The sequence below is a fragment of the Gymnoscopelus braueri genome (assembly GCF_963280865.1).
Source record: "Gymnoscopelus braueri genome assembly, chromosome: 3".
Taxonomy (NCBI): domain Eukaryota; kingdom Metazoa; phylum Chordata; class Actinopteri; order Myctophiformes; family Myctophidae; genus Gymnoscopelus; species Gymnoscopelus braueri.
The window spans coordinates 24,222,865-24,283,457 of record NC_137612.1 but is presented as its reverse complement, the minus strand read 5'-3'; the positions used below and the strand labels follow the sequence as shown (position 1 = coordinate 24,283,457).

Below are 60,593 nucleotides of genomic sequence, written 5' to 3'. Positions count from 1 at the left end.
GCCAGCGTTGCCAGGTCTGCTTATTATAAGCGACTTTGGGCTTGTTTCCCTGCAAAGCCACTTAGGGATGTTCCCAGCGTTTTTTCTTCACTGACGTGCAGTGGTGTAAAGTAACTAGTACATTTACTCAAGTACTGTACTTAAGTACAATTTTGAGGTACTTTTACTTTACTGGAGTATTTCCAATTGTCTATACTTGTACTCCACAACAATTATTTGAAATGTTTAGTTACTAGTTACTTTGCAGATATAAATCATTATGAAACATACATTAACCACTTTAGCCCTATTTTGTACCTATAAGCTATTTGAAAATAGCAGATCTACAAGCTCACAACGTGTTGCGATGCACGCGTTCTGAGCTTGTAGATCTGCTATTTTCAAACATTTTTGTACTTTTACTTTTGGTACTTTAAGTACATTTTTATACCAATACTTTAGTACTTTTACTCAAGTAAATGTTGAATTCCGGACTTTTACTTGTAACAGACTCAGAGTACATCTATTGCATTCAAGCCTGGAATTTCGTCATTTTAGGGGCAAGGCCACTTGGCCTTTGGTGTTGTAATTTTTTGGAGGGCACAAAGGCCCTGCCCGGCCTTCCTGCCAGGGCAGGAAGGCCATCCAAAAAATAATAACGATTTTTAAGTCCAAAAATGATTTTTAAGTCCACGGAAATAATGCATTTAACTTGAAGGTTAAGGATGATTGTATTTTAATATATTATAAGAATAGTATAACTATCTGTGAAATATTACCCATTTATTTCACAAAATAATGTGTTGGCAAATGACCAATATTTAGTTATATAGGTCTCAATATGTCACATTCAGCCCTGGACTTCACTGACTGAAGTAGGGGTCACATTAATCACATTAGATTCACAGAATGTATTTTACCCACAAGTTATTTTCATTCAAATGAAATGTGAATGAACTTGCACTAATAATGACTTTAGTTGATTTTTCACTCTTTAAAATATAGTATTTCTTAATTATTAATAATTACAGCTTGTAGATTGGCTATTTTCACGATTTTAAATTGTTTTTAAATAATAATAAAAAAGGAACATACAAGATTTCCACCCGACAGCCATAATATAATAGCCAATATATGGTTCTGTATCAGTATATGAGTCCGTTTTTGCGGATTTCATTCTAATTGGCTACTATGCCTGCATATGAATTTCATGAGCCTGGGTAGGTCACCCTGGCTTGGAGATATGCCCTGTAGCGCACACTCCGCCAGTGGTGTAAAGTAACTAAGTACATTTACTCAAGTACTGTACTTAAGTACACTTTTGAGGATTTTTTACTTTACTGGAGTATTTCTAATTTTCAGTACTTTTACTTCTACTCCATACATCTCTGAGGAAAATATTCTACTTTTACTCCACTACAATTATTTGAAAACTTTAGTTATTAGTTACTTTGCAGATATAAATTATTACATTATAAAACATACAGTAACCACTTTAGCTCTATTTTATACCTAGGCTATTTGAAAATAGCCGATCTACAAGCTCACAACGCGTCGCGAAGCGACGCGTTGTGAGCTTGTAGATATGCTATTTTCAAACATTTGAGTACTTTTACTTTTGGTACTTTAAGTACATTTTGATACCAATACTTTTGTACTTTCACTCAAGTACATTTTTAATTCGGGACTTTTACTTGTAACGGAGTACTTCTACATTGCAGTATTGATACTTTTACTTAAGTAAAACATTTGAGTACTTTTTCCACCACTGCGCTCCACACAGCAGCAGCAGGTGAAAGCAATTCACTTAAACGAGGGTTGTGTTGCGCACCAAAACTGCGCAAAACTAGGTCAAATCAATCAATCTCTCTCTCTCTCTCTGGGAGCAACAAGAGAAACAGTGAATGTAGGTTTTCATAGACATGGTCGCTTGTTTCTCTCACATAATCTGGCAACACCGACAGCCCTTTGTTGTCACTGCCACTGCTCTGCCAGTCGGCTAAAAAGCTGAACATGTTCGGTCGGCTCTGGGTCGGCCGAAAAGGTCCCGACGGACCCCTAACCGACTGGCCGACGGACCCCTAACCGACTGGCCGACGCTTCCCGAAGCCAAATCGGCCCAAAGTCGGGCCGATTTGGATTGGTCTGGAGCCAGCTTAAAGGTACACAGCAAAATCCTCAGTGTTAATTTATCCACTACATGTAAACAAATTGACTTTTACGGTTCTATTTGGTTCTATTTGTACACTCTCAGAGATAAATGAACACTGAGGATTTTACACAGTAGTAAAAGTACAAACAAACATCACAGTATAAGGCAATGCAGCATTTACAAGTTGCTTTAGTTACCAATCCGATCTGTGGATGTACGTATGTTCCACTGATTGATTTATTTCTATTGGCAAACGTGCGAGTGAGAGTTGATAAGAGTCATAAGCTTCTTCTTTTCTGGTGCCTCAGCATGCAGAGTTAAGAGGAACATGAAGGCCCAGACATATAACTTGAGACGACCCTGTACTCACACAGCCTCATTTATGAAAATGCATATAATGTTCTTCTATTGTACAATCATGTTAAGGAATATGATACAAAATAATAATCATTATAAAGAGAAAGCTGACATAATATAGCATTATAACACTGGATAGTGGATACGTTGATAGAAATTACGCACACAAATAAATATTACCTTTTGAAATTGAAGGATTTATAAATGAATCCCCATAGCTTTTCCAAATGCCACAAGAAGAGAGGAGAGAAGAGAAGAAAGACACAGGCTTCTCTTCTAAGTCACTCAGTAACAGACACTGTCACTAGTTTCTTCAGGGCTGTCATAGTCGATTGCTTCACACAGGGGTTCCTTCAAAAGAAATAGACAAATGTAGTTGATGCTTAAGTCCCTAGTTTTGCAGAAACCAGAAAATAACTCTGCAGCAACCCCTGCAGTGTTACTTCTCTGTATGAAAAATGAGGTCAATATGTCAATACACAGATTGGTTCAATCTGTACTTAACCAAAGAACCAAAATGTTATTATATTTTTATCTGCACTGCAGTCCATCAAGCCCTATTTCATGTCCTGAAATAATAAATAATCAATGTTCAATCAATCCAGACTACAGTTTGTTTTGTTTACTGACAAATGTCTCATTATTTCCTCAATTTTAACGAATGTTAGTGTCTTGTAAATATACAGCACATTACACATATGAGTCGAGGTTTATATCACCGATTCATCAATTAATCAGAACCAATCTACAGTATTATCTATGTCATTGGTTCTCAAAGTGGGGTCCGGTTACCCCCAGGGGTCCTTTGAGGGGGTTCCACGGGGTCCCCAGCTAAATGAGTCAAAACATTTTAACCCCTTTATCCATATGTTATACGTTGGCTATTCAAAAATAGTAGATGTACAAGCTCGTACATACGAGCTTGTACATCTGATATTTTAGAACATTTTCTAAAAATCTTGAAAGTGTTTGAAGAATTTAGCATTTTTTTAACACAGGTCTTCTCTTCTGGGGGTCCCTGGCACGAAACATTTTCAGATGGTGGTCCGCAGCCAAATATATATCAATTTGGGCATGAAAAAGTTTGAGAACCATTGATCTATATGTTATGAAGGAATGACTGCAGATAATTGTGATAAAACAAGGCAGACAATTTCACTCCCGTTTCAAAAACCAAAAGTTTTGGTTAAACATAGAGGTACAAAACACGGGAGAAAGAAGATATGGATAGTTTTGGGGCAGGAAAGTCTCCAAAATACTCACAGACAACTGCTTCCTATCCGAGGCTGAGAACACAGACGGAAGGAGGGTGGGAGAAGGACAGAAATAGATAGAAATGTGGAGAAGGACTGAAGCACTGTACTTACACAGCAAGGCTGACAAATACACACAAGCACACAACACTTACAAAGTATGGCTTTTCAAAACTTTAACACTTATCTGCCTGAGCTGAATTACCCTGTTTAGTACATACTGTATGTTAAAACAATAAACGATGCGCCATGGTCTGCTAAAAAGTTTCCATACATTACATTTTTATTAACAAGTAAGACGCGCGAACGCGGGAAGCGAACGCAATTTTTTTTTAAAAAAGTAACCAATAAAAAAATTTAAAAAAAATACAAAAAAAATCTGCGTTAAAAGGAGCATCTTAGAAAAATACAAATTCACTAAAAAGAAACTTGGAATGTTTTTGAACAATTCAACAAAGTGTTTGAAGTGCCTGTTTCACCCACTTCCGGGGGGCGGAGCCAAAATCCGAGCCCGAAGTATTTGTTCGTAGACCCCCACTTAGGGGGGGTAGAAAAAGTTTCGGAGCGATTCGGGCACTTTTCATTTAACATGGGGTTTCAATGGGGAGTTTTTAGGAGCCTTCTCTGGGGCGTGGCTTCCGGGGGAAGGGGCGGGCGTAAACGCAACCTTGACAGGTGTGTTCAGTTTTCAAAGACCTTTCATTTGATGTATGGTACGTCTAAATTGGACATTTACTTATCTCAGAGGAGCTGCAGGCAGGCAGTGAACACAGACACGCACACACGCACACACACTCACAAGCCGAGCACGGTTTCATAGTAAGCTCCACTTGCGCGGAGGCGCGCCTTCGGCGCGCCTCCTTCCGCTGCGTTCGCAATTAAAAGTAATTATATTGGTGAAACGTATTCTGGCTTGGATTTGGGGATGTGTCCCCAAGACCTTCTAACAAAATGTCACTGAGGTCTGAGTGTGTCGTCCATTATGCTATGTAGGCTGACATGCTCCTTATGCTTGATTTATACTTTAAACATTTTAGATCTACAAGCTTACAATACGTCGCGGGACAATGCACTGTGAGCTTGAAGATCGGCTATTTTTCGGCACACAACACTGTCGTGGAACTAATAGGCGGGTGCATATATGAAAAAAGAGCATCTTACCCCCAAAAAATTGGAACAAAAGGTTTCTCAACTGTTTTTTGTAGTATGTGGTGTCCTGAATAACATACTAAAAGTCTACCAAAGTTTGACCACTTTTAAGGTGTTATTTTCAAGATGGCGTCCAAGATGGCCAAAAAAAACGTTAAAATAGCTTAATTCCTTCATTATTTATCCTAGACAAGTACTTTTTGTGTCTAACCCTATGTTTTGGGGGCCTGGGAATCCATTGGACTTGTCCAAATTGCAGAGATACAATTAGATAATTGTGAAATCCTATATTTTGTTTGAGACTATTAACACCCTCTGAAATGGTCACCCGTTTCAAGTTAACTTAACTAATTATATAATAAATGTCCAACAACTTGTATTTATTTTTTACTGGAACAAGGCTTTAAGATATCCTCAAAACACAACACAACTAATAGTCACAATTTGCTGAAGGTGGTGGCAGAGAATATTGTCAGTTGCAATATAGTATTGTTTTCAATATTGCCCAAACTAAACTTTGACTATACACCCCACCCAAAAACAATTTCTTGCATTTTGAACCAATCTCTCTGCACCCCTCCCCTTACCCACCCCACAGGAACTTCATAACTTTTCTCATGGACAAGCGCAGTGTCATCTTGTAGACACATGATTTTGAAAAACATTGAATAGATGTTTAGAGAACTTTTTTAACACATTAGGAAGGCAATCAGTGTGAGTGTGCAAAGAGGGATGGGGTGGTTATGGAGGTTAGTGTAGAGCTGTCAGAACTGGGTGCCTAGACAGAGGGGAGTATGCGGGGTGGGTCTGGTCTAGAGTTTAGTGGGCCTAGGGTTCCCCTCAGGTGGGTAGAGGGGAGTATGGGGGTTACTGGATTGCTCCCTGGGCACTTGGAGCACAGAAGAGCAAAGTTAGGAGCCAAGGAGACCCTGAGCTTCTGATCTCCCCCATGTCCGATGTGCAAAACCTCCAATAGAAATGATACGCCATTTCAACGAAGACAGTTCGGCAAACGATACATGAAAGATAAACTTCTTTGCCAGATCTCACTCCAAGTGGCTTAGGGAGCCTGCGCTCTCCTCGTTCTCAGCTCCTCCAAAAGCAAATTAGCATTTGGGATGCAAACGATTTCTAAGCCACGGCACGCTGGAGGACGGAGTGAGGAGGAGGCAGAAATTAAGGTATTGGAATTTAGCTAATGCGTGAGGCTGAGAGGAGTGTCCCTATGTCGCCTGGCTCACTGGATAGTCCCACTGGTCCCAAGTGGACCTCCACGCTGGCTCCCGAGATAGGCACTCCCAAGATAGGCACTCTTGAGTTAGCATAGGTAGCCAGTGGTGGTGGTTGTAAGACATCCACATGTTGCAAGACTGTGTCAGGCAGACAGTCGTGTCCCTATGTATGCTGGTCCCAAATGGACCTCCTGGCGGGTCTGGCTCCTATGCCCGAGATAGGCGCTCGTGAGTGGGCATAGGTAGTGAGGAGGGTCACCCCCCCCCCCCCCCCCCCCCCATAGTGGTGGTTGTAAGACCTCCACGTGGTGGTGCATGACTGTGTGTCAGGCAGACAAGGGTGTCTATGTCAGACTGGCTCACAGGAGAGTTGGTGGTGGCTGACCATTAATATTCCCAGGGGCCCCCAGTGACTTATCATTATGGCTCAGAGCGTCCTCTCCCCTCTCCAGAACAGCTCCAGAAGAAAAAATTGGTGTATGCTGAAAGCAATGCTTGTTTGTTGGATAGCAGCAGGGACACAGCCCCTTATGGGCGTGGAGGTCGGTTAGATTGGGATTCTATGGGGAGACTAGGGCCCAGGGCGTCATGGGCTGTCCCCTATACGTACCTTCTTGCTGTTACAATTATCCAGAAAAAAAGATCAAGGTTCAAGCTTATTGCCAGCAGTACCAATCACAAAACAAAGAAATGTGAAATAAATTTTGCACTAAAACCTCACACAACTACTCACAGGAATAAGGAGATGTCTGTGACAAGCAAATCTGAACCTTATCCATGCCACACTCCTCCACCACCCCTGCCTAGACACCCAGTAGAAGACACTATACATGTTGTGATAGCTCTGTACTGACTTGCACACCCTCTCTAGGCCCACAAGTGGCCATTTTTTTCCTACTGAGTGTAGCGTTGTGAGCTTGTATATCGGCTATTTTCACAATGTTTGCCTCTTTCTTACCTAATATTTGAGATAATATATATAGATAATATAGTCTTAAGAGTAATTCAATTGTAACTTTAGAAATGTGCAGATACCCTGTATATACACTTATACTGTATGTTGGTTTGTTTACTGTTGAGTGAGAAAACAATGTTGCACATTAAGCTACCATCTGGGGACCCCCCAAAATCATTTGGGGGACCCCCAGTTTGGGAACCAGACACCTTTACAAACAAATTGGTGAAGACATTTCTCGAATTTCTTCCAAGATTTGTGTAATATTCCCAGTCTATTACTTGGCAGCCATGTTTTTACAAATGTCACAGTAACACCCAGTAATAATGAATTTATTCCTTATTGGTATCCAAAGAAATTTTGAAAGCTTCAACAGAATGTGAATTACATGTGTAGGTGATGAATTCACCAATCCTGGGCATTATGGCGTGTAGAAAAGGGAGAAATGTCCAATTACATTGTTAAATATGCTTATAACAATTGCTTCAATATTTAATTGTACTTATAATCACTTGACTATAATGTATATATGCTAATTGGATTCCTAGATCACCAAAACATGGGGTTAGGCACCATAATTACTTGTGTAGGGCAAATAATGAAGGAGTAATGGTCTTTTAAGGAACTGGTAGTGGCCATCTTGGAAATTTGACATTTCTAATGATCAGATTTTGGTAGACTTTTGATATGTTATTAAGTACACCTGATACTACAATAAACCATTAAGAAACCTTTTGTTCCAATTTTTTGGGGGTCAAACCATATTTGCACCCGCCTATAAGTTTTAAGGGCCATTCACACAGAGCACTATAACTATAACTATACAAATATAGTTTTAAAAATTGTTCCAAGTCAAGTGGATGGCAGAGTTCACACCAACTATAAAAAAATAACAATGGTGAACGATATAAGTTAAAGTTATCGTTATAGTGCTCAGTGTGAACGGTGCTTAAATCAGGCTATATATTATTATTATGCTATTCAGAGCATGCTAGCTCAGGACCAAAGCTGTATGCATGCTGCTGTGCATATTGAAGCTGAACCAACTGTGACGCAGAGGCCATGCCATGAGACAAACAGCTAGCTGAGGTGGAGGACAGAGCCACAACATTTAGCAGGGGGTCGCTGCATTCAACAAGAACCATTACACCTCCACAGAAAAAGATGAGAGACAGATAGAGAGAAGTAGACCCCTACATTGCAACACAGACACTGAACCATCCAAGAGTGGGTAATGCTAAAGATAAGGTGAGGATTGGGGTGGTGGGGAGTGAGTGAGGGGAAGTGGCTGGTGGTCTGATTAGAATTCTTGACTTTGATTTAAAGAGGGTGCTTCTGACACTAACTTCACTTTGCTGTCCCTCTGGCATCAGAGCCGCAGGGGTGAGGGCGAGGGGCAGCCAGGGCCGGTTCCCGGCACTGTAGAGTCTGGGTCGCTTGACCTCGTGACTGGACAAGGGGGTGTAACTATTCCGTCGCAGAAGGGGAGTGGTCTCCCTCGTGACTCTACCCTGGTAGGAGATGAAGGGGAAACACCGCAAAACATTAAAGAAAAAATATATACTGTAGCTGGGAACACACAACAGCAGCAGCTCCCTGGGGCAACCTCCACCAGACACAGACAAACACAAACAAAAACTACAGGGAACATAACAATATTATTGTTAAGAGACATAAATGTAATTTCACTACCAGACAAATAGTGGTAGTTTATGTGATTATATAAACCTGACTACACGAGAAGACACAGCATCTGATCTGATCTGATCTGATCAAGTCAACAAGCCTTTCCACAGAATGGGAGGTAATATTTTGACTAGATTTACGCTAGATTTCAAGAGCAAAGCAGCGGATCAAACTGAGTTGTCTTTCCTTAACCATTTAATCCATATATACTTCGTTGACTGTCGTTGGTCTGTACTTAGCCCCTTCCTACACCAAATCTCTTCGCCAAAAATACCCGATCTACAAGCTCACAATACGAGCTGCCAGCTTGTAGATTGGTATTTTCGCAGAAAGTGTGCCTACTATGGCATGGCCAGAATATGGATGCTAGGGGTTCATGTAATAAGTATACAAATAACCTATGAGCACCAAAAACCCAGTGACGGAAGGAGACCGGAGCAGAGGGATGGTAATGATTTCAGTTCAAGCAAGCAGAGATGTATAATCAGCCACAGCCTACAATAAGGACTATCATGTTATAGCTACTCACTTAATCAGGCATAGCTCGAGCCACTTTGATTAATTAGGGAGGTCAAAGAACACAGGAACACACTCAGGTTCCTTAGTGTGAGCAGAACAGAGCAGGGATGTTTAGGGAACGAGTCAAAGAAGCAAAGCAATTATCATCTTTGGGCTGTCAAGTGTGATTGCATTGCACCTACATTGGGATTAGCTGACATCACAAGGCAGAACTTGTCAATGTTCGAATGAGTTTTACATTGAATATGTTATCAAATAGTAGATAAACACAATGACTCAATATGTTTTAGGCTGCAATTCAGATATGGCAAATGCACATTGATGCAGCATTCATTTCTTAGCCTGGTCTAGACTTACAAGAGGCCTGTCTCGATGTGTATTCACTGCTTCCACGTCAAGATAAAACATGTCCACATTACAACCTGGAGAAAAAGAAATAAGAATACATCCATGTCAAGCATGTCCACACGTGACAGCACTTTGACATTTCTGGAACAGCTCAAGACATAAAATATGTTTGAACTGTACTTCTTCAATAAAATGTTCTAAAAAAGGAAAGATCTACAGTACCATAGGCAACAGGTGTGAGCTTGAGCACTGTATGAAGTGGACATTTCATGTACGGTAGATCATCTGTGGGAAATAATTGCATTTATTTATCACCATGTGTATGTGTGTGTGCATATCCAGTATCTGTATGCACACACATTACTCAGAAGCATGTGTAAAGGCATTCTCTACAGACCCTGTATGCGTGCGTATCTACTGCTTAAAGTTTAAACCTGATTTATAATCTGTCATGACATCATTGCATTATCTTTTTATGGCGTGGCTCCTATGACGAAGGCAGCTGTCTAGAATTAGTCTGGGTGGTGTGTGTGTGTGTGTGTGTGTGTGTGTGTGTGTGTGTGTGTGTGTGTGTGTGTGTGTGTGTGTGTGTGTGTGTGTGTGTGTGTGTGTGTGTGTGTGTGTGTGTGTGTGTGTGTGTGTGTGTGTGTGTCTCTCTCCAAGGAAACAACTTTTGAAATATAAAATAAAAAAAAAGAAATTGTTCACTTGAAGTCAATGGAAAGGCAAATAACTTGGAAGTCATTATGACGTGAAGTGTCAACATGACGTCCAAGTTCCACCATTATTAGAACCTGTCTTGTTCGGTTGAAGGATCAGTTATTTTTTCAGGGTGACACATTTCTTCCTGACCTGCACTCTTGTCTAGGAAGTAAGCCAGCAGACAGCGCATCACTGCCTGGTGACAGATGACCAGCACGTTGCCCTGGCGCTCCAGCTCCATGATAACTGGTTCCAACCTCTGAACAAGATCCTGATAGGACTACAGTGAGAGCCAGAGGAGACACATTTAACTTTTTTCCCCCCGCCTTTATTTAAATAGGCTTATCAACATTTTATAATGTTTATCTTGGCTGGTGTCTGACACAAGTGGAATGAAATAAAGGTATTTTGACCAGAACAGGTGCAAGTACAGTTAAGGCCAGGTTACCTCTCCTCCTGGATAGCGATAGTGGTATTTGTCCTGGTCCCTCAAAGCGAACTCTTCTGGGAATGAGCTTTCAATCATCTCATAGGACATCTCCTCGCACACGCCCTGGAGCATGACAAGAGAGTGAGATCATGTTAACAGATAATGCTAAAGGTGTCTGATGTCACATGCAAACATTAACTGGAAACCACGTCAATGCAGAAACAAAGAATCATACGATTTGGTAGTTTCCACTTTTTAATTTTAAGTGTCCATTGTCTCATTTTGACTTTATCCACCTATATTTGTCACTTTTTTTCTATCCCACCCCTGTTAGCAGTGAACAGAAATCAGGTTACTGACAGCATCAATTTCGTTGAGTATCTTCCATTGTTCGTAGGGAACACCCAGCTCCTCAGCTGTCTGGATGGTTCTCCTCAGTTGGCTGGTCCACACCTTCAAGTCTGACAGCTGGTGTTCCTCAATGAACTCACGCAGTGCCTGGGAAAACTGGGGATGAAAAAGACAGAGAAAACGTGGCATTATTAGAAATCGTATGGTAGCCCACACAGTAAAACCCAGAGTGTTATTGTATAGTGTTACAATTGTATAGTGTTATTTGACAATGTTCACCGTCATTATAGGTGAACATTTTCTTAAATATCAAACACTTTCAAAAATTGAGAAAATATCAGATCTGCAAGCTCACAACGTGTTGCGATGCGACACGTGTGAGCTTGTACATCTGATATTCTCACTACACAAAGTATAAAATAGGGCTCAAGTGATTTATCTATTTGTTGATATATAAAATTATTTTAAAATATTTTTTAACGATGCTTGTCGATTATTTGATTAATCAAAAGGTAATCACTAAGAAAATATTCGATAGTTGCAGAATGGAGAATGAGGTTGACCTGAGAGAATCCGCACCTGCTTCCCACCGGGTGAAAGTTCAGAGTCTCCCCCGATGCGGCCCTCAACGTTGTGGTTGCTCTCCCCATGCCGACACAGGTAGATAGAGTGAGAGTGCACGTGGATTTTCATGAGGTAGTAGACTATCTTACTCTGTATGTAGTCCTGCACCCGGTTGACCATAAAACGCCTACCCACATTCATCACCTTGATGAAAGATAGTTCCCTGTGGAAGGAACAGAATGGTTGTTTTCTACCGCCACCTACTGTCTTTTTTCAGAACTGCAGGGAGTAATTCAGCAAAATTACAAACTTTTTGGTCAATTGGCCATAGTTGCTGGTAAATGCCAAATGATCGTCGGTCACCTGTCCAATTGCTAAGAGGGTAAATAAAATTGCAGTATCAGCTACAGCCACAATTTACACATTTTTAATGGGAAGTTGGACTCTTTAATTTAGTGAGATAATGTTACCACAACACCCATGAAGATTCATACATCCTTACTTGTCATACTCATCAGGGTCTAATGGTTGGTAATTAACCTTGTAGCACTCTATTCGTTTGAGAAAGTCCTCCATCACTCTCTCTCTGTGTCTTTCTGGGTAGTCTGGACTTGATACTTTTACTTCCTGTAAAGGTATTCAACACATTCCAACAATGTGCAGCAGTATAAGATTTCTGACAAAACAAGGACACACTATGAGTAATAATAGATTATGGGCTAGACTCGGTCTACGTGTTAGTCAAGCACTAAATTACAGAAATTGACAGAACATACCATGATATTAGCCGCAATGACCTCTGGGTCGTCACACACAGACTCCACAAAGAACACCTGTTGGAAAGAGGGGAGGTCACATGGACAATGTATGACTCAACTGCCTGTGAATGTCAGCTGAATGAATGGGTTGATGTTAAAGGAAACATTAATGTCTATTTGTATTCAAGGATGTTAGCTTTGTCTCCCCTCCTCTTGTGTTTTTTGGTTTCTTATGATTGACTCCTTTATCTTCTACCACACCTTGCTGTGATTGGTCTTTCCTTCCGTCAATCTTTATTAGACTATCAGCTCCTCCCTTTCCAGTGCACCAATCACCTGGCTCCCACTCCAGTATATAAACTGCACCTGTTATCCACCTATCTGACTTTCTGTTTGTGACCGTTACGTCTTGTTATATTTGGCATTTCTTGTTCAGTTTCAAAACTCAGTCTGGTTTGTCTGTTATTTTGTTATACTCTGAGTAAGCAGTTAGGAGTACTTTGGCATGTACACAACACATGTAGGTTCATAGCTTGTTAAAAACATGTAGTTAAGAGGTGAAAACTATTTAGTCTGGCTTGAGTTTTGTTTTACTTAGTCTTTTATTTGGTTTCTCCAGACCCATCAACACATAACAAGAGGGGTTCCAATAACGGTGTATGTGGCCGGCCTGTAATGTCAGTCATCTATGATGTATGTACAATGACTCTGGAATTTGGGCAAGGTTTTTAGCCTGATTGAGCACCATTTAATTCAATTATATACAGTTGATAATTATTTTAAATACAATACATGAAAAGGTGTGGAGTTACTTCCTTGGCCTACTGGCAGAGAGGGTGCACAAGAAAGTTTGCACTAATTGATCCAATGTTTTGAGATTAGACCTGGGCTCACAGACTCACAAGACTCCTACAGAGCCAAGGTGTAAAAAAAGATAAGCAGCGATACATGATTGGAAAATAAATCTGTTTCGCATTTACCTTGAATTCATTCTCTTTTACAAAATCCAAAATGAGGTCACGTCTCTCTCTTGTTGTGTTAGTTGCATCAAACACCTGGTGAAAGGAAGCAAAAGGTTAAGACATGTAGCAAAAAGTATTTTAGGACAGATGAGGATTAAGGACATCTTAACACCGCCCTGAGGTATGCCAGCATCAAAGGTGAGATTACATTTATCCAGACAAATTAAAACAGAGAAAAGCAGACAAAAGGGACTCACAGCAATTTGTCCTTCTACTTTCAGATACACCTTGACATCTTGAAGAGCAACCAGAGCACATTGTCTATGGCAAAAAGAGAGAAATAATGGAATCTATTCTATTCAAATGGTCCCTTTACTGTCTCTATACACATAAAGGTTTAACTCAAGCAATTATAGTCCCTTCTCCCTTGTTGAAATGCTCATTAAAATTCATTGCTTGTTATGTGGAAATTATGTTGAACGGAATTCTATGAAACAAATGAGTGAGAAATTAGACAAACTATTGTATTTTATGGAACTTGATCTGAAATTGTATATTTTATTGCTGCCTGCTATGGTAAGCTGTTGGTCTTCTCCAATAGGTCAGCAATCCAATAATAAATATGGCAGTTCCTCTTTTATGCAGGATTGGACAGATCAATAAGATCATGTGCTATAATTGTATTTGCCAGTACTTGTTATTGTTATAACTTGATTAGGTGTTGGATGGCTGGGGGTTTACCAATACCATAAAAGCCAGAAAGTTTTAAGTAACCACATATTAAGATACCAGTTATTTCAACTCCTGTTCAACCTGGGTCTAAAATCCATTCAACATTCTACAAAGCTTGTAGGTGCCTCAGATTGACAGCAGCAGCTTGTGTAATATGTAGGTCAGTGCTTAGCATTGCTTGTACTGGAGCACCTCATGTGAGTGGTGAGTGTGTCTTAAGTAAAATCAGTTATTAGCACTTATATAGCTTTTCCAAACACGAGTTACAAGGTGCTTTATAATAAGTAAATATGCATACTACTGTACAAACATAGACTAAAACAGTATTGTGTGCATTACTCCTAGTTTTACACAGACAATGGCAGTCGGAGATAACGCTAGTGTGAACCTGGCCCGGAATATTGATTGCTGGCCCAAAAATAGCTTAGTCACTAAAGCAGCAGTGGAGACTGCAGAATGAACCAGAGTGACTCACGGTGAGCAGAGGAAATATGATACTCCCTCACACAACACCGTTTATTACACTGTCGCTTCTAATAATGGTGGATGTAAATTACAAAGAATGAATGTGTGAAAACAATCTGTTCACCACATTCGCTCTTCTAAAAGTGTGGAACTTACTTCCTTATTTTCATGGCCTCCTCATTGTCGTGGCGGAAGAAATCATAGGACTTGTAAGACCTGACGGCCTCTCTCCGGTACACACCCAGGTTAAACACTGCAAATGGCACACATAATAATGGAGTCAACAGTTTGCCCTTGATGTGTTTTGACGACCAATGTTGTTACTGTCAATTATGCAGCGAAAACCAAGATCTGAATGCTGGTCTGGGGTTGACTGATAATGTTCTCTCTCTGAGTTTACCACTCAAGATTCAAATCATCCTAAATTTGGAAACAATTTGTGATAACTATGATGGACTTGCTTTACAGACAGTATGTATAACCCAGTCCTACTGTATGCCAAAATAGAATTTCAGAGAATTAAGGGCTGTCCACGCCAAGCATTAACTACAACTAATCTATATAGTTTACCAATGTCATCGTTATAGTTGTGGTGTGGATTCTGTCATCCACTTGAGTTTTTGAATTTTGGAAACTATATCTTTATAGTTATACAGTAGCTGTAGTGCTTGATGTGACCTGTTTGCATTGACTGATGGGTGGCAACTGGCAATGCCACAAAATGTTGGAAAATATAATTTCTATGAAATTCAGACAACCATAGCAACATCTTTGAAAGTCATAAAATACCATTTTCTAATACTGAAAACTAAAACCCACCTACGGTATATTGAAACCAGGTTGGACCAACCCAGAGGCATAAACCATGGTTGAATATGGTCCTCATTTAAAAACAACATGGATACATTTAAGAATAACGTCTATTATTTCAGTTGATTGAGAAGGCGGCTTCCATCACACTACCACGTTACCTTTGGTAGGGACTCCTATCCAGTTGAGGTATCGTGTCAATTTCTTGGACATGTAAGTCTTTCCCCTCGCAGGCAGACCGATCATCACGATCACCGTTGGAGAGTTGGTCATATAGGAGGCCCAGGCTAAACAGATGAAACACATCAGTCATAAATAAATAAATAGTGCCACTTATGTTATCATTATGTGCAATAATTGTGTGAATTCCCTGTTGTTTATCACCTGCATTGTGAAATATATTACGGACTGCATTTCATAACAGACAGGAAATTAAACAGGGAATTGCGCACAGATAAGTAAAATGAGGGAGATTAGATCATGGATCATCATTCATCGTGTCCTTCAGAATGTCAGTAGAGACTGAAACCTGTACTGCATATCAACTACTCTCTTAAATGTTAATTAAAACTAGAAAGAAGTGCCCTTCAGGCGTTTGGTCCCTTCATATACCCTAAATGCCCCAAACCCCCGGCCAGAGGTGCTGGTGTACCCCCTGACACCGCCAGCCCTCTGAGTGTCTCTATGGGGTGTTGGGTGGATGGCTGTTCTGTTGGAAGCAGAGAAATGTGCAGCTGCAAGTCTGCCTCCTGGTATCAAACTGTGTAGATGGTTATGATGAGCATGGTTTGTCAATAAACTCATTCATGTGTACAGTAGACATCAGCCTCACACCATCCCAAGTCCTAACCTGCTCCTAATTAGAGCAGGTTTCCTCAACACTTATATTATAACGTTATATAACATGATTTAATACCATATTTATAAGCTTATTTACAAATGTTATTTATAACATGTATAAAGGCCACCTATAGAAACCACCTCCTTTGAACTACCACCTGTACAGTACAGGTGGTTTCAAACAGCCTAGGTATAAATTAGGGCTAAAGTGGTTACAGCCTGTACTTGTGGACACGGAAGTACGGGCTGTACTTCTGTGCCCATGAGTCATGCACAAATGTGAAGAGATGTGCGCGTGTTTCAGAAAGTGACACAAAGACACATGTGCGTGTGACACTTGCACAGGGGCTCTTTATGCTGTGTAGGTTTCCTTTATCCACGCATTTGCAGTAGAGCCCTGGGTGGGCGCCGTAGTGGCCAAAATGGGGCAAATTCTGAATTTTAATCAAAGTTAAAAATAATTATATCACACTTGAAAGAATGAAAGCTAGTCTGTTCAATGTCCCAACCCATGGATTTTGGAGGCAATTGTAGGCCTACTATTGATGTGCTGTGAGAAGATTCATGTCAATCATGTGTGCATATTTTTTGAAGGACGGAGACCAGATTACAATTAGGCCAGCCAGACTAAATATAACTATCTCTCCAGATGTAATTATAACATGGAGTAGAAAAAATTGCAACTGTCCCAAAAAGTGTATGTTTATGATAGAAGCTTACTTTGTAATTTCATGATCAACAAGATCTCCTCATAATTGCCACACACAAAAAAGTTGCAGTATCAGATCATTTGTTTTCACCGACAGGTCATAGACAAAATGTGACATTCATTCTGTCAGTTTGTTTGTGGATTGAATTTACTTGCTTTCCGTTAAAACTAGTCTGCTATTACGTGTTTTGTGTTACTGAACAACTATTCAGTAATAACTTCTGTGAACGTACATTTAAAAAATGCTTTTTCAAAAACATTTTTAGCATTCAGGTAGAACAACTGAACAACTCATTTGGGTTGACCAGCATGCAGGTTCAGGTTTACTTACAGCATTTCTTCTCATTCATTCTAGGCTCTGTTTTCTTGGCTTCGGCCAAGTTTGCAGAGCCCACGTCTTGGATGCTTGTCATGGTGATGGAGGATATAACGGCAATATTCAAAATGTCCTTCTCAGCAGCCCATTGCCCATTCTGAAACAGAGGGACTTTATTGTTTACCATAATAACAACGATGATGATGATGATATTAATGTATTTTATTTGTATTGCACATTTCATTCAGAGGAAATCTCAGAGAGCTACATAGTTAAACAAAATAAATCACAAAAAGGTTAAAAACTGGGTAAAACATTCAAACTAAAGGATATTGCTGACAGTAAATACACAATAAACATACATTTCTTGCATTGTGTATAGCCTATTTACTGTATATTCAGCAATTATAGGTCTATTGCTAAATTAATCTCAACATTGCTGCTAAAGATTGTACCTTTTATTTTCTTAACCTGTATTATCTTGTAATCCTGTACAATATTGTTACATTGTTATTGTCAGCATGGTCTGCAGATAGCATGTTATGTTATTTCACAGCAATACAGCCTACTTGTATGAGTTATCCTTTTAGCCCAAATGTATGACTGTACCTGTGCTGTTTACATTTCTGTCTGATAAAGTATTCAATCAATCAATCAATCGACAAATAAACCCCTCGTTTGAATCTTTAAAATGGATGGGATTAATTCATAAGACGACATTGTGTCATTAAATCTTCAACTAAAACTCACATGAATATAGGCATTGAAGTAGCTATAATTTCAGACACAGTCTGCCTAACTTGACCCATTACGACCCGGAATGCATCCGTGTAATTTTTTGATTTGAGCTTAAAAAGCATTCTTTTACACCTTGGCTATTAAAAAATAGCAGATCTGCTATTTTTTAAACATCGTGAAAATGTGTGCAAATCTTTGAATAATATATATTCTTTTAAAGCGAACATTTTTTAACTCAAATCTTTGCTACAAAATATTTTTATTTTTTATAATAGGCTACATATGGCCGATATGGGTCCCCCTTGACATGAAAAAGTTTGAGCACCACTGATATAGAAACGTTTTTCAGAATGCTGTTCTAATACGGATTTAGAAGGCTTCAGGTCTTAATGGGTTAAGACACACGACACGAGTCACGACCACCCGGTGGTCCCTGATCACTCCAGACAGTGTATCAGCACCAGGACAGTGATGATCAGCCACATCACATCGTTGGCGACTTGGCGTAGAGACTATACTGCCCGCTGCGGCTGCCAAAACCGCAGTGATGCTACAATAAAACGTTATTTTTAATATAGCCTACGCATGGAACTCTTTGACTAGTCACGACTATATATATATTCTAAATTCTAATAGCCCTACATTCTACTTCTACCCATGTTCGCTACCATGGCAGCAAACTAGGTTTTCACCCACCTTTTCTGCCGGCAAAACGAGGATTCCTGCAGTGTTGATAGCGGCTGGTGATCTGATCTGTGTCTGTAGTCTTTACACCGAAACACACCGACTGTCTGTCTGAGCGCATGTGATCAAATGATCAAGAGAATGTCTCAGCTTAACGTCTGTCACTGTAAAGAAGTCCCCCTGCTGGGGGTAGGGGGGGGGGGAGCTGTCCTTGACGACGCTGAGGTCCCACTCCCACTCACGCCACCACGGTCCCATGGTGTCCTTCCAAAACCGAAGGTGTGTCTCTACGTCATACTTTTTCCTACCGTAACGACACGTTGATAATGGAGCCAATGGTAAACATTGCATACACCCCAGTCACTCAAGTTTAAAAGCTCTGGGAACAAGCAGTGGTGGAAGAAGTACCCAGTACCCACATTTTGTACTTAAGTAAAAGTATCAATACCAGTACCACAATATAGAAATAGTCTTGTTGCAAATAAAAGTCTGGTATTCAAAATTTACTTGAGTAAAAGTACAAAAGTATTTGCATTAAAATATACTTATTGTATTGAAAGTAAAAGTACTCATTTAGCCGAATTTCCCATTTCACAAGTTTCCAAATGTATAAAAATGCTTTGAAAATAGCCAACGTTTAAATAGGGCTGAATGTATGTTTTGAAATAATAATAAAAATCTACAAAGTAACTAGTAAGGGCACAGCCCCACCGCACTTTTATTTTACCTCTGGGGCGGAATCTGCCAATGCTTTGTCAATGCAAATGCGTGGATTCTTGGAAAAAATCTGCAAGACCATGAAATGCATGAATCCACGCATTTGCATTGACAAACGATTGGCAGATTCCGCCCCATAGGTAAAATAAAAGTGTGCTGTGGCCATGCCCTAACTAAAGTTTTCGAACAATTGTAGTGGAGTAAAAAGTACAATATTTGCCTCTGAGATGTAGTGGAGTAGAAGTAAAAGTACTGAAAATTGGAAATACTCCAGTAAAGTAAAAGTACCTCAAAATTGTACTTAAGTACAGTTCTTGAGTACATGTACTTAGTTACTTCACACCACTGGGAACAAGGCTCTCAATGACACAGCTACAATGCTGTTCTCAAAGCACACGTGAAATGGGGGTCCACAGGATAATCAATTTGGCGGTCCTTGGCATGAAAAGGTTTGAGAACCACTGCTTTAACACATGGATACATGGGAAAAAGGTATAGTTCCAACATAAAGGATGAAGAGAAACATACGGCAGACAAATAAAAACTCACCACCCAAAATGTTGAAAACGATTTTCTTTATCACTTCTATATATAAGACAATACATTTGAGTAAAACTATTATCTTACCGATGTGGCTGCAAAGACAGCAGAATTTCCCTCCAGGAATCAACAGAGGTTTATCTAATCTCATAGTTGTTTTTTTAATTGGTCTTTAATACAAAGACAAGTTTGCTGGTCTAAGAACAGTGACATACAGATACCATTATAACTACTTTGAGGAACCCCAATAAATAAAGTCTGCTTAATAACGAGTTCCTTTTAATTCCCCTCAAAAGGTTGAAACCGTAATAATGTATGTTGAAAGCCTGATTGGCTTTAGATCAGTGGTTCCCAACCTGGGGTCCTAAAGATCACAGGGTGATCATGATGCACAAAATCATAACGTGCACTGGGCAATATCAAAGGTTTTTAAAACATAGCTAAAATAGCCGATCTACAAGCTTGCAGATCGGCTACTTTCACTATTCGTTGTAGGAGAAGTATATGTATACCATATTAAGTGGTTAACATATACATGTACATGGGGGGGGGGCTCCAAGGTAAAAAGGTTGGGAACCACTGAATGGCACACACCTTTTAAAATGAAATGAACCGTCGGACACCACTGAGAAACATCCCATACATAACCTGTATCTATATATCTTATGAGAGGTGGCTCAAGGCAATAATTCAAACTTTTACCTGGACGATTCCTTTCCTTATTTGCTAATAACTGTGTTTCATCAGTCCTGTGTGTCGACATTCAAAAGAGGCATGTGCAAGTTGATGTTTGAATTATGCCATAAGCACTTCTGCAATTCTCTATATTTCCTATTTCACGCTTAATTCTCTCCCCTACGCACGCACGCAAGCACACCCACACACACACACACACACACATCTTTAAATAACACACATCCCAAGCCTGGTTTACGGTGAAGCCTACAAGCTCACCCAGTTATTTTTCTTTCTTTTTTTTTCGGGTGGGGGTCATTCAAGGACCCAGGGCCAGGCACTGGGTTAAGGGACATGGCTGGGTCGCCGTGCCGACTGAGCAGCCAATGGAGTTAGAGCAGTGGTCAGAGCAGCGAATGCTTGTGGATGATGAAGTCTGATGAGAAAAGACTGGATGAACGCGACATCCAGTGTTTTGTGGGAAGGCACAGATGACGCATACACTGTCAGTAGGTTTGCACGTGCTGTATAGATCAGTGGTTCTCAAGCTGGGGGGTCCTGGAGGGGGGTTCCAGGGGGTCCCCAGCTAAATTCTTGATAGTTAGGAACCAAAGGGTTGGGACCCTTAAAAAAGGTCTGTAACTCTGAGAGTGTACAAATGGAACCATTTGTACATTCTCTAAGTTATGGGGGTCTCTGGCCTAATGCATACCAAAATGGGGGTCCTTGAAATTGAAAAAATAAGTTTAAGAACCAGTGGTATCAGTGTCCGTCTGCAGCAGGCCGTAGGTGCTGATCCAGTTTCCAGTGTCTGACCGATAGTGGTTTGGCGTATTCACATTAAGGCTTTATCTTCCATAGCTGGGACAGACAATAAGCAAAGACACAGTAATACATTGATTAGAATATTACGGTGAATTTACAAAAGAGAGTTGGCACGCACGCATGTGTGCACACACACACACACACACACACACACACACGCTTGCTCAAGGGCACTATTTTCCTCAAGCAACTGCCCGTCTCTTCTGCACACATTTCAGATTTAAAGGTTTCCCGACATGATGCTGACTTGTCTGTTGGATCATGTATTTTCTAATGTTATTAACTGTTTAAAAGAGAACTCCTTTATTTCCATTGTCAAAGCCTAATTAAGCCGTAGTTATAGAGACATGGGCAAATAAACTACTATAGTGTAATTTATACGTAGTTGTGCACCAGTGTAGGACAAAAACAGCACTCACTCTGATGTTGAAGCCCAGCAGGTCGCTGACCACGGCGGAGACAGCAGAGAGGATAACCACTTTAGTGATGTTGTAGATCAGAGGGTTCACCGTCAGACCCAGCAGTCTGAACGGAGTGTCAAGCTCCTAGCGCATGATGGAAATAAATATGTTAGATCAGCTCTGGAGCAGTGACAATGTGCAATCATTTCATCTTTGAGGGCAGAGGCCACAGAAATAAACATAGCTAGCTATTAGGGTTCAAAACCGAGCCACATAGACATTGATTATTATTATAAATTAGTGGGGGAAAAGGAGCTTAAATGGGTTTTGCACAATGTTAACATTATTTCCGTCACAGGCCATATCTGATGTTACTCACTGAAACCAACATGAATCGTCAAAATATCACATTAAGTATATCATCAAAATAGGTCACTATCATCCCACATCCTTTTAACTTCGGAACTGCCTGCAGGTCCCGTTTTGCACAGTCCTGCTATAGAGCAATAACACTCTTCAAATCAAAAGCATACCATTATGAGGAAGCATGCCGCTCAGATAATATGCTAACCTCATCTGACCTGCCCCCAAGGCTAGACAAGATCCAATACAGTGGAATTCGTTCTTACTTTCATTAGTTTTGTAGCGAGTTTCAGAACGTTGTTCACAATGTTCAGCTCCTCCTTCTTATTGGGTTTCTTTTCCATCTTGAGATACAAGTTAATCTGAATGGAGAAGAATGCACAGATACAGGTAAGTATGCACAGTTACGGCACAATAATATACTGTAATATTTCCATTAGGAGAAAAAAAGTGGGAAAAAAAATCCAGTACAGTATAGACCCCCTAATGAATACGCATTTGGCCGTAGACCCCCATGAGAAAGTATTTTGTGGCAGGGACCCCCACACATGATTTGTGCTGTTAAAATGTTTAAAACATTTATACAACTTTTTAATGTTTTTCACAAGAATATTCAATGTCTTTGGACTTGTATCCAGGCTGACTAAGAGACTTATAATATCCGTTTAGGTTATACTGATTGAAAATAATGGTTACGTCTGAGTCATAGTGACATGCCTATAATGAACGTATGTTTTTTTTAAAAGGTTATGTCTGAGTCAGAGTGACGTGGCCGTGGTTTGCCGGCCCGCTGGCCCTCTCTTAAGCCAGTGGTTCTCAAACCTTTTAAGCCGCGACCCCCCAAAAAAATCTTATTTGAACTGGGGACCCCCCCACCCTGATAAGCACTTGGAATGTAGGAGTTGAGGCATTACATTTTGTTTGACTCTGTTCCACAGATAAATTGTGAAAATAGCAACCTACAAGTTCACAATGTCTCGCAATGCGAGGCGTTGTGAGTAGATCGGCTATTTTCACAATGTTTGCCTCTTTCTTATATTATTTGACAATTTGGCCAATGTTTCAACAATTCTTTATTATAGTATAGTCTGTTGATTACTTTTGATGCAGTAAGGCTCTTTTCTCCTTTCCTTAAATTGTCACTTCACTTTCATCTGGGAACCCCCCAAAATCTTGTGGGGACCCCCCTGGTGGTCCCGACCCACAGGTTGAGAACCAATGCCTTAAGCCAATGTTAATATAAATTAGGATGTTTGAAAATGTATGAAGGTTTTTCAACGGGTAAAATGATTGTGCCGATTCTGCTAAATTAATTGAGATTATCTCAAATAATTGCAATCAGGCGATCATGTAATACTTGTGACTGCCAACTTCCAGGTTGCACAGCATTACCTGTTCGGTGAGGAGCACAGAGGCATTGCTGTATTTACAGTTGGTCTCGGATCCCAGCGCGGCCAGGCGGAGCAGGAACAGGATGAGGGATGAGCCCCACAGCATCAGCTCCCAGTTGCTCAGAGAATCCAGGAATGTCTTGTGACTCTTCAGAAGCTGAGGAACAAAGACAGGTAAGATGACAACACATTGTCATAACTGGAAGCCAGAGGTAAGTTCAACAAGGTACTGTTTGTGAACGTTCACAAGCATTTGTGGGGGGAAAATCATCGCTTGGTTTATGTTTGAGATTAAACGCTTACAAATGGTCAAAGGGTGAAGAGAGGTTGTGTGTGACAAATCACCACACCCAATGTGGAGACCCAGAGGATCTGGAAAGGATGACGGTAGTTTAAAATTTTCAATCATTTTCAAAAATAGGGAAAATACCTTAAACTGTTGTGAGCTTGTAGATCACAATATTACGATATCCAAAATCACAGATGATATCTAGTCTCATCACGATATCAATATATCATATACTGCCCAGCCCTAGAGGACGGCTCGTGTTAAAAAAAACCTCCCAGTAATATTGTAGTGTTTATTGCGAATGCTCATTGCAATTTGCAAACAATGTTCTTGAATGCACTTCAGGACTTTGAGGATAACTATTTAAGTGGTTATGGTCATGAAACACAGCTATGGGAATATCAGTCACAAATAACAAAACATTACTAAAAACAACCACATGTTAAAGCCATGGATTCACTTGAATTAACAGGCTGTGGCTGCGTGTTCCCAAAATAACTGTGTTCACTGTTCAGCCATTATTTCCTCTGTGAGGAAGACGGCTGGACTGCTGGAAACTAAGTACTATTCTATTGAATTAGTATCATCTCTAATCAGATTAATGTGATCATTTCTGGCAGACATGGCTGACCTGAGCACATATGATGAAGGAAATGGAAAGGGCGAGGAGGAAGATGGTGGAGACGATGACATCGACCGAGCGCTGGGGTCCTCGTCTCTATATTGAAACAATCATGAAGTCAATGAGAGGGACATAACAAACAAAAAGGCAAAACCATGACGCCCTCTAGTGGTCAATATTGTTTACTACAGGAGCATTTAGGGGAAAAAAGCAAACCTTGAGGAAGGACCGTAATGACAACCATATCTTTATGTTCTGTACTTTCTTCAGCCGGAAATGTGGGATTTCAGACTTCTTGGCCTTTCGTCCCGAAGTGATGTGGCTGAAGAGCTTGGCGAACAACAGTCTCTGTTAATGGAAAAAGAAAGATGTGATGTATTTCTCAACCAGAACGATGCAAATCAACTATAATTGACGTGGATGGCACTTGGGACTTGCTGTATAAAACTGCGAGAAGAGCACCTTTCTCTGATCTCATCTCTTTTAAAGATTATTCATGTTCTGTTGGGTAAAATGTTAACGTGTGCCGAGTTTTAATTAGATAGGATGCAGTACAGAGTCTCTTATCGGCGAGGGAAAGAGTACAGCGTGCAAACACGGTCATGCCCTGGATTCAAACCGGCTTATCTTAAAATTAGAACCATAATCACCTTATTGCGGAGTATGGGGCTCGTACAAGGAATTTACTACTAGCACCCGGAAAAAGAAAAGGAAAAAAACAAACATTTAACAGTTAACCCAAGTTCACAATAAGGCACTGGACAAACAAGATCCACATTAGGTCAGTATTACATATCAGAACACACACTTGCCCAATAGACGACAACACACAAAGCTCAATGCTTATTGCTTTAGGTTTGAGGAAGTATTCTAAATAGGATAAATAGAGAGTACCTGAGTGCAGGGGAGCATGCACTTTAGCCAGGATGGTGCATGAAAGGTTATTGCATTTGTAGTTTGTATTAGCATTAGTGAACCATAGCAGGTTAAATGACAGACAAGTACAGAATGGTGGGTTGGGTAGTAAAAGTATTGTAGTAATATTATTTGTTATAATGCAACTAGTTACTCTTGATACCGAGTAATAAGTAATGTACCGTAATCTAACTTTTTAAATAAGTAATAAGCAACTTGCATCTATTACGCTTCCTCAGTAACTTGCCTAACACTGTACGCCACACTTATCACTCACCTGTTTGTAGGTTCTCTCGGCCACGCACATCATAAAGAAGAAGAGGCCGGTGAGACAGAGCCTCTCCACCGTGGTGATGAGGAGGAAGGCGTAGGCTAAGGCATCCGGCCGACCCATGGCCGTCGCCACCAGCTGGATGACGTTGTGGGAGCCCAGGCGTGACACATCCAGGTGCTGGACCAGCCGGAACGCAAAGGGCAGCAGCGAGAGGGTGGCGGTCACCAGCCCGCCCAGCGCCAGGTATCCCATGCCCTGCTCTACTGACTTCACCTGAGAGTGACATGTCATTCATCGTCACACACTAAACAGGAACAGGAATGAGAGCTGCTAGACCAGGGGTGTCAAACTGGCGACCCATGGCCAAAGGGGTCCATGATTTTGAGAAAAAAACGTAGTTTCCAGACCATGACCATGACCTGAAATGATTTGTTTGACACCCCTATGATAGAAATCCCCCAAAGGTCTAGGTTGGATAAACAAACATCAAAACAAAATAGCCAAGAACAGAATCAATAAATGCACACTTAACAAAAATGTGGAACTTCCAGTCGGCCTGGATCAGGCAGTCTCACATTCTTAGCAATTATTCAATATTTTGTGCAGGTTTTACCCACCCAGCACCAAATGGGCTTGAAACAAACCTTAACATTTTTTAATAAAATACATAATGGATGTATATTATGTATATATTACTACACATTGAATAGATAGTTAATAGTTTACATATAATGAGTTGCATATTATGTATTAGAAGTGTACCCGTGTGAGGATGATCCCACTGATCTCCAATACGGACATGTCTGCTTTCTTGCACTCGCCTTGCTCCCAGATTATAGCGCTGACACGGTCCCTTGAAGGATGGCACGCCTGCAGCCAAGACAGCTGGCCCTACAAAGAGACACAATACATCAGCCGCATACCTAAAAGGATATATATAGCCTGTCTGTATGTGTAAAAAATAATTATCTATTTACTTTTTAAAGAAGTAATAAGCAACTTGCATATATATAGCATTGATAATTACAGACCCATTGCTTTAGCTAGTATACTATCCAAAGTATTGGAGAAAATCCTGTTGGACAGACTGGATAGGTATATTACCACAGCTGACAACCAGTTTGGATTTAAAAGGAAACATGGCACTGATATGTGTATTTTTGCTTTAAAGGACATTATTGCAAAATATAGAAGCCAGAATTCCACCATGTTTCTGTGTTTTATTGATGCTTCTAGGGCATTTGACCGGTTGAATCATTTCAAGTTATTTGACAAAATGTGCCAAAGAGGGGTACCCAAGTACATTATAAGGATACTAGCCTTTTGGTATGCACATCAGACTATGCAGGTGAAGTGGGGAAATACTGTGTCCGAACATTTCTATGTTGGTAATGGTGTTAAGCAAGGGGGGATTTTATCTCCTCTATTATTTAATTTATACATGGATGGTCTGTCTAGGAAACTGAACCAGTGTAAAACTGGATGTGTCATAGGTGACTCTGTAGTCAACCACCTTATGTATGCAGATGATTTAATTATCTTTTCCCCGTACAGTGCAGGCTTACAACAGCTTCTCAGGGTTTGCTCCCAGTATGGCATTGATTTTAATATTAAGTATAATGCCAAGAAGAGTAGCATCATGATAGTGCGAAGTAAAGATGATAAAAAGGCAGTATTTCCTCATTTTATTCTCAGTAGCAACATACTACTTGTGTGCAGTGAGATTAAGTACCTAGGACACTGTATATCCGATGATCTCTCTGATGACAAAGACATCCATAGACAAAGATGCAAATTGTATGCCCAGGCAAACATACTAATGCGGAAATTTCACAAATGCTCTGTACATGTCAAGGTATCACTCTTTAAAGCCTTCTGTACACCATTGTATACGGCTCACTTATGGAGTAACTACAAAGCTAGCAGCATGCGAAAACTAAAAGTAGCATATAATGATGCTCTACGGTTGCTGGTGAGGGTACCAAGATGGCACAGTGCCAGCCAGCTGTTTGTAAACCTGGGGGTACCTACCTGTCAAGCCCTGTTAAGAAATTTAATGTACAAATTCATATGTCGCCTTGAAAAGTCTGACAATCATGTTATTAAGATGTTAATTAACCCTGTCAAGAGTTCTACTCGGTTCTCTTCCACGATATGGAGACATTGGCGTAACAGCCTCTACTGACTTTGAAAAGCTGTAGTTGGACTGTTTTTATGTGTTTTTTTTTTATTTCTTTTTATTATTTTATTGCTTTCTGTGTGATTGTCATGTTTTGCTGTATGGACCCTGAGTCTGAAATAAAGATTGAATTGAATTGAATTGTAAGTATACTGTCGGTTTCTAAGGTGTACATGTCCCAGACAGTACAGGTTCATGGTGTATTACTGTGCAATAATTAAGTTGTATTAGAGTAGTGTTTCTAACCCATTGGACTGTCCAAAAAGCCAGACACAAATGACTAAGGGACGTCCACACCAAGCACAATAACTAACTATAAATATAGTTCGTTATAAGAAAAAAACGTTCTTACTCACTTGGATGGCAGAGGTCACACCACACCTATAACAACAACATCAGTGTTGATGCTCACATTATCGCTATAGTTATAGTTAACATGCTTGGTGTGGACGGCTCTTAACGACAATAACCAATTACTGGCGTCCCTATTTTGGGCAAGTCGTTATTGGTAAAAAAATCTCAAAAATAGCCCAGGCCCAAATGCTTAAAGGCGTTAACATCTGTGTTACATAGCTCTATTTTCCAATAGCAAGCATTGCTATTGATAGAGTTTCTGTTCAATTACAGGGGTCTCTTCAGCTCTTTTAGTAAACAGAAAATACATTTTCAGGTCATCATCCAATCAGTAGAGATAACTCATACAGGGTAGGATAAACATGACATCTGAAATGATGGAAGCAGATGATGAAAGATGAAACTGTAGACTGTCTGTTTTCGCTGTATGACGGTGTCAGGTTTATACAGGTAGAATGAACGTTTCTCATATCGTCTCATTGAAGGAACTCAACTCACTACGGTGATTCCTTGCTGCAGGCTGTCATCGTCATCGCTGCTCAGAGTGGTGGTTGTGGGCACGGTGATGCCCGCGTTGTACCTGCCCTCTCCGTCGCTGTCAGTGCTGCCCGTGGAGCCCGAGTCAGGCCCTTGCAGAAGGGGTACAACAGTTAATCGAAGTAATCAATTTAATCGATTACAATTTTCAAAAAATCAATATGTTAATAAAATAATCGATTAATAATCGATCCCTATTTTGGGCATGTCATTATAGGCCAAAATAGGGCTTGTAGATCTGATATTTTCACTATTTAAGCATGACGCTGTTGTGCAAAAAAAGCATAACATATAAGCAAAATGATGAACTTGATATGTAAGAAATCTAAAAGAATATATATTTTATAAGCAAATTGATTATTGATTATTCAATTAATCGATAAAACAATCGCTAAATAATGGATAGTTGCAGCCCTACCTTGCAGAAGCTCCTCCCACATGGTGTCATCAGTGTCGGAGGCGGGCCGCGAGCTGCTGCTGGGCCTGATGAGGCGCTCCAGTTCACGAGGTTTCACGTTTGTGTCCTTAGCCATGGCACCACCGCCTTCCTGCTTTCACATTACAATTTAGGCATTTAGCACAGCGGTTTTCAAAGTGGAGTTTGGGGTCCCCCAGGGGTCCCTGAGGGGGTACCAGGGGGTGCCAAGCAAAATGTGTTAATATAGCATAATGTAGAATCTACGTCTACAACACGTGGCAAAAAAACACAATAGAAAAACAAAACAATTGAAATAACTTGTAGACTGGCTAGACACTGGCTAGAGATATTTGGCAACAAATATTGTGATATTGATATTGTTTGAGAACCACTGAACATAGCAATTGTGATTGCTATGTTGCAGGCTGTATAAGTCTCAAGAGACTTGGAGAATAACACAGGATGTGTACCTGAAGTGACCCTGAGATTTTTGGCAGGGAATGGAGACTTCTCTTCCTGAGGACAGAAGCAGTGGCAGGGCCGCCAGCAGTGACACGCCTCTCTGGGTGAGATGGGGGACGGATTATTTTGCCTGCATCACCCTCTTCATCTTCCTCCTCCCCTTCCTCACTGGAGAGCTCATCAGATGCCCCAAACCCCGACTTTCTATTGGTCTGTGAGAGCACAATAAAGAAAGAACACTATGATGGCAATGTAGGGGTGCAGCAGTTAATCAAACTAATTGATTTATTTTATTATGAAAAAATTATAGATTTTAGTAACATAATCGATTGTTAAAAAACGTGAATATGACAGATCTACAAGCTCACAATTCCTCACAATGCGACACGTTGTAAGCTTGTAGATTGGGTATTTTTGCTGTTTTTGCATGACACCGTTGTATGACAAAGTACAAAGTGGATAATCAGGCTAATTAATTTAGTTGATTAAATCACGTTGATTTGTTTATATAAAACATTTCAAATCATTATTATTTTGAAGATTATTTGATTAATCAAAATAAAATTAGAATAATCGCTAAGAAGACCCGCTAAGAAGAGCTGACTGCATCTCCAAAAATGAAGTGGGCTTAAATGGAATTCTGGACCTACAGATCAATATATGTGGTGGCTGAAAGAAGTTAGTTTCATGCTCTGCTTCCCGCTACATTGTAGACAGTGCCAACCCAAAGACAGACAGACAGACAGTACCCTTCTCTCCTCGGCTCTGTACAGCCTCTGGTTTTCTTCCAGCTGCCAGGGCTTCAGTAGCTCAGCGCCATCGCTGTCTTCCTTTCCATCTGCTTTTTTCAGTCCTCTGCCCTTCCTTGGCCTGCCAAGAGACACAATAATAAATAAGAAAGCGAACACTGCTGACAAGCCATGGTCAAAGCTACCAACCTAATACCACAAGGCTGGCGAGAGTAGGCCAGAGGCTTTGTTGCACGGCAACAATGGTCCATGAGAAACGTGAGTACATCTGTGTGCACTGAGACAATAAGCCCTTTAGAGCCCTTTGTCCTCTAGGTGAAAAGACCATGGAAGGAAGCCAGATAGCCAGGCCAACGTGTGAAAAAACTTTTAATTATGCCATTACCATAAACAAGCATAGACCTGGTCTCCCTCCTAGGATACTGTATGACGCTGGTTCTCAACGTGGGGTCCGGGGACCCGCAAGGGGTCCTTGAAGGCGCTCCGGGGGTCCCCAGTTAAATGATTGATTACATTATCACATTTACAGTGTAGACAGTGGCCCCGGAGACACACAGTGTATCAAATGGGGTTTCTCGATGTGCCTGGCAGTGGGAAGTTGATGGTATATTGTTGCTGTCGGGCAGAAACCACGCATCTCCGTATTGTTGTACCCCTTTTTCTCCCCAATTTAGTCGTTATGCCAATTGATTCATCCCCACACACGGACCAACTGTGTTCGTGTGTAGACGCTCGACAAAAGCAGGATGCACCGCGGGGTGGATTTGAACCCATGACCTCCTTGGTGGTGACCAGGCACTTTACCACTGCACCACCTGAGCGCACATTTCAAATTTTAATGTTTTTTTTATTTATTTTTTATAAATTAACATTAATTAATTAATGCTCTACTTTGTCATACTACAGTGTCAAACAAAAGTAGCAAAAATAGCCAATCCAGAAGCTCACGACGCATCGCGATGCAACGCCTCGTGAGCTGGTAGATCTGCTTCTTTTTTTTTTTTAAGTGAAAGTGAAAGTGGTCGAGTGCGTCTGTGGGTTTTATAAAATAGTGAACCAATGAAAAATATTAACAAAGAGCCTGTGACTAAATAATAACCACAGTGGAACCATTGGAACACAGGCTCTTTTCCCCCTCCCCCCCATTTCCTGACATGTAATGGTTTTGGAGACATACAAGGTTTTCTGAACCGACAACAGCGATAATATCCAATGTGTATGCAGCCGAGCGGCGGCCCACCTCCGACGGCGTGCTGGGCTGGTGCTGCTGTTGCTGGCAGCCGGGCTGCAGCCCGAGGGGCTCCTGCTGGATTCTGTTGACACGATCTGGCAGTGCACCGTACCCAGCAGCAGCATCAGACACATGGGCCCAAACACCTCACTGGCAGTGGCCCCGGGGACCTCAAGGTACAACACTGCTGCTGCCACTGAGCACAGGAATGAAAAAGGAAAAGAGGAAAAAAAAGGGGGGGAAAGCAAACGATGAGAAAGAAAAACCCTCTTTAAAATTGTAATTTGTTTATTATTAACCCATTAAGACCTGGAACTGTGTCATTTTTTAGATTTGAACTAAAAAGCATTATTTTACACTTTGGGCTATTCAAAAATAGCAGATCTACAAGCTCATAGCGCGGCACCGAGTGCCGCGCTATGAGCTTGTAGATCTGCTATTTTTGAAAAATCGTGAAAATGTGTGCAAATCTTTTGAATATATATATTTTTAAAGCAAACATTTGTAACTCAAATCTTTGCTTCTGGGGGGGTCCCTGGAACAAGATATTTTGATGGGGGGTCCGCGGTCAAATACATATAATTTTGCGGGTCCTTAGACATGAAAAAGATTGAGCACCACTGATATAGAAACATAAGTTTTCAGAATACTGTTGAGATTTAGGAGACATGTAGAATCGGCTTCAGGTCTCAATGGGTTAAAGAGCCCGTCAGTACTGCAGTATGCCGTACTCTGATGGCTTTGTCATGCTTATCCTCTGACAGTTACGTTGGATGTATACAGGATTTAAGTACGTGCATTGCGACACAGTAGATGCATTGCGACACAGTAAACGAATTGCGATGCATTGCGACACATTGTGAGCTTGTAGCTCGGCTATTTTCGGGCGGAGAGATTTGGTATGGAGGTGCCAACTCAGGTCCGTATCACCAAGTATAGAGGGTCCAAGTGGTTAAGAAAAACTGTATGTAAAACAAATCATTGGGAAGATTGAAAAAGAGGGCAGTGTGTGGTCTGAGCATCATCGGGGTCTCTGGAGCTTAACCTTGCATGAAGTACAGCACCAGAAGGCACCAGCAGATGTACTTGGATGTCACCTGGATCCACCATTGGAAGAAGAATGGGAAGAGCAGCACTCTGACCAGACCCTTGCGAGTCAGAGCAGTCCACTGACTCTCTGGCTTGGCCTTGCTGAATGTGGATCCTGACAGGAAAAAGGACCATTCTTTAGTTTTGTGATCAGTGGATTGTGATAAAACACACACAGCTCACACAAGACATGTTTTTAGTTATGTTTGCACAATTAGAATGATGAAGACAAAATAAGAGAAACAAGTTAATTTGAGCAAATCACTGAATCAGATATTTTTACACCACAGTAATGATGTGTACAAACATAACATAATAATAATAACACAGCGCTCTGACCCTAAGGTGCATTATCCTAAACTGTTGAACATACACTATAAAAATAAAAATGGTCGCACTCAGGATAAATTGTTTTCAGCTCTCCAGCCTTCACACACTGATGAAGGTTGGAGAACCGACCTGTGTAAGGCAAATGGAACATAAAAACAAAGCAAACAATTCATCCTGAGGGTGACTTTTTTTTAGTTGTAAAAATTGTCAAACAACAAGATGCATAACACAACTAATATGAGAAATAAAATACATTTATTACTGTACCTCTTACTAAATCAACATCAATGAGGTCTGGCTTGATGTAACCTGTCTTCCTTGGTTTGCTGTTAATGCCCTGGATGGAAGGCATTTGGAGGAGTTAGTTACAGACATGGGGAAATGGTAATGCAGCGACTCTCAACCTGTGGGCCGTGATCGACTGGTGGGCCATGAGGAGACTGCAAATGGGTCCCCAGATAGTTGGCAAAACACTTAACTCTAAAGGCGGCTTTCCATATGCATGGCCTCACCCCACCCCACACCACACCACACCGCCCACTTGTGCATCGGTTTCCACTACAATGAAGTGGTGTGTAAGTGGTACTAAACTGGTGCCTAAAAAGTACCCAGTCCTGGGTAGGTCTGAGCTAGGCCAAGCGGGGCCAAACACTTCATAATGACTGATCACTCACCAACTTTTTATTTAGAACAGGAAATAGTTGTAAAACATATAAACAATAAACATACTTTATAGATTATTAAAATCAGTTAAAATCTATTCTAGTGTGTTATAATTATCATAGTTGTAAAACATTATAATAATTTATAGTGTATTATAATCACAGTTATAATCTATTATTGTGTACTATAAGTATCATAGTTGTAAAACATTATACTACTTTATAGTGTATTATAATCACAGTTATAATATATTATAGTGTATTATAATAGTTGTAAAACATTATACTACTTTATAGTGTATTATGATCACAGTTGTAATCTATTATAGTGTGTTATAATTATCATAGTTGTAATAAATTATAATAATTTATATTGTATTATAATCAGTTATAATCCATTATAGTGTATTATAATTATCATAGTTGTAATACATTATAATTTATATTGTATTATAATCACAGTTATAAGGATCCATTTGGTTCATACCGAACCAAATGGTTCACCCGCACGTGCACAGGTGATTTGCATTTGTATACAGGACAGTTGGCCACTCACCTACATTACATTGTTAGACAAAAAGCAATGACCTCCACCTATGTTTACATTACAAATGAGTGTCAATGACCGGAGTCTGCTACTCATACCTGTGGATTTGAGCGGGGGTACTTTTGCGTAATGGAAACGGTAGATATTTTGATGCAGTGTGGTGTGGTGTGGTGTAGTGTGGTGTGGTGTGGTGCTTAAGCTGCAATGGAAAGGGGGCATAGTTGGCAAAACACTTAACACTAAATAAATACTGCAGGACCTTAGAAGTATACAACGGATTGATTGATCATTAAAATAAACATGCTCTGAAAATGCATGCGGCCCCCACCCATCTTACCACGTGGGCTGCCATGTTATGTGGTCAGATGGGTGGGCCGTGAACCCCTTTTGAAATTTTCAAGTGGGTCCTGGTCCACAAAAGGTTGAGAACCACTGAGGTAATGCACTTATAAAGACAAACACTCTGCCCTCTCTGACCAGCATGAATCAAAAGTCTTACATTCAGTTCGGCCTGTCCCAGAGACTTCTCCCAGACTTGTTGATCATAGGCACCAATCTGTTTCAAGGACAACATGTTTTAGTTTTTTCCACAACATTTGTTTATTGAGTAAACGCTATAATCCAGTGGTTTTCAAAGTGGTGTCTGGAGACCGGTTACAGCCTCAAAAACAGTTTAAAGGTTCTATGACATTCATTTTCCCTTTTTTATTTTTTATGTTTTTTTGGGGGTTTTATGACCTCAATTACCCCCAAAAAATCGGAACTTTGAACATTCAGTGGATTTTCTGTGGTCTGGGTTTTCTGAATAATTAGGCTGAAAAGTAATCTGAGCTTGGCCCTTCGGCAGTGAGGTCACAGCCGATTAATCCCGCCCACTCTCCTCCTCGCCCCTCCCCTCCCCTATCCTTTCCTTTGGGGGGGGCGGAGCAGAGGCGATGATTGACAGGTAAAATCCCTCACCAGCGACACCCGCAGGCAAAGATTTATTTTTTCATTGCAGTTGAAAAGGCTTTAGAAATGTGAGAGAAAAACACCTGCCATGGATCAATGGAGTGGAATTTTTTGTTAAAACTTTCTATACACGTTTGAAGGACCATGACAAAGACTTTTAATGTGTGGTAAAACTGAACGTCATGAAACCTTTAACCACATTAAACCAAGATACATTGGCTATTTAAAAATAGCAGATCTGCAAGCTCACAACATGTCGGAATGGGATCCACTGTGAACTAATTGAGCTTGTAGATCTGCTATTTTCAAAAACATCTTGGAACATTTTTTTATATTGTATGAATATTATATATATATATATATATATATATATATATATATATACACAACACAAATCTTCTATGGGAGAGTGATGAGGGACCACGTCCAAATACACATTACACCCATTAAAACCGGGAAAGCATCTGTGTCATTTTAGATTTTAACCACTTAACCATTATTTTATACTTTGGTTATTGAAAAAATAGCAGACATACAAGCTATATATATATATCACTTTGTGCCGAGTTTTAGATCTGCATGAAAATTTGTGCAAATCTTTGAATATATTTATATATATTTAAAGAGAACAGATTTAACTCAAATCTTTGCTTATGGGGGTCCCTGGAACAAAATATTTTCAGAAAACTGTTAGTATTTACAAGACATTTCTCAGGTCTTAATGGGTTACTTATAGGCGGTCCTTGAGATGAAAAACGTTTGAGAACCAAAGCTGCTTTAATCCACCAAATCTGCATGCATTACCTTCTCCTGGTACCAGGCTATTCTCGCCATTGTCATGTAATGCTGGAGCCAGTGGATCCTCTCGCTGTCAGCTCATTTCACAGGACAGGAAGGGTAGGTTGACTAGAATAGGACTGCACAACAATAACAATGATCCACACTTTATCACACACCAATGGACAGAGAACAGCACAACACAACAACACAACATGAACGAACCCTACCGGCCCGGCGGAGAGAGAAAACAGCGCGCACCAGTGTTGCCATGTCGGCTTATTATAAGCGACTTTGGGCTTCTTTTTCTGTGAAGTTGCTTGTAAATTATCGGTAGTTGCTGATTGCAGTTTTTGGGCTTGCATTTTTTTTTTCAAATTATTATTTAAACCAGTGGTTCTCAAATATTTTCATGACAATGTTTTGTGACCAGGGACTCGGGAGCATTTGTGTGGTGTTAGAAATGTTTCAAAAATATTCCAAATATCCCACATTTTATTGCAAGAGTTTTTGAAAATAGCAGATTTACAAGCTCACAACACGTCGCGAGTTGTGAGCTTGTATATCGGCTATTTTTTCCCCCCTCCAAATAGCCGATAAAGTGCTCATGTGGCTAAGTTGCTTCTTTTGGGCTTGTTTTCATAGACCTGGTTGCTTATTTCTCTCGCAAAAACCTGGCAACACTGACGCGCACAAAGCCACAAACAAAATGCGTTGAGGGAAACAAAACAATGGTCAACAACCAACAACAACAGCAGCCATGTAAAAACAACAAACACTTAAATGTCGATGCTAGCAAAGTTAGAAAACTACCACGAAGCCAGTTTGTAAGTATGTTTAAAGTACCGAATATTATATCCACAGTGACCAGGAAACGTGTTTTTAAAAAAAGGCAACAATTTACCTGAAGGAGCAAACGGTTGCAGCTTGAAGTTGTTATAAAGTGGAAGAGATTCATGTCAGAACGCTGTGAGGAGGTGCTGTCAGCACTGACTGACTGGAACATTAATGATGTACAAACTGTCTGCAACAACGCTACCAATTACGCTTTTGAGAGTTGATTTCCATTCGATGTTTCACTTGTTTTCTTTTAAAAGCGTCCGAACTGTTATTACAGCACTCACTACTCCGACTCGGCTTGGTTTGGTTTGGTTGTTGTTTGGTGGTGATACTTTCACTTCCCTTTTCCGGGGTTTTGCTTTGTTTACACGTTTCCCTGAAGTTCTGCGTAATAAAGCCAGCCAATCACATCACCGTGTATGTATGTGTGTGTACGTGTGGGCGTGAATGGAATGCACGGGGCAAGATGAGACAATACTCCCGAGATGATGATGGTTGCTGGAAGGTGAGTCACAAGCTCATCATCTAGCTCAGGGGGTTTCAACCGGTGGTCCGCGGACCACAGGTGGTCCCTGGCCATGCATTAATTTTTTTTTTTTTTTTTTAACTTTTAATTACTTACTGTATGGTGTGTGTGATATGAAATGTGACCTAGATATTATATTGATGTTATAGCTATTTTCTCCAGCTCCCTGTGGTGCATGAACCCCCCACCACTATTGTGTGGGGTGGGTCTATGATGGACCCACCACGCACATGGACCCACCACGCACAATAGTGGTGGTCCCCAGGTTGCTCTTAGTCAGGATGGTGGTCCCTGGGTCAAAATCAGTTGAAAACCCCTGATCTAGCTGTCACTCTTTGCTATCACACAGTTAGTCAAACTTTTAATTACAAGGGACACCAAGTTTGGTGTGCATTAGCACAATGGTTCTAAACCTGTGGGTCTGAAGTGACAATTCAAGGATTTTTAAGACCTTTTTAATACCTAAAAAAAGAAATGACCATAACTGCATAAAACGTAATAAACAAACTATTATGTAAAAACTGGTCAAACATTGGCCAAATTGTCAAATGATATAAGAAAGAGCCAAACATTGTGAAAATAGCTGATCTACAAGCTCACAACGCCTCGCGTATGAGCTTGTAGATCTGCTACTTTCGCAATATATAGCCGTGGAACTGAGTCAAACTAAATGTAATGCCTCAACTCCTGCATTCCAAGTGCTTGTCAGGGTGTGGGGTCCCCAGTTCAAATATGATTATTTTGGAGGGTCACGGCCTGAAAAGGTTGAGAACCACTGCATTAGGCCACTGCACGGACCCTATAACTCTGATATGCATTTGGTTCCAATTGTACACTCTCAGAGTTATAGATCTGTAAGGATCCATTTAGTTCCTAACTATCAATCATTTGACTGGGGACCCCTGGAACCCCCCTAGGGCTGGTCCCCGGACCCCAGCTTGAGAACATTATCAAATGATGGCACAGGGTGGTACCCTCCCCTCCTGACAACACATTGCAGCAGGCAACTTTTTATCAGACTGTTAATAATGTAGTTGTTATAATGTGAATACGCTGCGCTGCTTGCTTGTTACACAGTATACCCCCCCCCCCCATCTGTGACCTCATCCATTGTTGTAGAGCTACAGAGATGGGTGAGGTCAAAGATGACGAGCGAGCTACTTGACAAACTAGTCTTTTCACGACTGAACAAAAAGTTCCTCTTGACTTTGCAGTGCAGGTTGCAGCCTGTGAACACTCATGGTGAACAGTAACATATTACTTAAGTAAATGTTTTCAGTATCTGTACTTTAATTGAGTATTTATATTTTTCGGATAGTTATGACTTTTACGCCACTACATTTCTTCTTCTTTCGGCTAATTCCCTTCAGGGGTCAGCTGTTTCCATCAGCTTCTGTTCTCTGCATCTTCCCCAGTCACTCCAGCCACCTGCATGTCCTCTTTTCTTTTCACGTTTACTCCACTACATTTCAAAGACAATGCGCGTTGTGAGCTTGAAGATCTGCTATTTTCACAAAATGTACTTTTTAACAAAAAATACTTAGTAATTTGTACTAAAATCATGTACTTTTGAATCCTCTTTTGACTGAGCAACTTTCACTTCTTATTGAGTAATATATTTGACCAGGACTATCTGTATACATTGACTTAAGTACTGGGCCTGAATACTTTGTCCACCACTGCCTGTGATCATTTGTCATTGGATTCCTGAGTGTCCACTGACACCTGCTCTTGGCCAGCAGCTGCACACATAATCTTCGCCTTAACTTTCTTGTTGGAAGAGATGATGAAGAAGGGGCTGAGAAACGCGTAGCAAGACGAGAAGAACACTCTCATGTCAGCCACCACCGGTGACACCTTGGCCACCGTCAACATGTAAATCCAGACGACGTTGTCGATGCCGAAGAACACGGCGTACAGAACCACCAGGGTGACCACCGTTTTGGCGGCCCGGGTCTCCGCCCCTCCTCCGCCCTGCTGGGGCCGCCGGACGCTCCTCATCTGGAGGCTGTGGCGGTGAAGGAGAAGTAGGATGTAACTGTAAAAAGAATGCGGAGCACTCGTCACAAACAACATTGTTTTCTGGGTGAACGCTACGCGGTAAAGGACGGTTTTGCGGTGCACAACAACGAACGCACTTGTGAGCCTTCCTCGGCATGTCCTCATGCCAGTGGTGGAGAGATTACTGACATTTTTTACTTAAGTAAAAGTATCAATACCACAATGTAGAAGTACTCTGTTACAAGTAAAAGACCTGTGTTCAAAATGTTACTTGAGTAAAAGTACAAAAATATTGGCATCAAAATATACTTAAAGTACCAAAAGTAAAAGTACTAAAATGTTTGAAAATAGCAGATCTACAAGCTCACAACGTGTCGCGATGCGACGCGTTGTGAGCTTGTAGATCGGCTATTTTCAAATAGCCTATGTATATAATAGGGCTAAAGTGGTTAATGTGTGTTTTATAATGTAATAATTTATATCTGCAAAGTAACTAGTATTTCAAGTTTTCAAATAATTGTAGTGGAGTAAAAGTATAATATTTGCCGCTGAGATGTAGTGGAGTAGAAGTAAGTAAAAGTATTGAGTACTCAGTTACTTTTCACCACTGCCTCATGCTGAGGAAGGCTCACGCTGAAAAGCGTCCCTTGTTGTGCTGCCTGTGCCAGATAATAAAATCTCCTTTAAAAAGGACTTGAAGTGAGCGCTGGTGATGATCTTTTGGTTTAGGAGAAGTAGGAGGATATATGTACCCGCTGGAGCCCAGCATCAGGCCCACGAAGGCAAAGTCCCTGACGGAGACCGCCACTCCGTTGATCACATACGAGAGGTGGTCTCTGAAATCCACGTGGCAGAAGCCCAGGTTGAGGGTGAAGGCCGGCACCGTGCCGTTCCGCGGGGCGATGGAGAAGAACGGGGCTGCGATGCATATGGCCATGTTCAGGAGCCAGAGCGCCGCGAAGGTGGGCAGGATGAGAGAGGGGAGCACCGCCTTCAGCCTGGACAGACGAGGGCCACCGGCGGGGGCGATGGTCACCGCCTGGAACCAGGGTTATCATAGTTAAAGCTGTATGATGTCACTTTTTAGTGAATACAATGTTATTTTGTCCTATCTGTATGGTAGAGTATGTTAATACAATATAACTTATTATACAATTGGGGTGGTTGTATTTGGTCTCCCTGCTCTTCTTTTGAGACATTAGATCCGAGGAGGCCCTATCTTGCCTTACCCTTATCCCTAAACTTTTTTGCCATATTTTTTTACTATTTTGAAAAACATTTTAAAATAGTTCAATCTGCAAGCTCACATGTGTCGATGTAGATTGGCCAGTTGAACTATTTTAAAAGGTTTTTCGAAATAGTAAAATATGGCTTATAAGTTTAGGCATAAATGGCCCCCAGGGTGTCTAGGTTTGACATAACCTTTGACACTATCCTGTGTGTGGTTTGACACAACCGTTGACACAATCCTGTTTCTGGTATGACAAAATGAAGGTCAAAATTGTAAGTAGGCAGGCAGGCTCTATTGGCTCAGCCTCCGTGGTTAAAATGTCAGCACTTGCGCAGGAGACCCGAGTTCAAATCCGGGGTAGAACAGAAGTTACATAGTGCAGCTTTAACTAAAACTAACGAAATAACGAAAACTAGAATTGAAATATAATTTTAGTTAACTGAAATACAACAACTAGGCTTCACAAAAAAACTATGACTAACTGAAACTGTATTTTGTATTTAAAAATCATAGAGAAAAATGTCCTTAGTTTTAGTCTTTGTCAGTATTTCATACATGAACGTAATATTTAGTGTGGATATGAAATATTGTCTTCCAATATTTTTTGCCGTGCCAGTTTAAGCCCTGTTAAAAACTGTCAAAAAATCTATCTATGAGCTTGCAGATTGGCTATTTCACATCTTTTCTGCAACACTAAAACTAATAAAAACCAAACAAAAACTACCGGTAAGCCTTTTCCAAAAATAAAAACTAAACTAAACTAGCAAACTTGCTTAAAAAAAACACTAAACTGAAAACAAACAGTCCAAACAAAATAAAAAATAAAGGAAAAATGCAAAACTATAATAAGCTTGCCTGGAACACACTGAGCATGCAGGTGATGCAGACGGACAAGGCGCGGCCGATGCGATAGGCGTAGATCACCACTTTGCAGCCGGGGTCGTTTAGCAGGTCCCTGAGCCCGAACACGGTCATCGTCTGGGGTACGCACCGTGTCAGCAGCAGCATCAGGTTGGCGAAGACCAGGTGGCACAAGATCATATCCACAGGGGGGAGCTTGCGTTCAGTGTAAACGATGTTGCAGTAGGTCAACAGGACCACTGTGTTCCCCAGAGTGCCCAAACCGGTTTGCAAGAGGAAGGAGACCCCTTTGATGGTCACACACAGATCCAGATCCATGACCCCCTAGCCCTGCATGGGTGTTTGTTCAGCAAATCAGACACGGAAAATCAAAACTGTTGTGAATACAGCATGTTGGTAAATTGAGATTGCACGTTTGATGCAAAAACACATTTCGATGCAAATGGAAAATGAAGTTTCACCATTATAATTTTGTTGTGCCACATATCGTTAAAAAGATCTTGCAGTTTGAGTTATTCTTTTTTTCAATACTATGATATCAACAGAGGATGCATATTCCATGTTATTTTATATACGCAGTTCTTTGATCCTATAGGAGATTACACTAGCAAACATAATGTCAGTTTAACTTCATCAACAGGACATAGCCTACGTCAAGATGGAGCAACGAGTCAAGAATTTAAACATTGTAGAATCTACTTGTAGATAGTAAAAAAAACTAGGAGTACTGTATATAAACAGGACAAGGTGGTTACTAGAAAATGAAATAAAAATACAGAATCGGATACACTAAACATCATCTCAATTGACATGCCAAACTTCTAGAATATCTTAACATCACCTCTCAGTTAAAATGATGACCTTACCTGAAAATGCAGGTGATAAATGAAGCGTACAGTGTAAACTGTAATAGTGCATGTCATTTCAATTTATAGTCTCCCATGCCCTAGAGAACATAGGGCAACATTACACAATTCATCCCACTCCTTCCAAAATTAAGGGCATGCAAAGAAGTGAGTCAGATTGTCTCAGAGGGCAACAAAACAAATCAAAAACACAAATAAATTAGAGCCAATGAGAGCTTAAGCTAAAGGACAATAGTTCTGAGTTTAACATTTGAAATGTCTTGCTTATGTCACATGTTGCATAAGAGAATATTCAAATCGTCATACTGATGTATATCTATCTACCACTATCAAAAATAGAGAGTTGATCTGTTATGCCTGTGGGTACATTACATTCCTCCGACCACCTATGGGCACCATTAGTGCCAACATTTCTTCATGGAGATACAATTTCTGTCAACAGCTCAGTAGCTAACCTTAGATTATTATATCCCATATTGCAGTATTTTACATCATATTTTACTTTGTAAACACTCTGGAGAGTATCAATCAATCATTATTTATTCATTTTAAGAATGGCTTTTTTGTCTTTGCAAATTAACTATTATTCCCCACAGTTTCCCCATAGAATATTGTCACAGTCTTTGCATGAACGGCGTGTTAAATTATTATGAAGATAATCATCATAATTATTACTATCATGCGCTATGTATAAATTGTAATAATAGAATCACGTTTGATTCTTATAACACTAATGTAGATGTTAAGTTTCAAACATTGTATGCAACTATGCAAGTCTCTTTCATTATGAATGGAGCAGCTCCAGGCTATACAGCAATACAGCATCAGAGCTTATATTCTATGCTCTCTGTTTTCCAGATTTGGGAGGGTTATGAATGTTCATAAATACTAATTAGGTTGCCCCTGGTCATAAGACTAACATACTGTATTGTATGTCAGTCTTCTATTTGAGCAGTATGCCCTTTTAAGTACTGCAAGTTTGTATTTGAATCCCATTGACAGAAAAACGTAAACTCTGAAATAGAATAACATTGTTTCTCCACGCCACCTCAGAGGTTACTGTGTGTGGTTATTGTTGATGCCCGACTAAACAGGCTGATGATACCATGAATGAGCCACCAAGAGGATTGTTGCATACTCAGCTGGATCTTGGCTTAGCTCTCCCATTCGCTTCCATGTCCTTGGAGCTTGTTAAAAGACACAAAGGAACAAGGCAATTAGCTGCAGAACAATGGATGTATGTTGTAATTGATGGCATTGGGAAATCAAGCTGGTGTTCATTTGCTTATGTTTCTTTGCTCTGTGCCTGCATGGAGGATATTGGTCTATACTATATCAGCAGTTTATAATCTTCATATTGGTCTAGCTATGGCCAATGTATTTTAAATATAAGTGATTTTAATGGCTGCAATCATTTGCTCATTTGAAAGAGGTGCATTGCTACTTTCTGACTAATGAAGTTGCTTCATTTGAGAGGCTTGTCTTTGGGAATAAATGTTCTGAGGTTTTGTTAGTATTTCATGTGTTTATTGTACGTTTACATGTTCATCATCAAGCTAATTAAAATGGCAAGTTCATACATGTTCTCCTCATGGGACCCCATCATAATTCACAGAGGGCCTTGTCATTTTCCTCCTAGCATTTATTAATTGTTGAATTCAATGTTTTTTCATAGCTAATTGAACATACTTTAAATTATGTTCCGCTGCAGGATATTGTTGAGGGCAAATCTACTGGGACAGCATATGAAATTGTTTTTATTTTTAGCTGTATAGGAGAAAAAACAAGTATCTTTTATACTTTCTGACTTGTTATATAAATTATAATCAGTCATTTAACCTCACAATTTTACGTGAGCATGAGCTTTACAACAGATTAAGACGTGTATACAAATAGCAGAAGATGCACTATAATGTTGTCATTTGAGATTATTTTAATAGATGGATTTAGATTAGATGGATTTAGATAGACTGTTTGTCATTCATTATTTTGGTACAGTGTGAAGCACATGATTGACTACAGTCTTTGAATGACTCAATGTCCATGCCAATGAAAACATATACCACAGTCATAGTTCAGTTCATCAAGGCAAAGCCAGGCACGTTAATTTGTGTAGAGCATTGCAGCAACAACAAGGCAATTCAAAGTGCTTCACACAAAACATTAAGAGCATTGAGACAGTGCAAAAGAAACACATTATAAAAGGACATTTGAATAGAAATAGTTAAGAATTAAGAGAATAGAAAATAAGAATAAGCTAAAATGAAGCAGATATAGAAATGAGAGAATACAATTGCAGTGCAGCACAATGAATCTATCCAAACCTTAGTGAAAGGCAGGGACATTGCGGCAGGCATTGATTTGCATTTACTCAGTGCTTGTATTGGACGTCATCTGCATAATTATGATAATATATTTTGTTGTTTTTCATGATCTGAGTGGGAGCATGTAGATGTTAAACAGAAGAGGCCCCAGAATGGAACCTTGTGGAACTCTGCATGTCTTTTTTGTGCGCACAGATTTTGTCCTGCAAGTAGGATGCAAAACATATACTGTGCCAGATAGTACCACCCAGTTTCCCAGCTGGCCTAGTAATATTGTGAGCGAATGTGTCAAATACAGCACTACAGCAATTCTGCGATTGCCTGTGTGGAAGACATCAAAGCACTTTTGATGTTTAGTGGCAAGAAGTTGTTCAGTTGTTGAAAACAACTGGAGTCAGCCAACAGCAAGGGTCACTTGTGGCATTCTTCAGTATATGACGATGAGGGCAATTGTCTTGGTTGTATAATTAAGTTGCCTTCAAGCCATGTGGCTCTTCTGGTTCCTTAGCATGAGGTAGCTTGATGCACAAGTACACACCCTGGACATGATGCTATAGCATGTTGCAGGACTTACCCCCAATCCAGCCCTTGATGCTGAGTGTCAACTAAGCAGGGAGGCATCGGATGCCATTTTATAGTCTTTGGACCTCCCAGGCTCAAGGCGGACACACTAACCACAAGGCCACTTTATCATTTTGGTTGCAAATTCAATCATTTTCCCATCAATGTATTCTACATTGTGACAAGGTACTGCACAATACAATGGTTATACCGTTGATGGGTCACAATACACACACTTGTCTGTATTGGCTAAAACTGATCTTGTAATTGATCCTGAAATTATATGCAGTGGCAGAAGTCAATATTGAATCAATACTCAATTGTCTGTAATTTGATTGATTTAGAGCGTATTTTTCTAATCTTTTGTTGTTACGTTAAAACATAAATTTCACCTTTTTCTCATACCTTTTCATTTCATTTAAAATCTATTAGCCTTATCATATGAATCATCTGTATGGTATTTTTCTCACTACCATCTCCACTGGGGATATTATGTTTCATCATGGCCTAATGAGTATATCATTATCTAATCCCAGGTGTAGGATGCATCATGGCTGCATTACATAACAGTCTACAGTATGTCCTTACATGACAATATCTAAGGTAAGTCCTTAGATGACTTCAATATTATATTTGCTAAATTAAATAATCATAAAACTACTGCCATGTCACACTCAATGTAATAAAACAATGTATTCTATCATGAAAAGAATGGAGATGTTCTCAATAGTTTCATTCCATTTTCGTCCACAGGAAGGCACTGTGGGACTAGTATCTCCGAATAGAACAGATAGAAATCTTAGGTGTGTTGGTTTTTTAAATTATTTAAAAAAGATGAAACAGATTTCAGGGATTGTGACTTGATAAAGATGCCGAAACATTAGCATTTTATGAACAGATATACATTGAATATTGTATTGTATATAAAACTCCCCATTCGGTGCCGCAGTACAGCTGAGATACAGCTTGCACCTGTATTAAGTGAGGAATGTAATTTCTTCCACTCAATAGAGGTCCAAGCCGTTGTTATCCCTTCATTAACAGTTACATTTTCTCTGTCATTGTTGAGCAAGCTGGACCTTTTGTGTCTCGCAAATGAATCCCCCCTTTAATTTTCTCCTGTCAATTTGAGATCTGTCGTGTGTGTGTGTGTGTGTGTGTGTGTGTGTGTGTGTGTGTGTGTGTGTGTGTGTGTGTGTGTGTGTGTGTGTGTGTGTGTGTGTGTGTGTGTGTGTGTGTGTGTGTGTGTGTGTGTGTGTGTGTGTGTGTGTGTGTGTGTGTGTGTGTGTGTGTGCGCGGGGGGCCGGGTGTTGTGTGCTGGTGCAGTCATCTGTATTGATCTCAGGTAATTGGACGCGGAGAGAAGGGGAGACTAAAGTCAATGGACCATGTATAACAGATCCAACAACAAGTGGATTGTCTAGCAGTTTAAGAACACAACAATGTGACTACTCTGAGAAGAGAGGGACCAGCATCAAGTTGCCTCCAGATCTTCTGCACTCACATCTCTCTCTTAACTTTAGATTTATTCTTCAAGACAGAGTAGGCCTGTGTCTGTGTTAATGTGTGATTATATGTAATCTGCCTGTGGTGAGTTAAACTCTTAAGATCCATCTATACAAACTCTCCCTGCGGGAATGCAATCCGAGGAGCTTCTTCGTGCGATGCTCTATCTGTCCCTCGCGGTGGTAGGAGTCCCAGGGAACTCTGCTGTGATCGTGGCCTTCCTCCTGGCGTTGCACCAGGAGAGCCGACTCCTCCCGGCCGACGCCATCGTGCTGCACCTCGCCTGCGTCAACATGTTGTTGGTGGGCGTTCGCTGCTCGACGGAGACCCTGGCCTCCTTCCGCCTGGCCAATGTCTTCGGGGACGCCGGCTGCAAGTCGGTGATGTTTGTCTACCGCACGACGCGCTCCCTTTCCATCCAGCTCACCTTCATCCTGAGCGCCTACCAGTGCCTGAGCGTCGCCCCTCCAGGATCCCGCTGGGCCTCTGTCCGCGCCCTGTTGGCCCGCTACCTGTGGCTGGTCTTCCTCTTCCTCTGGATCCTCAACATCTGCACGGACGGCTCCGCTACCATCCTCTACGCCCATGGCCGCCACAACAACTCCAGCCTCGGGAGCCACGTCATCAACGTGCAGTTCTGCTCTGTGCGCTTCCCGTCCAAGCTCTCCATGCAAGTCAACGGAATGTCCCAAGTGGGCAGGGACGCGGTGCCCATGATCCTCATGACCCTGGCCAGTTTCATCATTCTGGTCTTCCTCTGCAGACACAGTCAGCAGGCGAAGGGGCGCCGGAGCAGCGGTGGAAGCGGCGGGGCAGAGCAACGGGCCGCCAAGACCGTGGTGGTCCTTGTGACCCTGTATGTGGTCCTGTATGGAGTCGATAACGGCCTTTGGCTGTACACGCTTACTGTGAGAAAGACCATGAGTTCCTCATTGATCTCGGACCTGCGTATATTTTTCTCCTCGCTCTATGCAGCGCTCAGTCCCATGGTCATCATCGCCTCCAACAGGAAGGTGAATGCCAGGTTGAGGTGTGTTAGATAAAGCGATGGCTATTTCTGCTAGGCCTATATAAGACACATCAAACTATTGCAGCAGCAGAAAGGAATAGGTACAGATAAAGTATGGACTCAGCAAAAGATAAAATAGAAGAACATAAGACTCAAAGCATATCATGTAGAACGCTATTCACCATGTCAGATTATTATATACTCTAGGAGAGCCCATGTTCATTAGTAATTCACTATATCAATATTATTGATATATCTATAACGTAAATAGATTTGGTATGGTGACGGTGTTGTTTGAAAGGTATGAAAGGGATATAAATTATATTTGGGTGATAAATACATTAACCACAAACTCTATAATATACCCCCCCCCCTCCCACGGCTCTATGCTAGGCCTGCTTTTCCTCAATATCAGTGATTTTCAACTGCTTTCTCATTTGGACACAAATAAAAGTCTAACCCAATATATTAAATAACAGAATATTCTTTATATATTAACATTAATATATTATATATTAATATTCTTTATATTTTTGTCCATGACCATGTCAGAACAACTTGCTACATACTTTGTGTACTTTCTTGTTTATTCTAAATGTAATACGTATGTATGTATTATGCTTAAAGGAGTAGTTCACCCAAAAAATGACTTATTTTCTATCAATTACACACCCCATGAAGCCTTGAATTCATGGAGATTTTTTTGTTTGTGTCACATTCCTAAGCCAATAATTTGATGACCGGCGGAAAGATGCTAATGTCTCGGTAGGAGACTCAAAGCTGACCCTTTTTGTCTCCTACCGGAGCCGCCGCCGGTCATCAAATTATTGGCTTAGGAATGCGACAAAAACAAAAAAATCTCCTTGAATTCAAGTCTCCATGGGGTGAGTAATAAATAGGAAAAACATATTTTTGGGGGGTGAACTATCCCTTTAAGTGTAATAACAATAACAGGTAACAGTAAGAATTTGAAATGTTTATTGTACGCACAGTGATAAATGTTTTGCTGAGACCATGGATCTGTTTTATGATTTAAAATTATTTAATAAAAGGAAGAAAAAGATTTGAACAACATGATGCTGTTCTGTCATAAAAACATTATTGCTCAATGCTGCATGAATCTCTGCTGATCTGGCCACATATTGTTTTGTTTGTTCATTCATTAAGCTCCCTCGGTCTTAATTGGGTGGAAGAATTATAACTGGATGAAGGCTCACAGTCGCTGTCAAATGACTTCCAGTCACCTATTTAGCTATAATTAAGGCTTTGAATAGATTCTGGGAAATGTCCCGTGCTAATGAAGCAGGTTAATTGCCCCACAGAGAATTGCGTAGAACCTGATGGGAAAGCTGTTCTTAAGAGAAAATACATAGATAATTTACTTTCTTTAAAAAAAAAAGTTTGTATCAGCATTTTTGTTGTGGAAGATGCAACAAAACTTCTGTCTGATTCAGTGGACAGTGTGACGCTACATCATAATGATGCCATTGTACAATTAGTGAGGAGACTGCACACAGTAAGTCGATATCAGTATTAATTTAACTTAAAAACTGTAAAAATTTGACCCGTAAAGGACCATTTACAAGTTCAACGGTTTCGTCTCGTTGCAAATCTTTGGTCTGAACTAGGCTTTTAGGACACACCTGGAAAGTTTACTATGAGAGTGGCAATAGGGTAATTTGGGAGATCAGTTACATAATCGCCACGCCTTGGCAATTATGTAACTACCTTTAATTTGCCTTGGTGAAGTGAGGATGTGTAGCTGTTGGGGAGGGAACCAAAAAGCTAAAATGGCTAACTTGTTATCCCACAACCAGTGTGCATCCACTGTTGTGTACACTGTTGTACTTGCAGGTGAGCAGCATATGTGATTTGTTTGTGCTTGTGTAGAACCTTTATTTTAACCACTGATGAAGTCAAGGGACATTAAATATAGGATACTTCTTTATCTTTTTTTTTGGGGGGGGGGGGGGGAGGGGGCACAAAAGTTGACAGTTATGCAAGAAAAACAAAACACTGACAGTTATGCTAAAATCTTTCAGAAGTTCTCCCTTGATGAAAAATTCCATATTTTCTACTCTTCACACCACTGAAATCTGATAACATGATACAGACTCCGGTGGAATGAAGGACAGAACATACGGATCATTCCATGACACAGTAATAAGGATTCACTGGTTATGGGCGTGGCAAGGATGGCTCCTGTCACTGCATAGGATGATGCATCATTTGACTTATTCCTGTAGAAAAGATGAGGATTAGATTAGTGCAAATGGAACAATTATGTGGAAAAACACAGCAAAACATAAGTCCATTTGGGTAAACTTTTGGACTTAAACCCTATACTTTGTTGTATGTCAAATAGCAAAAATATCTGAACGCGGCACGTTGTGGACATGTGCTGTGTTCGGCAAATGTTCATCTACTATCACCTATGTTCTCCCAGAATGGGGACGTTAGGGTCCATGTTGTTAAAGTAACACAGGATTTTGCTGTGTGTGTGTGTGTGTGTGTGTGTGTGTGTGTGTGTGTGTGTGTGTGTGTGTGTGTGTGTGTGTGTGTGTGTGTGTGTGTGTGTGTGTGTGTGTGTGTGTGTGTGTGTGTGTGTGTGTGTGTGTGTGTGTGTGTGTGTGTGTGTGTGTGTGTGAAGGGTGCGCCTCCCTGTGCAAGATGGGACCTGTCTCTGTCTACTTAGTTCCATTCCTCAGGAGTGTTCTGGGCTGCAGTAAATGCTTTGCTGTGAAGAACCAATCCCACACAACCAATCCCATACAGCTCATCATTACTACCTTGCTTTCCTAGCGCCAGCCAAATTCACATCATAATTATACCATTCCATATTTATTCCTGTTTTAGTTTCCCCTGAGACTTTTGTTTTTTTTCCAGAATGAAGACAGCATCTAACAAAATGTCAGCGGTAAATTGTTGCCTGTTGAAGCATTATTAATTTCCCAGTTTCCACTTACCTGGCTGGCTGCAGAGTGTGACTCCACGATTCCAAATCCTTGTAGCGGATGTTAACTGGAAAAACAACAGAACATAGCGTTACCCAACATAATATCTGAACAATGTGTAGAAAAAAGAAAAAAGAAAATCAACTATTGATTTCAACTGCTGTCGAAATCTGACAGTAGTCTACTGTCAAAACCTGTGTAAAACAAACAAGAAAGCACACACACACACCACAAAACCAAACCAACCAAGCTGTCATGTTGTCCACAGTGGCACCGGTTAAATGAAGTGGAACGACTGCAGTAATCCATCCCAGACGTTTCTGATGTCAGTCTGTTTACCTGCACCAGGTAGAGAGGCATTTTAGCTTCCCATGTCCACCAATAGCGTCGCACCAGCTAAGGTAAGCCTCGCCCCTTTACTGCCCTCAAGTCGGTCTACACCCTAATATAGCCCTCTTGGCCAGGAACTGTATGTCAAGCCAAACCCCACCCCTCCCTAATTCAAAACTTAACATACAGTATTGCTTTTACGTTAGAGTTTGAACCACTGAAGCATCCAGAATCACATGACAGTGATGACAATGAATGCATTTTTTTTGTTTTGTCTATGACATTGGGGCTGGGATATACTGTATGAATGACTACATAGCAAGAGAAATGCATACAGGCTCATGCATACAGGGAAAACAAACTACGATTCAACAGTGGATCACACATTCACACTCACATTTATTCAGTGATGGTAATGACAGTATTCCATTAATTTATGCAAGGTCACGGCATAAATCAGCTCAGCATATCCTTTAAATTGCCCCGGTGATGTCACAGTGATGTCTGAGAGTCGATATTAGGCTAGGCCCAGAAATAAGTAGTCATTTTTTGTATACTTTCGCCAGTAGAAGAATGCTTCTTAAGCCTGCTAAAATAGAAAGCAAGAGTTTTGTTCAGACATGAATACATGGCATTTCATTTAAATGTCAGAATTAATAACCCCCCCCCCCCCCCCTTTCCTTAAAAAAAAAAGAAAAGCTACTTATTTTGTGTTTGCCTTTAGTTCATATTGGCCAGTTGCCCAGGCATGGCATACATTTGTGCCCTGTTTATGTGAAAACTCTATCAAATTATAATAATTGTACAGTAAAACCTCATAAGCACAGAACTGTCCATGATGCCAACAGCAGACATCTTCATAATTGTTTCACTTTTTATACATTGATAGCTTACTGGTGCCCTTCATTGTCGAAAAGTTAAACACAATCTTAGATTACATTAATGCTATGAGCTGCAGGAATACCTGTCAGGACATGAGACGTGATTAATAATACAGCTCTCATTTGATTTTCTGAATCCATAGCTCCAAGTGTGACCCAATGGTCTATATCCGCCCCGTTTCACTGATTCCCTCAGACACAGAACATGGCATGCTCATGTTCTAACATGCCTGGAATGCCGCAGTGCCTGACAACAGGGAGCTCGGATGATGAGAGGAAGGATTTCAACAGTTATTCCTTCTTGACAAACATGCTGCTTTTTTAGATATGTGCTTGTATTTCTGTGAAAAAAAATGTCTGAGCCGCTGTATCTGAGATCCAGAGATACAGTGCATACACATTTGGGGGCACGTTAGGTGACGCTCGCATTGACGTTCTGACAGTCTAGTTATACCCCTGACAGTCTAGTTATACCAGACCCACAGAAAAATGCAAGAGTGACTACGTACGAATAGAGAATATGAGATAGAAAGCATTAAGACAGACATGAATATGGATGTCTGCATGTGTGAGTAGTGGAACTGGATGTACCTATACATACATCTACATGCATATCTCTGTGGTTGATGTAAGGGAGATGGTAAAGCAGATTAGAGGCCCTTCCCTATCGAGGCAGTATGGAGACAGACCACACAGTCGGGGGGAGGTGGGGGGGGGGGGGGTGCTTAGGCCCCGGGGCAGTTGGGTTGCGGCTGACTCTAACCGCGCCACTTGCAGGTAAGATATGTGCTGCTGTGCCTAGACTTGAAAGACCTTCAAGATACACTGCTACCTTTCCAACAGTGTGTTAGAAACAGAAAAGGAGAGAGAAGAACAGAACAATTGTATAGTATACATGTATGTACTGTAGTTTAAACCACTAATTGAGAATTCAATATGTTGCAGGCCTCTTGACATGAAATAATCAAAGGTAGGGTTTGATGGAATCATTATGGATTTTAACGAGGATTTTACTCGGGCTGGCAAGATTTTCCGCTCTACCTTTAGATCACGTGACGAATCACTGAAATATATGTTCTTCATTCCAAAGGCTTAAGACAAAACATAATTCAGTCAGTCCAGGAACTGGCACTTCTTTCCCAATTCAAATATCGAAGAATGTCAAGGCTTAAGGCAAAACATAATTCAGTCAATCCAGGAACTGGCACTTCTTTCCCAATTCAAATATCAAAGAATGTCTGCTATGGAAAGGTCACATCTAACCTGCAAATAATTAGAAGAATGAATGCTCTTTCATCAGTAAATGGACTGCAGTTGGTGATTGTATGTAGAATTGATTGGACTGAAAGCAACCTTCAAGACTGACACACACCAAGCATCATACTACTGTATGTCTTGCATCAGTTACTTTTTAGAAAATGAGGCAGAAGAAGTGAGGGTAGAAATCAGCCAATATTTGAGAGGGGATGATCTTCATTGGCATGTCAGTTTGCAGAGATTTATCCTTTGATGAGCCAATCCACTGTCGTCCCCTAGGGAAGCTGTTTCACACAGCATACAGTGAATACACAAGTATTGGCTCAGAGATTTTAATCTGTCTTAATGATTGTGCTTAAAACAGAGCTGTGCTGAGCAGCAGAGCCAAATTGAACATATGGAATAGACTATTTCTGATCATTCTTACTGCCAACAGTTTTGAAGCCATTTTATTTTGAACACAGGAACCTCTAATTCCAGCAAAAAGAAATTAACCACATTTGGAAGCACCACTGAATTCAGTGATCGACCAATCAAAATCCAGCATTCAACCAAGCCTTGTAATAATTCTGAATAATGACCGCTGAGCTCAATAACAGATCGCTGTCTAATCAAAGACTTTGAGCCGTATCCGACATGGCAGTCATGTAAACAAACACACTCATTTGCAGCTAAACATAATTGCTCTCAAGAATGCTTTTGAAAACATTTGAGGTGATAAATAGGCAATGCAGTAACCGAAAATGTATTGTATTTGATCAAGACTTCCTGTTGTTTTCCGAGGCGACACGTTGCGCTGGACGCACCGTGACCTGGCATAAATTAATGGAATACTTTCATCACCATAAGCAATGAAATCCTTTGTTTTGTTACTTTTGGGTCAATTTATTAATTTCTTTATTAAGTAGCCGTGTAATAAGCGGGCTTCGCGTCGGGATCTAATCATCCTGGCGGGGTTTATTTCTCAATGTTTACTGGCTCTCTGTCAATTATCCCTATAGCTAGTTAATACAGCAGAGAGGGTGTTCTTGCCAGTGGATACATTTATGTACACCTCCTGTTTACTAGTGTTCTACAGTACAGTGTAGATTCAGACTTTTTGCCATTCAAGGTTTGGTGATATTGGGTTCAATATATTTAATCTTTGTGCAAAAGCACAACACACACTGTACCAATAAATAAACAAACCAATTATAAATTTAAAAGTGTGGATAAAATGAAGAGGTTGTATCCAAAAGGCTGTTGATCACTTCATATTTCTTAATGTTAAAGACCCATCTCTTAAAAGGAAACTACTCATTCTAAATGTGCAACAATTGTTTACATTTTCTGCCTTTAGTTTGTGTCATTTGGTAAGAAAATGTTTTCTTTCAAATGACAGAGATCTTAGCCATGTGCCCCCAAGGGGTCTTTGAAGGTGTCCCCAGCAAAATGAGATAATACCTCCTTAACACAATCAGATTAACCCTATTTTATACTCTTGGCTTTTAATAGCCAAGCTCAATACAATCACGTGTTGTGAGCTTGTAGATCTGCAATCTTTGAAAATGTTGGGAAAATCTTGAAAGAAATGTGACAAATTTGAAAAAAATAAAAAATAAACTTCTGTTATGGCACAACATATTTTCAGACGGGGATCTGCAGTCACATACATATCAATTTGGGGTCCGCTTGACATGAAAAAGTTTGAGAACCACTGCATTCTAACGAAGCAGCTGAGATTGTGTCCCATGTCCTCCATATCTCCCCCCTCAATCCACAGAGGTGGAATTTTCCATGCAGGCGGTTCCCTGAGTCTGCAGTGGAATGTCGACAAGATGGAGCATGTCTGCAGACTGCAGAGTACACTCACTGCCTTCACTTGGCATACTGGAGGAGGTAGAATTGAACTTATACACACCCTGTCCAGCTTCTCATGAAAGCGAGGAATCTCCCTCGCAGGGTGGGGGTGGTGGGGGTCAATTAGTCTGGGTGTAACTTCATCCTCTAGTATTGGTTAGTGTTGGTAATGATGCAGCTGATTGCTGTATATAGGATCCTATAGGGCTGGGTAAGAATTATAGTAACCACACTTATCTGATCTTCTCTGTTGTAGTGATCAAAGTTAAACCCTCTATCCTTCGTTGACTGGGGTCCCCCAGGGGTCTATACTTGCCGAAAATAGCCAATTTCAAAGCTCACAACGTGTCGCTACACGTCACATTGTGAGCTTGTAGGTCTGCTATTTCCCCCCTCCCATTTCTCCCAATGTTTGCCTATTATGACATGCCCAGAATAGGGTCGCTAGGGGTCATGTGGTTAAACACCTGGAAATGGTGAACAGTAATTACACTGTAGGGTTTGAATATTATTCAGGTTTACTTTGATTGGGTCACTTGAGTTGAGCCACTATGTGTCTCGATTAAACACTCTCAAGACAGTGATTGTAGACTTCAAGAGAGCCCTGCATTGGATGGTGGAGATATTCAAGTCTGTTGGATCAACCACCTCCAATGGCCCTGAATGGAAAGCCATCGGCTCCACAGTCAAAAAAAATTTTGACACAAAGGCTCAACAAAGGATGTACTTCTTGCGCCAGCTGAAGAAATTCAACCTGCCACAGGCTATGATGATCCAGTTCTACGCTGCCATCATAGTCAGTGTTGCGATAGAAACAAGCGGTCAGGTCTACAAAAACAAGCCCAAAAGAAGCGACTGTAGGCCACATGAGCACACACATGTTATTTTCAAATAGCAGATCTACAAGCTCACAACGCGTCGCAATGCGTTGTGGGCTTGTAGATCTGCTATTTTTCAATAAATCTTGGTGGCGCTATAATAGGCCAAAGTGAAAAGGGTGCCATTTCTTCTTAGGCCTTGCACGGCAATCGGACACTGCATTCATGATTTGAAGCATTTTGTTCAAAAATGTGTTTTGCTAAATTAGACCTGCTGGTGGCGCTATAACAGGCCAATGTTAAAAGGGTGGCATTTGCTCCTCAACATAGTGTGAATGTGCGTCCAAAGTTTGACCGCAATCGGATGCTGCGTTCATGATTTGCGGCATTTTGTTCAAAACAAGGCACTACTGCAAACTTTAGATGTCAATCTTAGCCAATCAGGATGGAATATGAAAAATCAAACACATCTTGATCACATGACTGTAGAGATCATGTGTACCGATTTGCGTGAAATTTCGATAAAATCGGAAGGAGTAATATAAAAAAATGTGTTTTACATAAGTCGGCCTCCTGGTGGCGCTATAAAAGGCAGATGTGAAAAATGCAGGGCAAAGGTTTTTCCTTGACCTCTAGGGAGTGCGCTTACAAAGTTTTACACAGATCGGTGCAGTTATAGGTCAAAACACAAATCGGTCTGTTATAGCGCCACCATGAGGCTGATTTGAACATTTTCAAGTGGCATTTCTTCCTCTGCCTAGTGGGAATGTGCGTGTGAAATCTCACGGAAATCGCAAGCTGCGTTCATGATTTGAGGCATTTTGTTGAAAACGGAGCAATCCTGCAAACTTTGGAAGCCAACCTTAGCCAATCAGGATGAAATATGGAAAATTGGACAGAGATACTGTGTACTGATTTGCGTGATGTTTGGATAAAATCTGTAGGAGTACTGTCAAGAAATGTGTTTTGCAAAAAGCGGCCTACTGGTGGCGCTATAAAAGGCTAATTTGAAAAATTTGGGGCAGAGGTTCTGCTCTGGCATCCAGGGAGTGTGTGTGCACAGTTTCGCTGCGATCAAGCCAACGGTGCCGGAGATTAGCTGTACACACAGAATGACGGACACACGGACGGACGGACACACACACACACGGACGGACGGACAGGGGGCAAAACATACTCTCTCGCCATGCCTTTCGGCCTGGCGGAGACAATAAATCTTGTATGGGGGTCCCTGGCACAAAATATTTGTATATGGGGGTCTGTGGAGAAATACATATTAATTTGGAGGTCCTTGACATGAAAATGTTTGAGAACCACTGGTTTAAACAACATTAGGAAACAAGCCCAACTAAGCAACTACACTTAGGAAACAAGCCCAAAAAAACACAACCCGCAACTATCATATTTACGAGCGACTTTACAGAAAAACAAGCCCAAAGTTGCTTATAATAAGCGGACTTGGCAACAATGACTGCAGGCTATGATGGTCCAGTTCTACACTGGTGGACATGTTAAGAAAGCTCAAATTACAAAAAGAAAAAAAGGTTGTTATATGCACTATTAACACAGTAGATTGTTGTGCTTGTGCCCTGGAGCAACGGTGCATGCAGAGCTTGTAAAGTTATATAACATGGGCATGTGCTGACACAGCCACAGACAGCTCAAGTCACTACGACCCTCTAAATTGGTGAATGAAGAAACGGCGTGCACAATGCAGGAAGAATGGGAAATGAATGTTGACTCCCCCACACCTTCAAAAAGTTCATGTGTAAAAAAGATTTACATGTATGAATCACAGGTGTGTATGTTTCTCAGGATGCGTAACTCTCCGCAAAAGTGGCAGGCATAGGAAGGAAGTAGTTGAATACAGTTGGAAAGGATTAAATGCTATGATGAAAAATTGATTCTGCATGAGCTTCTTCAGAACAAGTAGAGTCACTTTCCTCCACCCACTCAAACCTGAATAATAGAGCTTCATAAGTCCTCTGGGTATAATAACGTTGCTATACTGGCACACACACACACACACACACACGCACACACATACACACACACACGCATGCACGCGCACACACACACACACACACACACACACACACACACACACACACACACACACACACACACACACACACACACACACACACACACACACACACACACACACACACACACACACACACACACACACACACACACTCTACACAAGTAGATTGGATGCACCCACGCACACACACTCATCATGTCATGTCTAAGGTTGTAAGGAATTGCGTGTATCACAACCACTCAGTAGTCTGAGATAGATGTATTTTCCTTATTTTTTTCACTGACATGGATGAAGCCAACATTTTAAGCATGTGGGAACAGGAAGAAAGAGAGCACCACCTGTTGACTCACTGGAATTACAGCAGTTGGGGTGACTTGATCACTCTTTAACTACAAAAGAAACCCAACAGTTCTCCTTTGTGCAGTGCTACTAGCATTTATACTAAAGCCCTTGCAACTTTTCCACCCAGAAACTAGGGAGTGATGAAATAGCATGATGTTGCTGTGCAGTTGTGTCATCATCATTATACAACAATACCCCCCACCCCCACCCCCATTATCACAGCCTGCCAGATCTGACCAGTGTTGCGTTATTATACAACATCAATGCACGGAGTGGAAGATTTGAATGCAAGCTTCACAAGATGTAGCATGAAGTGTGTGGCAGAGATGAGACACCCCGCTGTGCAAACACGGTACAACTATGGATTAAAGCCACCTTTGCATTTCATTCTGTGGGGAGTTGAAAGAGCCAGCAGGGGGTTGGCCAAACATGAGATAACGCCTTTTAAGGGAGACAATCTCTATATTATGGTACACGAAGTAACCGCATGGGTTTTCTTTTACTGAAAAGGCTCCTTCTTGCTGTATAATCCCCACGTCAGACCCCATCCCATTCCCACCCCAGGGATGATAAATTCATACACATGCTAGCTGTAGCTCAATGGTGTTCTGAATTGCATTTAAATGTACTTTTTAGCCCATAGGGCTGTGCGATATGACTTCAAATCAATATCACGATTATGTAAAACTTTATAGCCTCGATTGCAATCAATGAACGATTATTAAAAAATGTTAATAGTGAAAATAGCAGATATACAAGCTCACAACACACGATTGTGAGCTTGTAGATCGGATATTTTTGCTATACGCCATCATTGTACAACAAAGCATAACACATGGTTAAGTGGTTAATTGTCGATTCGTTGATTTTTATAAGAAATACATATACAATATACATATGCTTCTCGATTATTCGATTATTGTCAGTTATTGGTCCTAAATGTCGGTTTCGATATATTTTCAGTTAATTGCCTAGCCTTAGTCTCTATATTATAGCGTATAAAGTACTCCTACATTCTGTGTAATCTCATTCTCCACATCAGACCTCATCCCACCCTGGGGTGATGAATTCATACTCATTTTTACAGCTCGTTGGTGTGTTGTATTGCATTTAACCACTTGAAACCCAGCATGACTACTCTGGGGGGAACGTTTGCCAAAAATAATCTACATGCTCAACACCGCGTCGAAATGTGACGCGTTGTGTGCTTGTAGATCGGCCAAGACGTTTGGTGTAGATGGAAAAAAGCTGTCCAAATACAGTTGTAACTCAAGTCCGACTAGAAGGTTTACACTTTACAGGAACACAATTAGATTCCAGCAGACGCAATATACTATGTTATATTTCTAGTACCGGTACATTAGATTATATTGTGTGTGTGTGTGTGTGTGTGTGTGTGTGTGTGTGTGTGTGTGTGTGTGTGTGTGTGTGTGTGTGTGTGTGTGTGTGTGTGTGTGTGTGTGTGTGTGTGTGTGTGTGTGTGTGTGTGTGTGTGTGTGTGTGTGTGTGTGTGTGTGTGTGTGTGTGTGTGTGTGTGTGTGTGTGTGTGTGTGTGTGTGTGTGTGTGTGTGTGTGTGTGTGTGTGTGTGTGTGTTTCTCAGTAAGAATAAAAAAGGTTGAGAGCCACTGGGTCAAGATATACTTAACAGTTAATGTTAACTAAATGAGATTTGGATCAAATGCCACGATTCATTTAACAGAGAAGAGAAAGAAGAGAAATTGCTCACAAAAACACATTGAAGACAGACAATAGTAACAGTACGTCTGTAGAGGTAAGTAATGAGGAGATAATCAAGGTCAGTCTATACTGTATGTTTTTATAACCACTCTAGGAGTCTCAAGGCATTGAATAATGCATAGGCTCATCTCTGGGTAAACCAAGCCAGATTAACATTCACAGCATCACCCCAACAATGTTTTTTTTCTTCTTTTGGATGCTAAAATCTCATGTCACCTTACTGACACAAGCTCATCGCTTGTAGTATTTGCTGGCTGGCAGAGGTCGTCTCTTTCTCCATCTCCCTGTTTGTGACATTATGAGGCAGGGACTGCTGTTTATTAATTTACAGGGGTACAAATACAATACTGCACGACTGGAGCAGAGCAAGCTGCAAGCTGTTGCATGTCAGTTATACCAGTATCGACACAGATGTTACATTTGGCTGAGGAAAGCAATACATAGATGTGCCCATTCCTCCCATGGCAATTTCTCTGTGTGCAACGTGTGAGTCTAGTGTGACGCACATTTCATTGCACCTGATCAATCCACAGAGACCAAAGTGTGATGACAAAATGGACACAAAGTGAAGACAAGTTTAATCTTCAGTTCCAAAAGATCATGTTGTCATTTTGAAAATAAAATGTCATAAGAGGTACATATTTTTCAACCATATTTAGTGGGGGGGGGGGGG

The 60,593-nt window shown here is 40.7% G+C and overlaps 4 protein-coding genes across 6 annotated transcripts; 1 reads left to right on the top strand and 3 right to left on the bottom strand.

The window, feature by feature from the left end:
- Positions 1–1,659: 1,659 nt before the first annotated feature.
- On the bottom strand, positions 1,660–18,969 carry pfkfb2b (6-phosphofructo-2-kinase/fructose-2,6-biphosphatase 2b). Of its 3 annotated transcripts, XM_080423726.1 has the most exons (17): positions 18,704–18,969; positions 17,285–17,426; positions 15,566–15,691; positions 14,751–14,847; positions 13,655–13,718; positions 13,416–13,490; positions 12,454–12,510; positions 12,180–12,304; positions 11,693–11,900; positions 11,123–11,269; positions 10,781–10,885; positions 10,483–10,612; positions 9,853–9,915; positions 9,640–9,704; positions 8,424–8,588; positions 3,752–3,774; positions 1,660–2,839 (listed from the first exon to the last, which is right to left on the bottom strand). In XM_080423726.1, the coding sequence occupies exons 2-17, from the start codon at positions 17,364–17,366 to the stop codon at positions 2,770–2,772; spliced, it is 1,602 nt and encodes a 533-aa protein (XP_080279852.1). In that variant the 5' UTR covers positions 17,367–17,426; positions 18,704–18,969; the 3' UTR covers positions 1,660–2,769. The 3 variants fall into 3 exon arrangements, with proteins under 3 accessions (XP_080279852.1, XP_080279850.1, XP_080279851.1); XM_080423724.1 differs by lacking the exon at positions 3,752–3,774; XM_080423725.1 differs by lacking the exons at positions 1,660–2,839; positions 3,752–3,774 and having other exon boundaries at positions 8,425–8,583.
- Positions 18,970–19,966: 997 nt separating this feature from the next.
- Positions 19,967–37,172, bottom strand: phtf1 (putative homeodomain transcription factor 1). Its single transcript, XM_080423723.1, has 18 exons — positions 36,894–37,172; positions 36,017–36,129; positions 34,761–34,817; positions 33,320–33,389; positions 32,679–32,837; positions 31,643–31,829; positions 30,403–30,523; positions 29,662–29,865; positions 29,192–29,321; positions 28,735–28,865; positions 26,466–26,594; positions 25,707–25,976; positions 24,731–24,862; positions 24,524–24,610; positions 23,605–23,760; positions 22,479–22,574; positions 21,868–21,993; positions 19,967–21,484 (listed from the first exon to the last, which is right to left on the bottom strand). The coding sequence occupies exons 2-18, from the start codon at positions 36,050–36,052 to the stop codon at positions 21,464–21,466; spliced, it is 2,112 nt and encodes a 703-aa protein (XP_080279849.1). The 5' UTR covers positions 36,053–36,129; positions 36,894–37,172; the 3' UTR covers positions 19,967–21,463.
- Positions 37,173–39,044: 1,872 nt separating this feature from the next.
- ora1 (olfactory receptor class A related 1) lies at positions 39,045–41,766 on the bottom strand (the record flags this gene model as incomplete). Its single annotated transcript, XM_080423483.1, has 3 exons — positions 39,045–39,393; positions 40,109–40,395; positions 41,443–41,766. 3 exons carry the CDS (start codon positions 41,764–41,766, stop codon positions 39,045–39,047), a joined length of 960 nt encoding a protein of 319 aa, XP_080279609.1.
- Positions 41,767–46,836: 5,070 nt separating this feature from the next.
- ora2 (olfactory receptor class A related 2) lies at positions 46,837–47,748 on the top strand (the record flags this gene model as incomplete). Its single annotated transcript, XM_080423482.1, has 1 exon — positions 46,837–47,748. One exon carries the CDS (start codon positions 46,837–46,839, stop codon positions 47,746–47,748), a length of 912 nt encoding a protein of 303 aa, XP_080279608.1.
- Positions 47,749–60,593: the final 12,845 nt, after the last annotated feature.

Excerpts from the sequence above, each read along its gene's own strand:
- pfkfb2b (XM_080423726.1), bottom strand. The coding sequence starts at position 17,366 with ATGACAAGCATCCAAGACGTGGGCTCTGCAAACTTGGCCGAAGCCAAG. Across the intron at positions 14,848-15,565 it reads GATAGGAGTCCCTACCAAAG|TGTTTAACCTGGGTGTGTAC; the intron begins GTAACGTGGTAG and ends TGCCATTTGCAG. Across the intron at positions 10,613-10,780 it reads ATCGCTATCCAGGAGGAGAG|TCCTATCAGGATCTTGTTCA; the intron begins GTAACCTGGCCT and ends CTCTCACTGTAG.
- phtf1 (XM_080423723.1), bottom strand. The coding sequence starts at position 36,052 with ATGACAATGGCGAGAATAGCCTGGTACCAGGAGAAG. Across the intron at positions 26,595-28,734 it reads TGCAGCAAGGAATCACCGTA|GGCCAGCTGTCTTGGCTGCA; the intron begins GTGAGTTGAGTT and ends GTCTCTTTGTAG. Across the intron at positions 21,994-22,478 it reads TCGCTACAAAACTAATGAAA|GAGCTTGACACTCCGTTCAG; the intron begins GTAAGAACGAAT and ends ATCATGCGCTAG.